This window comes from Corvus kubaryi, unplaced genomic scaffold (genome assembly GCF_017639235.1).
Source record: "Corvus kubaryi isolate FWS band 111438036 unplaced genomic scaffold, C.kubaryi_AGA036_p1.0 138, whole genome shotgun sequence".
NCBI classification, from domain to species: domain Eukaryota; kingdom Metazoa; phylum Chordata; class Aves; order Passeriformes; family Corvidae; genus Corvus; species Corvus kubaryi.
The window spans coordinates 19,453,459-19,519,360 of NW_024580672.1; the positions used below are offsets into that span (position 1 = coordinate 19,453,459).

Consider the following 65,902-nt stretch of genomic DNA (forward strand, 5'->3'; position numbering starts at 1 on the left):
GCTCTGACTCCCCACCTAGTGCTTCCCGACGTGCTGTGGTTGGAAACAGTGTCACAGGGCCGAGCTCTCCCTGGCCTGGGAACAAAGAATAAATAATTTTTGCCAACCTGTTGTTAACAACTCTTCTCTTCCTGCAGATTATTTACACTCTGTGAATTACACCTTCTGGAAACAACTCCTAGGGGTAAATCCAACTCATGAAACAGTTCTACTGTATTTTAGCAGGTGAGGAAGTGAACTGGAGTGGAAAGAAGTTAATTCAATTCCAATTCAAACTTTTTTTTTTTCATATAAACTTTAATTTTGTAAACCTACACCGCCAAGAATTAACTCTTAAATAATTCTTCCAAAGGGCACATTTGGACTTCATATTTTAAGTGTTCATGGAAAATCCGAGAAATCTGGTTTATTTCTTATAGCAATCACAGTACATAAATGTCAGTCCATTTGCTGTAGCATCCCTATGAAGGAAAGGTGCTGAAGAGGAAATTTGCCTTAGGCCTCAAATTATATCTTGCTGGAACCTGAATCACATTTTTTTGAAAGCTCCTAGAATGCGTGGGAGAGGGTAATGATCTGTACTGAGATAGCACAAATAATTTTCTTAGTCTTCACAGACTTAAATTAATTGGTCCTGAGCATGACTTTAAATACATGACATTAAAGAAGCACATGGTTCCCCCCCAGGAACGAACTACCCTACATTTTAATGTTGCATCATTATCTTGTTTTGTATTCCTGGCCACGTGATATTGACTCTGGAACAGGAGACAAGATGTTTTAATTGCACATAAATAATTATGTAAATGTAGATAGCAGTGCTTGTTAAAATTAATCATTCATTAGCACTGTGGAGAAAAAAAAAAAAGAAATGGCAATCAGATGAGATATTGCTGCTGAAAGCTGAGCTGAAATTCTGTTTCATTTCTCAATCAGCCTGCATGAAATGTGCTTGATGAGTATTGATTTACCCCACTGGATAAATCTGCCCGAGGGAGGAGACACTTCCCATGGAGGGCAAGGGACATTTGTGATAATTAAAGACTTATCAAGAGATCACAAAGAAACTTACGGAGGAGGCTAAACTGCTTTTATTCACATTTGTGAATAAAGAAAGAGTGATGCAAAAGAGGCTCATAAGTAGAGTTACTCAAGAGGGATTGAACATGAAAAACATTAAACTCCCCCCAAAACAGAGGAACCTGCTGGCTCTGCACCATTCTCCCACCAGGGATCACTGCCACAGAACGAGCAGGATCAGCTCCCAGGACTTCACACCAGGATCAGTGTTGGGAAGAAAACACCTATTCCCAGAGTCTTGCAAGATGGTGTGAAATGAGTTCCTAATCCTGACTTGGGGCTCTTTAACCAGGATGGGCTCAGCCTGGCGCTGGGCTGCCCCGTGGGTCTCACACCTTTCCTCTCCAGGGCTGCCCCCTGCCTGGGAGCTCCTGGAGAAGAACGGCAGCATTTCAGGGCAGAGGAGCTGGAGGGCACTGGGAGGATCACAGGAACATCACAAAAACAGCTGAGGGCCTTTTCTGACCTTTTGCCCTTTACTTGATTGCCTGTTTCTTTAAAGAAAGTTTACTTTTTTTTTCTTCTTTAGTTTTTTCTCCTGCTATCCCCATGAGGCATTCTTTCCTATGAGTCATCCACACCATAAAGAAATTACTGTTTGGCTCAAAGTTCTGCTCCCATGCCTGGAATCAACATTTTTTCAGTGAGAGATAGGAAATGAGCTGAATTTGTGGGTGATTCACTATTTACTATTTTGACCTGAGATGTGTTTTTACCACTAACTTTAAAAGAAAAGAAAATCATACAATAAAACACTGAATAGGCCAAAGCTACATGGGATAGAAGGCATTAACATGCTCTTTCATTGTTTCTTTACCTCATATACAGTAATAATCCCTTATATCTTTTGACACGGATTTTACATTTTACTAGGATTATTAATTTGACTCATTTTATTCCAGAATGGCATCTTAAATATTTAAAATACCCCTAAGGAGGGTATTTTCTCATACAGCTCAGAAACGTGGTATTGTTTATACATTTATATTTTTTATGTGTGTATGATACAACATAATAAAGCATTTTTTTCAAGATCTATATAGCCTGGATGCAAAAATCATGTATATAGATATAAACAGAGCAGTTCTGTGCACTAAAACCCAACCACAGACTGCCCAGAGACAGGATCTGGACCATACAACAGCTGAAGGTTTGCATTTTGTCCATTTTAATCCAGTGCTGTCAGGTGGGGTATTGAAACAAATCCTCTCTCCCTCTAGGACCATCTCTCAGTGTGTCAGACCCTTTGTGGTCCTCCACAAACAGCACTGATGTGCTCCTTGGAACATGTGAGGGTCTTGGTCTACTCACAGCAGCTCTGCTGGGCTTAGGATCCCTCCATGGATCCCAAAATCAGCTACACAAACCCCATGGATCAGCTCTTCACTTAAACGGGTGAAAATAAAGCTCTGAAAGCCTTGCTTGAACCTGCTGCAAGTCACTTTCTAAAGTTAGATTTAGACATTTAGGTCATTATAGAGCAGATGCTGCCACCAAATTTGTTTGGATGTAACCTCACTGCAGCACTTTTGCCAGTAGAAACAAATTAGAAAATGCTGGCTACCTCCTCAAATCCTTCTGATTTATTTGTTTCGAACCAAAGCAGTTGCAGAAAGTTCTTAAGTAGTGCATCTCCATCCCTGGCAGATATTTATGAACAAGGCAATGATTTCAGTTTCAACTGCAGGAACTGGAACACATCTGGGATCAAGAAATGTCTTTTATGGTGTCCATCACTTCAAGTGAAAGGGAAGGAGGAAGATGAGATGAGGAAATGAGTTTCCCAGAAAAGGCCACAACATATTTAAAAAATACATATAAATTAAATATTGTTCAGAATGTTTTCTTTTGGTTGAAATGACCATTATCTCTGTTGCTCTCCCAGGAAAGCTTCTGGAAATGAAGAGGGTTTTTCCAGTGCAGCTGGTGTTTCCTATTTCACTTATATTCTTGCAACCACAAAGTGATGAAGCTGCCCCTCCATGCAAGCACACAGGGGAAAGGAGAAGCTACCGATGACCTCTTGTCCCATAAAAGTCACCCAATAGATGCACAGTGTTGCCAAACCAAATTTTTTTCCACAAATCCATGATTTTCAGTTGGGGGGAAGAATGGGTTTGAAAGCCCCACACCCTGGAAGCGGCTCAGTCGGGGTTTATCACCCTAAAATACCTGAAATGGCACAAAGCCAGTGTTAAACAACCAGAGCCCCGAAACTTTCTACAAGCAACAACACTTGAAGCCACCCCAGCATTTCTGGAATGTGGTGAATGAGTGTGAGTGGCAGTGTGTACAACCAGCACCTAAAACAGCACCTAAAACAGAAATTCTCCAATTTCTGCTTGGCTGAGACTACTTTAAACAATTACTTAGAAGGGTTTGATGTCCAGCTGGGCTTATGCTGTGCTGCTTGTGGCCAGGGGCCTGTTGACCATCACTGGACACATCAGGGATGGTCCTTTAATGTCCAGACACGCTGAGAGTGTTCTGGGTGCTGAGATGTCCTGAGGCTTTGCTTCCACTCTTACGGTGGAGAAGAGGGGATCTCTGCTCCCCACACAAAGGGACTGTCCCCAGCTCAGTCTGCTAGAGCTGTTAGGGCTCTCACACTGATTAGAAGCAGACACATTCTTAGCCTTTTTCATGTTGGATGAGTGATTTCAGGAGGATGCAGCAGCTCTTACAAACCATGACACAACTCTAACCCACCACTGGCTGCAGCCGCTGGAGCTCTCGCAAGCCCCTGCGCAGGAAATGAGACCTCAATGGCATTTCTGTCTCATTTCTGGAGGAGCCCAGCCCCGTTCCTCTTCCTTTTCAGAACATGAACAATGTGTAGAACAGTAGATATATGTTGCTCCTGTGAGCTGGGGTTTTGTCCATTGTTAATGCAGTGAAAATACAGACTTTTCACACAGTTTTCTTTGTAAAGCCTGCAGTTGCCCACAAGCAAACGCCAAGCCAGGTCCACAAAAACAGTGAAATGACATGATTAAAACTTCCAATTCATCTTAATCCAGGGCCCTCTGGCATGAGCATTACAATAAAGCCTTAAATAAATAGTTATTAGAACCATTTCTGTCATCACATCCCTAATGCAGAGTGGAAAAGCATGCAAAAATGAGGTGCCTGCATGTTCTGTCTTCTTGTTGGCAACTGCATCTTGCAATGAGCTGTTGAAAACAGCTTTTTGAAATTGTGATACTAAATGTCACCGTCAGCTTTGTGATGGTTCTCATCTCACTCTTACCCAGTGAACATAATTTATTAATAATGTACTTTTATATGAATTCGAGGTGTGAAGATTCAGCTCATCTGAATTACCCCCTCGGGGAAGAAGGACAGAGGGAAATGAACATCAGAAGTGCCCCCCTCTTCTGCTCAGCTGCTGCCTCAACTTGGGGCTCTCTCCGAGGATTGAGAGGCAGGCAGCATCTTGTTTATTTGACATGCAACCTTAGCTAACCTGATTACAATGAGACATTGACAGCTCTGGAGCTCTGAATCAGAGGTGTCCAGAAAGCAGCCCATTAATAACTGGTGCCTGTGTGAGGAATTGATCAGCTCAAACCATCCAAGTGTCACAGGCAACCCAGCCTCTTTCCTTAATCAGCCTGGTTCATGCCCAGACAAGGTCCATCCTCTGCAGGGAGGGAAACAGGCAGGTCTCACGTAGGAAAAAAGCAAAAAATACGTGACAAATTCAGCCAAAGCACAGCTGTGATACAGAATTTCATGCTGAGGAGAGAGAACAGATTTGTTCATGTGTTTGGACATGAGACCTGGAGGGAAATTTTGCAGTACGGTTTGGAGGGGCTGGTTCACAACAAAAAGGGATCTGGGGCTTTTCCAGTGACACCCCTGCTGCTGCGGTGATTTAAAAGGTCACAGTGAAAAATCCATTTGCTGGATTCTCATCTGGCTTTCCACCATGACCCACTGGATGAGGGAGCCCACAGAACATAATTAATTTGTGCCTTGGAATCCATGTCTGCTCAGGAGATGGAATTTCAGAGCATTTCAGTGCATTTCTTACTTGTTCTCCTTAAGCTGAGATTTTCCAGCGTGGGTGCACCTTTCAGGTGTGGCACATTATTGGAGTGAGACCTGAGGTGGGATTCAATAAAAACCAGCCAAGCCAGAGGCAGGGTGCACCTCAAGCAGAGAAGGTGCTAGGAAGAATTCATGCTTATTTACCAAGGAAAAAAGCAATTCAAACAGCATGTCTTCCTCAAGATTTAAGGCAAACCTGCTGTTTAACTCCTTTAATACCAAAGGCTGCTGAATTCCCAGGCAATAGCATGGCTGGGACAAATCACCATTTCCTCTTCAGAAAATGGAAATGGTGTACAATTGTTCCTTTTTCTTTCTTTTTCTTTTTTATTTTTGGTGGGAAAAACAACTTCTGAATTCCTTCACCACTTTCTGAGGGGAGCTACAATGGAGCTCAGCCAACTGTGACCTTTCACAACGTGGGGGAGGAGGTATGATGGAGTTGCAGCTCATTTCTGATTTGCAATGAGCCCTTTGCAAAATAGCACCTGTGTTTCCAGGGCCCACAAAGGCACAGCTACTTGAAGAAGCAAATAATTAATATTTAATTTCCTCCAGAAGCTGTGGCAGTTACACTGTTCAGCCAACCCATAAATATATATCTATAAAATATATTTTTATGTCTTTTAAAATATGTATTTATTTGTGCATTTTTAATATCTGTATACTCTTTGCAATCAGAGCATTTATGTCCCTTTTAAATGCATCACCAAGAAGCAGCTTATGGAAAATGCTGATTGAAAACATGGGAAGTTGCATCAGAAATAGTTTGTTTTTTTTTTCTCCTGCCTTCTGTGGATGATGATTTGCTCCACTCTCAACTATTCGGGGAAATAGCAGGGAAAATACATTTCCTTTTCTGCTGAGTGCCAGCTAAACCCCACAGATGGCCAGCTTCAGTGTTATGGTAATCTACCACATTTTGCCATCTGAGAGTCTACATTATCTTAAATGGTGTGTTTCCTATTAATAATTACTCAACAAAAGCTTGGTTATGTATTATTTATTATTCATAGACCTTTTTTTTTTTTAAAGTCATTGTACCACCTGTGCTGAACTCTGCAAACCAACCCCGAATCAGCTTTCACAGATCTCTGCCAGAGCTGAGGGTCACCACATGAAAAATACAACCATTATAGCAAAACAATTTTTCGTTTTTCTTCCTAAAAGTTTCCTGCTTTGTTTTGTACTAGTAAGCAGCTTTTTGTTCTTGCCCGGCCTGTAACTGTGTTTATTTGTTAATGCTAGAGATAGAATGAGAAGCTGCTGCTGTAAGGGTAGAAACAATCTTAAATCATCTTCAGTCCTGGCTTGTATCTGGCACAGTCTCATTTGTCCAACAGAGGCTAAATGGGTTTGTAAATCCCACAAAAAATGTCAAAGCGAATCAACTCTGGACTTAGGAAAGAATGTTAATGATTACAGAAGGCTAAATTACATGTAAGACAGCTTTCTTTTCATTTACATCCAGTTCATTAGTGTGGGTAGTAAAATCTCAAATGTCCCTTTCAGTTTGTGAAGAAAATAAGGGTCCCATTTAACAAGGCTGGTTTACGCAATTTAATTTTATTTTCTTCCCACAAACTAGAAAAAAAAAAAGAAAAAAGAATAATGAAAAAAGAAAAAAGACAGATCTGTCAGGAGCAAGATGCCCCATCCCAAGTGCTGTGCCAGGTGCTGCTCCTCCCAGCACAACAGGAAAACACGGCTGCAGCCTCTGCCACTGCATTTATGAGCACACAAAGTTTTTTTATGTCATTTCAAGCATTCAGATTCTGGCTTGTAACAACATAGAGACCTTGGATGCCAGGCTGGAAAACCAATCAGCCACAGAAGCTGAGCATGCTCAGGTCTGAGGCTGGGCAGGGGCTGGGACAGGGGCTCTGGTGGCTCTTGGGGGGATGTGATGCAGGAAAGTATCCTGAAATCACCTTTTTCCAGCCAGTCTGTTGGTGCATTTGTCATTCCCTTTCAATCATTTCACTTTGATGGGATCAAAGACAGTGTTTGCTCAAACATTAACTTCAAACACTAACAAAGGTGTTGCTCTGTACTTGTACAAGTTCTTGTGGGTTTTTTTTTAATTCACTTGCTTAAAAATTATTTCTTCCCTTCCTCTTCTTCCTCCAGTATCTCTGGATTGAGGTGAGCAGCAGACACTTCTTAGTCTTAAGGCATCAGTAGTTTCTGTGACAGTTTGGTAACCTGGTATCTCCCTACCCTGGAAAGATTCTCACCACGAGGACGATGCAATTCTCAGTTAGGTAAGAGAAGTACCTCGTTCTGGTCTCCAGCTTCCCCAAACCCTTGCACACAGCAGAAACACTTGCTCTCAGTTTTAGAGAGTTTCTAAATGTTTTTGTTATTACTTTATGCTCCTACCATAATTTCTACACCTCGAGCTGACAGCAGTGCAAATAATTGCAGGCCCTAAAATTAAAGGTTTTAGAGAGGCAAAGACAGACAGAGTGAATAAAGTTTTAAAAACTTTCCAAGCAGTTTGTCAGATGGTTTTTTCTCTGTAGCAGGAGGCTGGCAGCAGTGACCTGTGCTGGGAAATGCTCAGTGCACCAGCCTGGCCTTGGTATTTGTAGGCTAATTTTTGTTTTGAGTATAACTCTTGACTCACGGAAAAATAATCTAAGTGTTTTGGGCTGGTCCCTGACTTGATCTTCCTTCAATTAAGGACTGTCTGTTTCAAATACGCGTGGAGAAGCTTTCATGATAATGTTTTTATCCTCCTGTGCTCTCCCTCGCCTGCTCTCTGCGAGCAGAAGTCACTGGGAGCCAGTTCCCAGCAGCTGTTTGCTCTGTGGGTGGCTGGGCTTTTCCAGGGAGCAAAATTCACCCATCAGCTTTACCAGACCCTTGCGCTGCCGTGTCCAAGCAGAAAGTGACATTTCGTGTTAAAAATTAATGCTGTGATGTGGAATTAAATCAGCCAGTTTCAACCAGAGCACCGCAACAGTTGCTTTAGGCAAATGGCAACATCCCCCTGAATTTACTGTATTTGGAGGCATAGCCACCAAACAAAATCCAACCAGCTAAATTTAGTCCAGATAGGAAATTAGCTGGAGGTTAAGTAAAGTTTTCTGCTACTTTGTTTTGTTTTTAGATTACCCAAGAGATGTTCCTTCCTGGAAAGGGAAATAGGACAGAGATACATAGCTGTTTTTCAATCCCTTCGTTTACATGGACTCATTTCAAGTAGGTTTTGTTGTGTGTTTGTGATTTAAACCTTACCAGCCCCTGTTTTCAGATGGAAGGATTTGAAGTGCCAGTGCCAGGCCTGTGTGCAGCCCAGGTCCCCTCAGTACCTCTCTCCTGGGTAGGGGGGCACCTTCTTTGCACACTCTGACCTACTCTGAATGCAGGTGGACAAGGTAGAAGCTTAGTTTTAAAAAATTCCTTTGCACCTAGTAGTTAGAATTGGTATTTGTTGCAAAATTGCATTCCAGAGGAGATGAAAAATTACAAGCTTTGCTATGTAATGTCTAAGCCAGAGGAGACAGAGCTCCTCAATCCAGCAACTCCAGCCAAAGCTCAGTGAAATCTGACCCACAGACTTTCTGGATTCGCATTTTGTCATCCACCCTAACATTTTTACTTGGACATCATTTTGCTTAGAGAGACACTTCTGAACCTAAATCCTGGAGCTAAGCAGCCACGACTGGCTGTGTGTCTGTTGCCATACATCAAACCAGAGCTATAATTCCTGATCTTTTTCCCTAAAGACACCAGTTTTCTTTGTGCACATGACATTTTCTCCTGCTTGCCGTGTTTTGCAATAATCAGGTAGAAGTATCTGTAGGAAAGCCCACAGTTACAGGTTTATTTACTGATCCGGGATATAAATCTAGTTGCCTAAGCAAACACAAACTGTTTAAACAGTTGCTGGAGCAAACATGAAGGATGAGGTACACTGGAAAGGATTCTAAAAATACTCTGAAAGTTGGGGCTTGGTGTTTTGGGTTTTTTTTTTTTTTTGCTTAACAAAGCTATACCATCACTTCTTATAACTTCTGGGAAGGTTCTGGGGGAGAAAGAGGAACCTCAGCACTTGTATAATGAGGGGCTTTTTCTGGCAAGTGGCTACCTGCGCTGCTGGGACACTAAAATTGCAGGGAGCTTGCAATTCTAAAGCCTCCTGCAGCCGAGGGGTGTCACAAAAGCCTGCATGGGAGGAAACTAGCCCTGGAGAGGAGAGCTGATCCTGTCCCACTTCGCTGGAAGTGGGATCTGTAGGGGAAAACTGGCGAGGAACTGCCTCGGTGGCACCGAGCGCTGGGGACTTCCAGAGCTGTGGCGAGCCAAGTGAAACGGCCCCGCAGAGCAATCTCCTTTTGAAGGCTGCTATTGACTCACACCAGGGTTATTCTTCCAGAGGAGGCAATGGGAATGTGCAGCTCCAGAGCAGGAAATACCACTGTCCTAGCAGTGCTGCGGGTAGGAGCACAGGGCTGAGGGTGGCATCGGGCTGGACAGGCGGCTCTTGAAGGACTCCTGCAGCTGGAGGGGCTTGAGGAAGAGTGAATTCTTTCAGTGCCTTGGCCTGTGGGGAGCTGGAGGGATGAGTTCCAGAACAGAAATAGAAATGTGGGAGGCTGTTCCTTGAATCTCAGATTGCTGCTTTTTGTAATCATAGACTCACAGAATGGTTTGGTTTGGAAGGGACCTTAATAAGATTCACCGCCTGCCATGGCCAGGGACACCTTCCACTATCCCAGGTTGCTCCAAGCCACATTCGACCTGGCCTTGGACACTGCCAGGGATCCAGGGGCAGCCACAGCTTCTCTGGGCACCCTGTGCCAGGGCCTTAGCCTCCTCACAGGGAAGAATTTCTTCCCCATATCCTATCTAACCCTGCCCTCTGGCAGTGGGAAGCCATTCCCTTTGTTCTGGCACTCCATGCCCTTGTCCCAAGTCCCTCTCCAGCTCTCTTGGAGCCCCTTTAGGCACTTGAGGCTCTAAGGTCTCCCTGGAGTTTTTTCTTCTCCAGGCTGAACAATCCCAGTTCTCCCAGCCTTTCCTCACAGCAGAGCTGCTCCATCCCTCTGATCACCTCTGTGGCCTCCTCTGGACATGTTCCAACAGGTCCATGACCTTCCTGTGGTGAGGACCCAGAGCTGGATGCAGCACTCCAGGTGGGGTATTAAATCCTTTAAAAGTGCCTTGAATTCCTGCTCTGATTAAGGCCAGAAAGGTGTGAGAAACAACCTCTGCACTGCAAAGATTTTTTTCCCTGTTGCACATATAAAATAATTTTGGTGGTACACCTTTTGGGATACAAGGCACCTGTGAGTGATGCTAAAAAGTAGATGACAGAAAGAAAGAGATTTTTAGCTTAGTGGATAGACCACTGCTGTCCTCACATGCACTTCATAAATAATTTTTTCCCTTTCTGAAGATTTCTGAGGAGTACATTATTCAAAACATCCAGCTATTCCTCCTGAGACTGTGTTCACTGACATAAAACACTCATTGAATTTAATTATTAATATTTTTTCCGGTATCTTGGAGTTTTTTCTGCTCTGTACAACATGTGCAAGTTTGCCTCTCAAAATGACAAGGAGAAAGACGGAGCTGAATGTCCCCTTGACCATGGCACCTTTCCATAGCATTTCTTGCCAACTTTCTTTAGGACTCTTCTCGTGACAGTCTGGTTCCATCACAGCATTTCCCCCCATGAATCCTGATAAGACAAGCTGAAGATGCTGCTTTTGAAAAGGACAGGAGCAAAAAAACCAAACCAACAAGAAAAGCAGAAAGTGATGACTGAAATTGAACACTGAATCAGAACTATAGAATGAATTCCTTTTGCATGTTCTGACTTAGAAAAAACATCCGTCCTACAGCTCCCAACACTCCACCTCCCTGCATCTTCCACAGTCCTCTGCACCACTGGAAAAGGCCATTACAAAATGGCACTGATTAAAATCATTTTCCTCACAGGCTGCAACCACTCTCCTTTCAGCTGAATGATGGTGGCACGAGAGGCCACAGATATTTTTCCTTGCTGGCTGTGAGATTTGATGTAGTGTTTGAACAGGTACGTAAAGTAGACAAACAGGAACAATATAGTACGAGTTTCAAGATTTATCCTGTTTCTCAGAAGGTGTTAATATGCTTCGTATGTGATGTGCAGATTTCTGGAAAATTATGAATCACGTACTTCTGTTCCTGTAAAAATGTCAGCTGTTCTCCAGGATGGCAAATCTGTAATTCCTTCCAGAGAGCAAAACAAATTAAGTAAGACTAATGAGAGTGGTAGGGAGAACATTCTGAAGAATGGGAAGTAGAGCAGATTGAATCCCACTTCACATCTGTGATGGGGAAGGGAAGAGGGGCTGGTTCCATATGGAGAACATGGTCCATGCATGGGACTGGTGCATGGCAACAAAAAGGATTTATCACACACCAGTTCATTCTGATGGTGCCTAATAGGGGATTTATTAAGTATGCAGGCTTCTTTAATACTTCTTCCTGTTGACTTTACTCTTGTTTGCATTGGATTAAGGATTGTCTAGGGCAAACCAGGTGAGACACCAAACAAATTGGCAAGGACCTTCCAGCAAACACTGTCCATCCCCTGAGTGTGAAGGTGCCAAATGCCAACAATCCCAAAGAGTGGGTGTTGTACAGACAGGAACAAACTCGTGTGTACTTGAAAATGCCTTCATGGCCTTTGCAGTGCTACAGAAACATGTTGGGTGTTAAGTTTCCTTGTGATATTTGCCCTTTATTGAGATTATCTGTGTTTTTCTTCTTTAATCACCTTTTAGGAGCCAAAACACCACAAAGGAATAATTCCCATTTATGAAGTCTTCTTTCAGGTGAAACTTCATCATGCAGCTGGAGTAAGTAGAATTCCCATAGCAAAAATGGCATTTCTGCCTGTTTGTGAAATTCCCTTCATTTAAAGCAGTAATTTGACGTTGAGAAGAAAGGCAAACAATTACAGCAATCCCTCTCTGTGGTACAAGTACATTCATGCTTTGTCTGCCTTCTGACTGCAAAGACAATATTTACATATGCACACAAATCGCATCACATATTGAACTAGTGCTAGGATTGCAAATATTAAAGCTGGACTATTTTGTTTATATTTTAAAGACCTGATGATCGGGAAATGCCGAGGCATTGATAAAATCGACGGCTGTCAGGTGATTTGCAGGGCCCATCTTCAGGAAGTTGCTTTTTGAACATCTGCAGACATGAGGCAATAAGGAAATTGATTTCATTGGCACCTTCCTAATGAAGCCCTGGATCATCTGAGAGGGTATGAAGAGGAGAGCTGTGCTGGTACCCAATGTATTTTCTTCCTGAGGAGCAGGTAAGGCTCTGGGAGTGCAAAGAGCAGCACAAAGAGTCTGTCTGCCTTCAGTAGCAAGTTGCACGGTGAGGTGCCAATGGAGAAGATTATCATAGTACACATGCTGCCATTTAATTATGCCCCTTCCTGTAAAGAGACTGGCTTTAATTAAATGGCAAAACAAAGTGAGAACTTTTCTCCAAGCCATTTTGAAGTGCTCACTTCCTCCTCTGTGTGCTGCGGTTTATTAGATTTGAATGAGTAATGGGGTGGTTTCATTTGTTTAGTAAAATTAAAGTGGTCAGTAACAATTTCCTGTCTGAGCAAACCGTGGGCTGATTAATAATATTGGGGATGGTGGTGAATAGGGGTTTTTTTGCAGCATGCAGGTTGTGCTGCCTGGCTGCTGCTGCCTGGGGGTTTCCAGAACTGCTGGTACTTCACCAGGCTCAGCGTCAGCTCTCACCAGGACAAAAGTTGTGCTTCCAGGGCTGGCCTGGCCCAGGAGCAGCTCAGAAGGTGCCCTCAGAACTGAACACCAAGGCAACATGAAGTAGATTTTGAAGGAAAATGGATCTTCCTTCTCACCCAAACACTTAATACTTTGCATTTTCAGGGCCAAGCCTGGGTGGGGTGTGAGCACTGGAACCACTGGTGAGATGTCCAACTTTGGAGTGGGCATCCCTCATTTGGGGCAGCACAGAAAGTGTTTGCCTGCTCCTCCCCAGCCTGTTTTCCACTGTTGCTGTAGAGATGGGCATCCCTACCACGGAATCCCTTTACTTTTCACAGAAACCTGTCCTTCTTTAACCTGCATCAAGCAACTTCACAGAACTCCGTGATTCTGGCTCAAAACTCCAGAGCAACCCATTCATTTGAACTAACAGCAAAAATGGGAGGGAAATCAAATGCGTTGTGCAAACCTTGACATGAGACTCAGTATTTTCACTCCTCAAAATCTGAGAGAACTTTATCTCTGTTTATACCTGAAAAAAACTCCAGGGGCTACCATCTCCCAACCTGAATTGCAATTACCAGTTGACACAAGCAATGTTTGGCCATTGGTTTTCCCATGCACATTACAGGTTTTTGCCTGCATTTTATTAGTTATCTCTTCAGAGAATCAGACACACAGATGGGTGCTGACCAGCTCACCCAAATCCAGAGTGACACAGTCCTCCTGCAGCAGGCATTTGGGAAAGGATGAACTCTACCGCAGTAATTCCTGCTATGTCTGGATGCTGATGAGGTATTTGTGGTAAGTAAATGCTTACTGCTCATAAAACAGCTTGGACACCGATATGACATATCAGAAAAAAAAAAACAGGCCTACTCCATGAATTTAAAAATGTGGCGACAGACACAGAAGCAACACACCAGGCTTGTTGCAACACCTATTGAGTCTGTGACAAAAATGCTGTCTCAAATTATTGCTGTGCAGTTGATGACAAATATAATGCCTTTGCCATCAGTAGGCAAATACAAGGGCCTGTCAGCACATAAGACTTCAAAACCCTACATCAACATCCAGCAGCTTGTTTAAAGAGCTGATTCAACAGGCTGCTGACATGGGGTTTTGCTAGATTTCTTCAGCCTTTACCCACTGATCTTCACGTCCACACATGACCATTAACTCACTTTGCACTTTCTGGAAGCTGTAGAGTGTTTCAAGGGTCACAATTAGCTGGAGAGTTCATTAGCACAGTTGCTGTAAATAAAATTTTCGTACATCAGTCCCAGTCCTTCCTGTAAGTGATGCCCGAGCGTGAACAGCCTCCACAAGAATTGTTCCAGCCAAGGTTCCATTCTGAATTATTGGAGTTCCCTTGAATTTTACTGACGTTGGTGTTGAAAGGAGAGGCTTAGCACCTCAAACAAAATGCGGGTGGCACGTGGACTCAAGTCATCTAGAAAATGCTTGTTGTTATCTCAGGATCACAACTCACTGTTGCAGGGTTTTCAGCTTAGAAAAAAAGTAAAATTACTTCTGCGAAGGGAAAAACACATGTGAAGTTGATCTATCTAAAAAAACCTTTAAAAAGAAGCATAGTTCTTTCCTTAATCACACTTCCTAACGCAGATAACACTGAGCCTTTGCACAGAAAGGAAGTCAGAGAAATGACGCCGTTCCACATGAACAAGCAGGTCGCGTGGGCGTAGCCGAAATCAGAAATTACACTAATAAATAATGTCTCTCCCCTGACAACCCAAAGTGCTCTTCAAATGTTATTTCAGTGAAACAATATGGATGGGTAAATATCTTGCAGTTTTAGGGCTCAAGGTTCAGAAAAACGTAACAATGCAATTGTGTCTCGCTGGAGGTGAGACACAAGGCCAAGGAAGAGGAGGAACGTCACGCCTGTGTTGTGACTTGTAGACCTGTGGTTTAACCACCAGACAAGAAAGGGCTCATTAAGATTAAGAGTATTAGAAAAGATTATGCTCCCCAGCAAAATACCAAGTTCCTGTGAAGACCTGTGAATCGCCTGCACAGCTTTTGCAAGAAGTTATTTAAGAGACGATGTCTGTGGTTCGTCTCTGTGCGTCTGTGTCGAGACTTTTGAATTGTTACACAGGAGTCAAACACATCTCTTTTTACCTTGTCTGCAAAGCTTAGATTTCAGGTAGAGATAAAAACTGTCTGCTCCACAGCAGGAAAACAAAGTGCTTAGAGCTACCCCTTCCTCATTTAAAAAGAAACTGTCTTTTTGCTGAAAGTTCACAGCCATGAAATTGCAGATATTTCTCCAAACCAAATGCTCAGCCAGAAGTCACCCGAGAATCTTAAATTACTAAAAATCAGATTGATTCCTCCAATATGGGTCCCGGTTCAGGTCTGGGTGTTGGTGGCGAAACATGGCTACCACCCCTTCCAAGCCATGCCATGCATGCTCTTCTTCCTTCAGTCAGTGCTGGTGTTTCCTCCCTCGACTAAGTGATTTTAGCACCTGGTGGAGGTGGTGGAGCAGAACCAGAACTGATCAGTTTAGCCCATTAATCATGTTTGTCACAGAGTGAAAATAAGCAACTGCAGCCTCTCCTCCTGTCACGCTCATTGGAAGGGTAAATTCAGTCAGCAGCTCGTTTCCATTACCCGCAGGTTCTTGCTGAAAACTGGCAATTTCCACTGTATTAAGGCATGGGCTTAGATGGCAAAACCTGGCTCTAGACTATAGGAAGAGAAAGTTTAGGGGTGTTCACCTCTCAAATTTCCTGCAGATCCACACATGTTTTCTAATTTCTCTTTGACTGAATAATATTTTCCAAGTGGGCTCTAATTTTACATAAACTATGAATGAGCTTATTCTGGATCAGTTGTGCAAATGTTTTCGTAAATCCTTCGGAGTTTACACACTGCTCTGTGCCCTTTCTGACCCTCCAGCCTATGTCCTTTCCTACTACGCCACTTCTACATTTCAAATTTCAGTGCACAACTCTTGGCAGTCTCTGGACATTGCAGGTCTGACTTCTCCAGCCACCCATGCAGCCCTAGAGGGGACAAAACATAGCCTGATTCAAAGCAAGGGATCTTGTTGAATGCCACCAGATCCACAGTTTGGGTATAAACAGTTCTTTCCAGGATGACTCTATTTCAACATTTCTGTGTTATATGAAATATTGTGCAACAAGGTGATACAGAGAGGCAGGCTCAGGCCAGAACTGATGCAGCGGTGCCATTCTATACTTGGGTTATGATTAATTCTGCCTTTCATCACATGAAACGTTGGCTATCAATCTCTTTCCCCTCTTCTTCTACTTTAATAGCAGCAGAGACACTACCTCAGATATATTATGGTGCCATAAAGGAGGCTGATTATTTATTTAGAAGAAATGAAATGTGGTTTAATGGAGCATGTGTTGGGCTCCAGGCCAGTGAATGGGTTCTGGTCTTTTGGGCTTCAGTGCAGATGCTCAGGGTTTTCAAAGGCAAATCAGTGTCAACTCATGAGCCCTTTAAAAGCTCATCTTGGCTCTTCCCCAGCTCCTCTGCTGGCTGAATTGCAGCCCTTTGCCTGACTCTCCTACCACTTGAGATCGGAGAAAAATGGGCTCCAGCTCTTGATGAGCTCCTTAGTCCTGCCGGACTCTAAACACAAGGCTCTCAAAACTCCACTTGCAGCCAGCAGAAGCCTTGCCCATGGGAGCCAGAGCTGCCTTCCAAGAAAGTGTTTCCCACACACTTGTGAGCACCCCAGAGGCACTGATGGATACGTCAGAGTAATGTTTGACCTTGCCCAAAATCTGGGCAGTGCAGCACCACCCCTGTGCTGCCCACGGTGCAGGTTCCCGGCACAGGTTTTGCTCAGCACTGGGCATCGCTCCCACTAATATGGATTGGGATGTCTTAAGGGAATTAAGTCAAAAACTTCAGTTTCCTATGTCTCTCCAAGTTCTCACTGCGCTCTCCAGCAATCCCTCCACCATGGTGATGGTGCCCTGGTCAGAGATGGAAAGGAGCATGTATCAAAATGAAACCATGCCGCTGGGGAATAAAGTCACGTAGCTATGGGAAAAACATGTGTCTGTGAAGACTTCCCTTGACTTTAGAACACGCATTCTGCTCGTTATAAACTGTCTTTTTATATAACTTGACCCAACAACATCTGCAAAATTCTTGCCTTTTTGAAACAGCTATGAATAGGTCACTGTTTGTTTCTGATTAAGCCTGATTCATTTATCATTCTGGTCAGCCTTTCATTCCTGTAAATACATTTACCCTCTAGTTTCTCAGTATTTCAAATACATGTTTCATAGTAATTCTGAGGTCAGGAGTCAGTCTGCCAAAGACCATGTGCACATTTCCACAGCATAAAGTTTATATATTTTTTGCTAAAAAAAATGGCAGTGTGCTTGCACTAAATCACAATTTTGAAAGGAAATTTATGGTAATCATTTCTGTAAAAGCTTTAGGTAATGGTTGGTTGAGTGTTTAAGTGTAAACTGTTCCTAGGGATAGTTCAATGAAAGCCCTGTTCAATTAGTTGCAAAATTATAACATTGATATACTGTAGGAAGTGTAAAACATTTAGGCATAGCCATTAGTAGATAAAATGCACAGGTAATAAGCTCCCAAGTTCACACACATCGATTTTCATGTCTTCTTACACAGAAGCCAATTTTAAAGCAGAGTTAAGGCTGAAGTACATTTCGTCAGAATACAGAGCCTGCTGGCTAAATAAAATCAAATCTGAAAGAGCCTAAGAAACCCAATGACACCCCTGCCCATATGATAAAAATCAGCGGGGGTAGGGAGGAGAGATGTGTGTCGGGACACTGGAGGAGAGGACACGTGCTCCTTGGCTGCCATTCTGCCCACTGGGAAGCTGACCCCCGGCCCTGGCTCGCCCCAGGGGACGGCCAGGAGGACGTGGGAAGGAGCTGGGAGCCCCACAGGGGGTGGGAATAAGGGCCAGACACAACTCTGTAAGCCTGATTACTTGGCTGCTCAGAGAACAGCTCTGTTTGTCACAAGATTTCCACTTGAGGCATTGACTTTCTGGTTTCTGTGTATTTCCCAAACTCATTTTGTTTCTTGCACCCAGGAGGTCAGATGCAGGTTGGCCCTGCTGTGGGATGCACACGGGGATGAGACAGGAGCTGCTCCAAGGGCTCAGGGGACTCGTTAATCCCCAGCTCCAGCACCAGCTTGTGCCCATTTCACAGGTCTCTGCTCAAGCTGCTCTAAAACCAAGTGACCACATCACTGCTCCAACCAGTGCTGGACTAATTTTGGCTTGACAATGGAGGTGAAAAATGAGTTGCCTCTTCTCTGCACAGCTGCCCTCTGATCTCAGTATGATTTCATCTGTATTTCTAGAAAACTAGACGTTTCCAGAAATATCTGACTAAGTAATCTCTTCATGGCTCTTCAGCAACCCCAGTGGCTCCTACCACTCAGCCTGTTTGTTAAAATTAGCAAAACATTGCATGAACACTAAGACAGTTCTCAGTGTGGTGTTGTGTTGAGTTCAGCTAAAGGGTGTTTTAACCAACACAAACTAAACTAACCTTCCAAGAACGGTCCGTGGGCAAGGCTGGGAAGCTGCAAGAAACATGAGGTAGCTGCTGGGAGAATGCAGACTGATGTCGGAAACATTTGTCCATCTGTAAACAAACAAACAGCCCGACACCCAAACCAGGCCAGTCTGGTGGAAAATGTCAAAGTCATGACCTTCATCAAATGAAAGAAAACAGATTGTGCAGCAGCAACACTCACCGTTTTCCGTATCTCTGGGCACGCCGTGCTGGCTTTACGGGCTTCTCCAGGGGAGATGAACTGAAGTGACCACTTTAGGTTCCAGTGAAGCTTTCTCATTTCACAATCACCATCTGAAAGGGGACAACCCAGTCTCTGTTTTTGTTTTCTTCCTGGTGATCTCCTCTGTTTTTATGTCTGCTCCATAATTTCCTTTCTGGTTTTTTTGTTTTTACTTCTCCTTTCTCCTCCTTTCCTCTCCTGTTTTACCATTTTCATTTCATTTTCTCTGTTCAACTCTCTCACTCCCTTAGAACTCCCGATCTGTACCCTTTAAAACTAAGTCCTTAATCCAGCACTGTTATTTACACATGCATTTGTTGAAGCAGCTGAGCTTAATACGCCACTTCCCATTCACTGTATCATATTCCCCAGCTACAAACAGGCCCATAGCCTACTGCAAACATAAAAAAAAATCCCCTCACATGTATTTAAAGTCTTTCAGGCTTTCACGTGGCTGAATTAACTTATTAGACATGATAACTCAACCAGATGCAATTGCCCAGCCTTACCTTTAGTTCTGCTGAGGAACAGCCCCACCAGGATAAAGCCCTCTTTATTTCAGCCAGGCATAGACTGTGAGTGTCTCATTGTTTTGGCCACAGCTTTGAATAAATAATCACCTAAGAGAGCATACTTCCAATTTTGATTTCAGATGCCTTGCTGCCTTCCAAGTGATGGTGTTCAGAGTTGAGCTGCAGGAGAGGGATATTTTCAAATTTTGCAAACAGGAATCCTTTTTGCACGTCTGACCTTGGTGTGTCTGGATGAATCTCGGTGTTTTCACAAAGCTGGTGTGTCTGTGAACAAGTGTGCTTACCCAAAACCATATTGTAGCTCTTGGAATCATATCACAGCTCCTTCACAGACTCTCACTATGGCCCCAGACCTTCCTGGATTTCAGTACTACTCAGACAGGGGGGGAGATGCTCCAGAGGGAAAGTCTCATTGTCAACAACCGAGGATGTCCAGTTCCTTTTCTCCAGCTGCCCCTGGGATAACACCCCCTCAGAGCCTTCCCTGCTGGGAATTCATCCCCAACCCTCCTGTGCTGTCCACAGGAAAAAAGCTGAATCCCGACCTCAGCAACTTCTGCTGACCCTGTTCACCTCCAGCAACGCAAACACCGAGCAAAGCGGAGGTGGAAAGCCGAGCTTTGCGTTAAGCAAGAGCATTGTGGACCCTGCAAAGGAATGTTTGTTTGCATGCTGCTCGCCCTGGCATGCCTGTGCATGTTTGTGCTGCATTCCCGAGGGAAGCTGGGTTCGGGGGAGCCGTGTGGGAAGCTGGCTGCTCCATTCCTTTCTTTGATAAAGCAGTGGTTGAGTCCACCTAGGAGAGAACTGCTTTTGCGGTCTTTGTTTTGGCAAGGCGGCTCTGCAAGAGTAAATTGAGTTGCCTGCTTTGTAATCTGGGATGATTTTCAAATCTCCTTCTGCTTTTTGAAGTTAGTTGGAGTAATTAAAGTTGCGGAGAGGTGATAAGTAGCAAAAGGCAAATTTCGGGCTACAGGCAGTCTGCATGTGCCTGGGATCTGCGTGGTGAATAAAACGAAGCTAAAGGAGGACAAGCTACTGGGGTTATAACAGCTAAGGAGAGGCAAACACAGACTATTCCTTTGTAGGGAAAACAAAGAGGTGCAATTCTGCCTCTTTGGACTTGAACTCATGCAGGTAAGGTGGAGCAGGGGGACAGAAGCTCTGGTGCCCTGCTGCACCTGTAGGGATGGTGTAGGAGCTTTATGAACGGAGTGCTCATCGCCCCAGCCTGAAGCCAGCCTGGCCAGAGACACCCCAATACGGACACCCCTGTACAGACAGCTCACCCAGAGAGCACCTCCAGGGCAGAGGGAGCTCAGCAGATGATGCAGCTGCACTTACCCTCAAGTTCAGACCTTGTCATGAAGACAAAAGCCTTGGGGGAATTAAGAGGATTTTTTTTTTGTTTTGTTTGCTTAGCTTGTGGGAGTTTAATGTTTAATCATTGCAGAGGAGTGAGTGAGTTACTCATATAATTGTTAGCCATGATTTCTGCCTTTTTTTCCTTTTGTCCTTTGTTCTTCCTTATCGCAGCTCTCGCATTTTTGTGGACTAAATTGGCTTCCTATCATGGCCCACTGGTCCTTGATTTCTCAGCAAACTGCAATTTTATAGCCTTCACAAGAGGCTCTTCATTTAAACAACTCAAATTAAGGGCACAGGAGTCAGGAACTGCTTGGATGGCTCCATAACCCACCAGGAGGAGGATACTTCCCCAGCAGACAGGCACCAGTCCAGAGGGGTTCCCCTCGCTGTGGGTACCACTCCTCCTGCAGATCAGGGAGCCCTCTCCACAACCTGCTCCCAGCCTTCACCCAGGAGAAGCAACGCTGAAATTCCAGAAAATATGGTTCTTGATTTCTCAAAGGAAAGAGGAGCAAAAGGAAAAAATAATAGTTTAACTCGAAACAAGGGAACAGTTTGCTGTTAAGATTTTGGGACAGTTTTTTATCCAAAAACTGTATCTTAAAAATAATTTAAAAATTATCCCTACAGCTGTAAAACAATGTAGGGACCCAGAGATAAACTTGCAACTAAATGAGGGAACCCTGCAGGGCTCTTCCCTAAAGGGCAGGTTTGTGCCCAGCACAGCTCAGGGTTCTCCCCCCAGCACAGGTTCTCCTCTGCTCTCTCCCAGCCACAAAAAACCAGCTGCTCTGTTTTGTCCTTGGTTTGGCGACCCTTTTTTCCTTCAGAAATGTCATATCTGGCTGTGGTTTGCCACTGTCAACCGCCCTGATAGGCTTTTAATGGAGAGAGACAAATTTATTTGATGATTTTGATTACTCTTGCTGATTAATAATTAATTCAAAACAGGACCATGAGATACTTCTATTGAGTTCTTATTGGTTTTAACAAAACTGAAGGATGCTTTTAACAAAACTGTAACTCAATTAATCTCTGTGAAAAGGAAGGATGCCTCTTAATTGCCATCGGATATTTATTTCATTTTTTTAAACATTGAATCAGCTCTATTTCTCTCCTTTCTAAACCCTTGTGTTAGTGGTTCACAAGACATTATTTAATATCTTCAGAGGTATTTTCCTAGAAGGGAAGTCACTCCCAGTCAGGCACATGCCCCATTCCACTACAACTGCTTGTAAATATTTCTAAGGTGTGATGAACCTGCCAAATGATCCAAAGGATAAGTCAGTTCTGGGGTTTTCTTCCCAAGACAAAGCAGGATTGACAGAAGCAGTCATCTTTTCATCATTAATATCAGAATTGCACTAAAAAAAAAAAATGATGCATTTCATAGCTTAGCTATCTACAGAATAAAAATAAAAAAAATCCTGAAATTCCACAGAACAGTGCAGTGCACCTTCTAGAAATGTTGTCATTCCAGATACCAGGAGAAACAAAAATCCAATCCCCTTACCATGGAAAATGGGTGTCTACCTTTGAAATATCAAGCCACCAGGCTAACTTAGAGAAATGTTATGGCTGGATGAGCAGCAGCTGGATGGCAAAGGTAGCATTTGGCATGAGAACAGCTGTCAACAGCTGTCAACATCTGTCCCCCCCAGGATGACAGATGGCAGGGAGCAGCCGCCAGCGCTGTCACTGGTGGAGCAGAGGTGCAGCTGACCTGGCAATGCTGCTGTTTACACAACCCCTCGGAGCTACTGCCACAACCTGTGGAGCTGGTTTTAGCAGGAGTGGAAAATCTGTGGAGAGCAAGGAAATGCTGAGAAGCCAGACAAGCTGGAGCAATATCTGGAGCGGTGCTGGGCGCGTTGTCAGTGAAATAATTTTCAGCAGCAGTTCAATTTCATCCATGTTCAGCCCTGAGTGTACAGGTTGATGGCAACAGAGCTTGGAAAAAGGGCTCCAGAGGAAACTTCTTGTCTCCTAAATCATCCTTGGGGACCAAGAAGGAGAGGCCAGGATTGCCTTCATGCCCTGTGGCAGGCACTGGCTGCGCTCCAGGCACAGGGGCTGCTATCTCCATGTAAAATCCTGTTCCCCACCTCAGCAGGGTCAGAGCTGGTTCTGGCTCCAGGTCTCTCCCCATCAGTGATAAATCCAGGGTTGATTTCAGATAGGAACTGTTGGCAGCAGGGGATTTTATGGGTCATGTCATAACTGCATCCATTACCATAAGAATATACTAAGAGAACTTTATTCCTACACTGACTTAAAAAAATATAAATACCAGAGATATTGTAATAAAGACACTAGTTTTTAAATTGGAAAGACCCAATTTGGGTAGCTTTTGATGGCAAAATATTCACAATTGATTTTTAAGCAGTAGCCCATTGTGTAATGTGCACCATGTGCAAAGGCTGTGGCTTCCTACACTAAAAGTCAGAGCAGTTGGAGTTACAAAAACTGAAATTTGGTCGAGTGTGGGATCAAATTTTGAGCCTCTTTAATTCCAGCAACCAGTTTTAATCTTTCCTCCAAGGTAAATAAAAGGGAACATTACTGAAGGCAGTAGAGTTTGGGGGATGGCAAAAAGGAGGTAAATAAAGCAAATCATTCTGGGAGTTCCTGGGAGCTCTTCAGAAGTGATGAGGTAAGAAAAATGGGGATTGTCCAAAAAGGATGACAGGCATTTCACCCAAGAAACGGGAATTATTAGGGCTGAAGGGAGCTCAGTTTTTCTGCTCAGAAACCAACGTAAGACATTACAAAATAATTTCTCTGAAGGAGATGTAGAACAGCACTCAAGGAACAACCTGGGAAGGGGACACCAACAGGCTAAAATGCCATTTGGGAATGTCTCCAGAGCCTCATCATTTCACACACTTTCTAAATCTAAGCATTCAAAGATTTTTGCATTCCTTCTAGATACTCTGAAATGGTAACAAAATTTATATTTTCCTTTTTAAATGTAGGCACAGAGTTGGGTTTTGGGGGTTTTTTTGGCTATCTACTTCAAGTTATGTCATGTAATATGGTGGATTTTATAGGGATATCCTTATCTTTTAATAAATCTTTATTAATTGCTTATTTTATTTTATGAGCTTAAAAGTTACAATGTTAGCTGTTAGCCAGGGCCTTCATACACTCCAACTGTTGAACATTTTTTTAATGGCTGTGTGGGTGACAGAATCACATGGCAGTGAAGGAGCCAAGGTGTTTTCTCTGGAGCTCGTGCCAGTTTTGGGCTTTAACGCTGCCTGTGTGCCAGCTCAGAGTTCCAGGTAATACCTGAACTGTCACAACACCTGCCAGGGCAAGAGTGGGCTGGGAAAAATGTTAACCCCATCTGAAATTATCAACTGAGGTTTTGCTGGTGCTGTCCTGTGTGTCACAGGGCTGGGACAGTTTTTACCTTGCACTGGGAGCCCCTGTAGTTCCTCCTTGGATGTAAAACACCACATTTTGGGCACTGCTGCTTGGATCTCCACCTGCAGAGCTGTTCTGCCCGTGAAAAAAAGTTGATCTAGGGCACCTAGATGTGTGGGCATCCCCGTGGGGCACATCCATAGATGGGTACCAGTGAGAGGGGTTGAGGGCTGGTGGCACCAGCAGTGGGACTCTCACCACCGGGGACACTGCTTTGACCAGGTGGAGAAAGCAGAGTGCCATCACCAAGGGATTCCCCAGCTTGGCAAATATCAGCCACAGCTAAGTCAGAAGGGTGTGCCAAGGGCAGGACATTGCCATGTACTTCGGGGTCTCACTATAACTGAATTAAAGCTTTTTCACTTTCACCCTCTCGTGGTTTAACCCCAGCCAAGCCCCACACGGCTCACTCCCCACCACAGAGACAGGGGAGAGAATCCAAAGGGTAAAAGCAAGTCTGTTGAATTCATTTGGTCCATGACTTCAGGCTCCATCTGTTCTGGTGGTCACTCAGGACAGGAGAGGTGGTGTCTGGAGGGAGTTCCTGTGCCCCAAAGCCAGCTCGGGTCAGGTCACTGCTGCACTGCCACTGCTTCTTTTAAGGCTTCTCCTCCATTGGTTCAGGTCGTTCCTGCTGTAGTAATTCCTGTGAAATACAGCTCAAATCATGGCTTATAACAATTTAAAAGGCACATCCAGTACAATCTCCAGCCCTGGTCCTTTGAGGACTGGGACTTACAGCAAAGTATGATGTTATAGCTCCCAGTAAAGAGCACAAATGAGAGCAGCTTCAACCCCCAGCTTTACTCTGCACTGTACTAGCTAATATAAATGTAAATTATCTCTGTAACATAGCGCATAGTGAAATACTAAACAAATAAAACACACAAAATAGTGAGCCTCTGCCTCCTATCCTGCCCAATGACAGCAGCAAGGCACTGTCCTGACCTGACTGCAGCAGCCGTGTGAGCTGAAAGCCCCCCGGGCGGTTTGCATATATTTCAGTGCAGAATACGCCCTTTCCTGAAGAAGATTAAGCTCTCATCTTTTAAGCTTTGAAATGAAATGAAAGTATTTCAATTTTTTTATTGCAGGGACGCTGTATTTTGAAGACAACTCACTTTTTTTTTTTTTTTTTTTAATGTGGAATGGTTTTAGGTTAAAATAGACAAAAGGGAATAAGAGGGCTTTTTTGGTTTTTGCTAATAAATTTTATATCTAGAAAGATGGAAGCAGAATAAAAACGCACTGTTTGGTAGAAAATGAGGAATCACCATATGTATTTTAGTATAATGCTATGCACATAGGAATGAGGAAAACAACTTCAACATAGGAATATTAAACTCCTAACGAACTCAAAGTGTTTAAATATGGCTTTCAGGGAAACAGAGTACTTAAAAGGCTGGGAAATTACTTCATCACTGTATATCAGTACTTATCCACAGCAGCTACATCAGGGTGCTTTTCTACTTCAATATCAAATTAATAACAAGATCCAATGACTGGCAGCTCAAGCTGAATGAATTCAACCTCCATGTGAGATTAAATTCCCAAGCTCTGTCAACATCATTTCATCAGAAGAGATGAAGTTTTAGCTTTAAAATGCATATTACAAATATGCTTTAGAGCAGCTTTTGAATTAAACCGTCTGCTCGTCCGTGCCGGGGTTTTAATGCTCCCGCTCCTCTCCTTGCCGTGGGAGGCACAGAGAGGTTTCATCTGTGCTGCCCTCGAGGTGCCCATCACATGCAGAGTTCTGCTGTAAGGCACTGACTGGAAGGAAGCCTTCTGCAGTGCTTTAGCTGATTACCTGCAGGGATGGAGAGGATGTTTGTCCTTCGCTACCCGTTAGGCTTGCTCAGGAATCAGTGTCATCCTCTCGAGCTTCAGCAACTGGCCATAAACTAGGGTCTGCTCCAGAGGGGGACAGGACAACCTCATTTCTCAGAGTCTGTTGTGCTCACATGTTTCAGTCACAGAACTGGCAGCCCTGAAGTAGCAAGGGTTGTTCTTCCCCAGGTCACACTGGTGGGAGCCTTGGAGAAATTTTGGTCTCTCTCTCTCTGTTATGGCAAATAATTTAATTAGGTAATAAATACTACCTAATTAGCCCCATGCCACTGCAGTGAACTCATACATTCATCCTCTGGGATGAAGTTTAATGACTGAAAAGCTTTCCTTGGTTGCTAACACTGAAGGTGTCAGCAGAGTAATGGCCTTGCCTGGTCACAGCCTCTGAGAAAAGTAGTCCCATTGAGGTCAGCAACACCCCTCTTAAAATAGTGCACAGGAGGCATACTGCATGTGGATGGAATTTGCAATATTGAACCCATAAAAACAGAATATAGTGACAGCATTTTGCTCTGCACTCAGTAATTCACTGGTCAGGCTTTTTTCCTGTTTTCCACGGCAACATAACTGTTGGTTTTAACAAAACCGTTTTGTCCAAGGCCGAATTAATTTCTTTAGAGCAATGAACTGAGGTTTTGTTCATAGCTCTTTATTTCTGCATACCTATAAAGTTGTTGAACTTCCTCAGCTGGGTAAAAGTATCCATCATGAAAATACCATTAGAAAAGCAATATTTTGGAATTTTTGGATATTTCTGCTTCTTTGCCAAGACATGAAATCTGTGTATTTATATATACAAGGTATGTATGTGATTTGCATGTTTATATTTATATTTGTGTGTTGACATTTATATGGATAGATACATGCTACTCCTCTGGTACTACTGTTCCACTGGGAGCTTCCATACCTGTGAAATAAACACTTGTTTCTAAGGGTGCATATTGCTGCAGGTCACTCACCAAATGCTATTTATTATAAACTGTATTCTGAGCAACTGCAATCCCAGTAGGAACTGATGTCCAAACCCTCCTACCTGTCTCAGTGATGAGAGTCACAAGCAGGTTCTGAGTAAAAGGTTGGCACAGCAGGGGCCTGCCAACATTTTCTGCCAGACATGAAGACTCTTGTGGGGATACCTGCCAGTATTTGAAAACTATGAATAGAGACAACTGGAGAGGAAATAAGTGCCTGTCTCATAATTCTGCTGGAATATACTGGGCCCTGAACCAATTTCTACACTGAAGTCAGTGGCATTGCATGGAGAAGAAGCCAGTGCAGAATTTATACTTGAATATTTTTAGACATGGCAGGGTAGGTAAAATAGAGATTGTGTCCTTTGTAATCTCTGCATGCCTACTTTGTGCTGCAGAATAGGAAGGTCCCTGGGTGACCCAGTCACTTCACACCCAAAGTTTACCTGTTTGTCATCACAATCACCTTCAGCTGTTGCATTTGCACGTTCCACGGAGAGGAATACTGAAAATACTGAGTTGTTTTGAAGTCAGGGAGCTCAGCTGAGCTTTAAGCAGCCTCTGTAGCACTGCAGTTTATAAAAGCAGAACTAGGAGCAGCATTGTACTGAGAGCACCTCTTATTCAAGAGATAACTTAGAATGATTATTATTAGAGATAACTGTGTTTATGTCTTGGACATCAAAGATTCACAGCTCCTCATTTTTTGGTTCTCCACATGCGAATTTCATGAAAATACTTTTGTGAACAGCACAAAGGACAGAATATGTCTATAGTAAAGTGTTTGTGTCTCAGCTTAAGTAAAGACAGCTCCTTATATACCTGACTGTCTCCTCACTAAATTGGGAGAATTAGGCTACCCTAAAAGAAAAGTTGCAGTTGTGTTTCATGATAGAAACTACGGTAAACTACAGTAGGAGGTTTGTTACCCAATTCCAATGAAATATACTCCTTCTTATAAATGTAATAATCTTTTTATCCTTTCCTGAGTCTTACTGTCAGAATATATGGTTATTCAAACCTTGTGTGGGAGGCTGGAGAAAATATTTGCAAGTTAAGGCACATCAGACTGTAGACTGCTGTAGATTCCATGTGTTGTGGAATGGCTTTTGCTTCTATGGCTTTTTGAGTGCAAAAAGGGTGTATAATTTTGTAAAAGGCTCTTCCATGTGCAGTGTGATGGCAGGACACATCCTGCAGTCATTTAATAGCTGCCACAGCCCCGATAGTTCTGTCAGGATGAGAAATGCCAGCTCCGGACTTCAGTGGGGGAGAGCCATGGTGCTGCCCACTGTAAATTGTCTTGCATTAACTCCAGTAAAACACTGTTAAGTGAAAAACGACAACAAGAAAATGTATGAATAATTGTGAATGAAGTCCAAACTGAAAAGCCTCTGCAGCTGCAGAGTGTGTGACCTCTCCGGGGTTTGATAGGGAAGAGTTGCCATGGGAATGGTGCGGCATTGTTTGCGGCTGACTTCAGCTTTTATTGTTGTGCTCTGATTACAGCTTTTGTTTCACTGTGAAGTATGGTTGTTACATGCCAGCTCGAAACAAAGATGCATTTACAGGCAGCGGCGGAGTTCAAATGGTTTCTATAATTAGAGATATCACTGCTTTAAGCAAGGAAAAAAATTCCTGTGTTACTATTTCAGAAAACACGAAGTTTTTCAGTATAAATTTAATGTCTGCTTAGGAGAGAAGTAGCTTCCCAGTAAAACTGGTTAAACATCACTATGGGGAATTGTCATTTGCCACTAGGACCGACAGCAAAAGGCTGCATCTGAGCCTCCAGGTGAAGACAGTTCAGCTGCAGGGTACAGAGAATTCGAGTTTTTTGCCACATTAGTAAAGTGTACACAGACATGTATCAACATCGTGATTTACTACATCCTTAAAGCTTGTTAGCTCCAAGATGTCCTTGAGTAAGGGAAGCCAACTGTGCTATGTGTTCTAAGGGCACTGCTGACTCTTATTTGATTTGCCATCAGCCAGGACCCCCCAGTCCCTTTCCAGAGCGTTGCTCTCCAGTGTCATTCCCCAGTCTGTCTGTACATCCAGGGTCGATCTATCCCAGGTGCAGAATCTGGCACTCAGCCTGTTAAACATCACATGGTTGGTGAATGCCAGTTCATAGAAGCATAGATCACAAAACAGTTTGGTTGGAAGGGACCTTAAAGCCCATCCAGTGCCACCCCCTGCCATGGGCAGGGACACCTTCCACTGTCCCAGGCTGCTCCAAGCCCCTTCCAGCCTGGCCTTGGACACTGCCAGGGATCCAGGGGCAGCCACAGCTTCTCTGGGCACCCTGTGCCAGGGCCTCCCCACCCTCGCAGGGAAGAATTTCTTCACAACGTGCAACATTTCCTTCCCTGCTCGGGCCTCCCCATTAAAGACAAGATTAAAATCCCAGTAATTGGACTACAATTCCCATCATGCCCCGCGCCGCCGGCCCGTGCCCCTCCCCTCCCGCGCCGCACTACATGTCCCAGCAGGCCGCGGGGCGGTGCGGGCGGTGGCGCGGCGGCGCACGCGCAGTGTGGGTGCCCGGCGGTGCGGACGGAGGCGGCGGGACGAGCCCGTTCCCGGTGCGGAGCGCGGAGCGGGGCCGGGAGCGCGCCCGGGCAGCGCCCGGCTCTCCTCAGGGGGCTCCCGCACTGTCAGGACTCCAGTAAGTGCCTCGGCCCGGGGCGGGGCTCGGCCTGCCCTGGGTGATGCCCTTCCTTCCGCGCCTGCCCGGTGTGTGACCGCGCAGGGCACTGTCCTGCTGCCCCTGCGCCTCTCCCTCCTCTTTTCCTTTCCGTTTTCCCTGGAAGGCGCTCGGCGGCGCGGGGGCTCTGCCCGTGCGTCCCCCGGGGGCAGCGCGGTGTCGGGTGCCCCGGTGGCGCAGGCAGGGCGCTGTCACAGCCCCAGAGGTAGGAGAAGAGGTGATCTCATTGCTCGTCATGGTCTGTTCTCCCTGCGCTCGCCTTCGCCGCTCCGGTGTTGGAGCACGCCGGGAAGGAGCGATGTTATCTGGGCAGAGCCTGCAGGGATGGTGCCTGCGAGGGTGTGGGCTCCCCGAGCACCCTCCCTCGGTTCGGCTCGCCTTTGGGATCCCTCTCCCAGCTGCAGCTCCAAGGAGAGCTCAGTGGGGCTGGGACAGCCAGTGTGTAGTGCCGCGTTTGTTTTTAGCTTTGGAAGGCATAAGTTTTGGAGAGGGCTGGGTGGGGAGGCTGTTGGCACGCTCTGAGCTGTGTTCTGGGTTAGCTGTAACCGGGGCTGGTTATTTACTGAACCAAAGTGTCTTTAAATGGATAACTTGACTATAAATGAATGTTAAACTGTAACCACTGTTGTTATATGCGCGGTTTTTATCACCTGTAAAATTCCAGATAGGCGTTTGACATGCTGCTAAACTTAACACAGACTTAAATTCTGTATGTGTTGTGCAGCTCTCTTGGGAGGAACTAATGCATGACCTTCATAAAAGGCATTATGTTATTGCATCAAATGTTTGCAAAGTAACATCAAGAGGACAGCAATTTTCTCTTTGGCAGGCTGCTGCTTTGAGGCCTTCTGTAAAAAAAAAAAAAAAAGTCTGATTTTCACTAAGCAGTCTGTTGTGTTTATAATCAAGCAGAATGAACAGTCTTCAAGTGGGGAAACAGTTATTACTTAGTTAGGCTGAGCACCTGAATTAGGCATCAGCAAAGTGGTGTTACTTACCTGAGTAAAGCTCAGAGGTAGAATCTTTTTTTAATTTTTTTTTTTTTATTTAGATTCTTAAGAGCTACATATCTCCATGCTTCACCTTCTTTTCAAAGCAGAGTACTTTTAAATAGACTGCTAGGCTTAGAGCAAGCTGAACAGCATAAACTTCTTTGTTGCCTTCCGACGAATTCCTTGCTTTCCTGACAGAGGCTGTAACGTCTGTAAAGATAAATTTTCTCTTCTCCTTACCTGCTCCCATACGTGACCCTGCAGGGCAGAGCCATATTTGATCGTACGGTTTTGGGGCCTGTGACATGTGAGGAGCGGCTTCTTGCTGTTGAAACCAATCCAACAGGGTTTGCTGGGTTTTGTGGTTTTGTTTTTTTTTTTTGTTTTTTTTTTTTTTTTTTTTTTTTTTTTTGTTTTTGTTTTTGGTTTTTTTTTTTTTTTTTTTTTAATTTGGGCTGCATTTATTTTGAGGCAGCACAAACACAATCCTAACCGAGGTGGAAATGTGCATGGTAACTTTGGTTGCTCTCTCATGAGTTACTCTGTCTTATGGAACAGTGAACTTGCATTTTAGGTCCATTCAGTCTTGTTCCCTCCTACTTGTTATTTTTAGTTGAAAGAATCACACCAGTAACAATACATAAAACTGTCAGGTTTGTGAAGCACAGAAGTGTAAAAGTGCTGTTTTCCCTTTTGTCACATGAGGAAGTGTTAAAAGTGGGCTGAAATCTCTTTGTGGCAGAGAGAGATGCTGGGCCTGGTTGATATTTGGAGGAGAGCCTTTTAATTCGGGGATAGATAAGCACTGATGCAGAAAGTGATAATTCAAGAAATAATACATGGGGGTTTTATGTGTCCTGAATATCAGTGAGTGCTACACCACTGGAGTCAGCTTTGCATAAAATAAAAACCTTTGTGCGACTCACTGAGTTCTATTTGCAGTTATCAAACATTGTGGTTTGATTTTGTGAGTGTAGAAAATTTAATTCCAAGTTCATAATTTCTGAAGACATCTATTTTCTTGAGCTATTTCTCTGCTGTAAAACTACATTTGGCCTCATGTTCCATTGTGTAGCTCTGCATTTTAAGGGTGAAATTAAAGAAAAAGATGCACAGTGGGTCAGTGGCAGGTGTAGTGCAGTGTTGAAACGTTTCAGAGGAGTGGATGCTTTCATACAGATTAGAGAACAGGCAAAGAAGAATCATTGTATGAAGAAAGCAGGCAGCATTTTAATGCTTTCCCTCCTCCTTCTCTCCTCCTGTATTTATTTTTCCTCAGGAGTAGTAGCTGAGTGACAGAAGACAGACACACACACATGAGGAATACAGAAGGCATGTGCATGAGGAAGAGACCTGAATGCAGGAAAAGGCCTTGTTTTTTCCAGGTAGCTGGGGCTTGTTCCAGAAGGCAGCAGAGCTATCTCAGCTCAAATAAAGGCTGACTGCATGTCAGAGAGTTGGTGTAGAAGAGAGGAAGTGCAGAAGTCAGTTTTTATTGACTGTAACAGATTAGAAAGAACTTGAGGACATTACTGAAATGAGAACAGATCTCGGCTTGTAACACAGTCTCCAGTGTAGTGTTGGATGTAGCCCAAACTGCCAGGCCTGCAAAATTCTTAATCTGTTTTAGTAGATTTAGAATTCCATCGATGTCTTTATTACTGACTGTTCCTGGTTATTTAAGCTGACAGTTATCATAGTAAATGCAGTTCCTCCAAAGTGCAGCAAACCAGCAGTGTTAGGAAGTGAGTACATGTTCTAATGAGCAGAGTCCTTGCATGCTCTGCTGTGCTTTTGGAGGTATCCAGCTCTACATCAGTGTTTAGACAAACAATAGTTTGTGATATGAGAGCATGTATCTGTCTTACAAGATGGCTTTTGGCAGGTTTTTTTTTCTCTGACAATTACGAACAATAGAAACAGTCTTAGAAACCAGTTACTGGGGTTTGGAGCCAAGTGAACCTTTGTGCAGTTGTATAATTGCATGAAAATACAGGATAGTAACTTATTTCAGTGCCAAAATGGGAATTTAGGTAACTGGCTTTAGCATAAAACATTTTTACAGCGTGGAACAAGTGCTTAAGAAGTCACCAGGAAATTATATAAGAAACACAACAGTCAGTAGTACATGTATTGAAGTATTGCTGTCAGTGATTTATAAAATTATATAAGAAACCTAAATACCATAATCCTAGTGTGCTTCTTTGACATATAAAAATAATGTAACTGCTTTTAAAAAGTCGCCTGCTGAAGAGGTCTGAGTGACGAGAATGGTTCAGGTTTTGAAGTTATACTTCAATGCAGAGAGTGACTGAAATGAATTGGAATGGGAGATATGGCTGAGCTGCTTCAAGTTTTTTTCTGCTCTTACGCTGATCTTTCAAATTAGGACTTTGAAAATACGTAGGGCTAAGGTCATCTTGATACATGCTGTACCCTAACTGTGAGAAATATTTAGGTATGTGTTGGTATAGGGCTCAATTCTATAAATAACACTTTCCTCTCAGTGCTAGGTAAAGCAGCAGGGTTTTGTTGCTGTTGAGGAAGGAAGCTGGTTGATTGTCTCAGCACTAAGCAGCGTTTTCTCCCTCCAGGGACTTGCAGAAACATCTAGAATGTGTAGGTGTTTCTTTAATCTTGAAGAAGGAACTTATTAAGCTTTCTGGTGCAGAACTGTATGAGCCACTTATTCTTAACAGATGTTATCTGCACGAGTAGGGAGTTGCAGGTCTGGTAGACATTTGTGGCATTCAACAGTTTAAACAGTTTTCAGGTTTGAACATATGCCTTTGCCTTAAAATCTGAATAGTTTCAGGTATTTTATGTAGAAGAAAGGTGGTTCAATAGTGAGGTTGCTGCTCTGGGACTTGGGAAACAGGTTCAGCTTACTGTGTTGCCAAAAAGCTTCCTGTGTGGCCTGGGACAAGCTGCTTCTCTGTCCCTCCGTTCTCTTACTGAGAGTGCAGAGCAGCAGCAGCAGCTCTGCATCACAGGAGTGTTTAGGGTATGTCAGGTTGGACGTGGCCAGGGGTGGTGTTGATGTGGGGCACAGAGCTCCCTTGGGCTGGGAGGGAGAGGTTGAAGACATTGGCCAACTTAAAAACTAGGGTAAGCTCCAGGCAGGAGGAGGAAAACCAGAAAAAGACGGTGGAAAAAAAGGTTTTGACTGGAAATCTCTGGTGTCACTTAGAGAAAGCAAGTCCTTAAAACTTTAAGGAGCACTGTATGGCCTCGTTTGTTTAACAGAATTTTAAAACAATGCTTAAAATACCCACACAAACATGTAAATCTTTTATGTTATGGTTCTGCCACACCGGGGACAGTAGTAAAGCTCTCTCTGTTCCTTTGTTGGCTGTTCTGGTCTTTGGAAGATGCTTTTAAATCTAGCTAACCATTGCATCCACATGTTTTGGATATCAATTGAGCTCATTTGTTCTGCTGGCATGGTAAGCAGAATCTCTTAAATTGGGCCTGATTTACTGACTTCTCATGTGAAAGAGGTTGAGCTTCTCTACCTCTCAACTCCCCCAAAGGGAAAAAGAATTTGCAGCCACCTCTAATGAGCAGTGTCTTTAGTAATGTTATAGAGTTAAAATTATTTTGGATTTTAAATCCTTCTGGTGGAAATAGGGCACTGTCATTGCTATAAATTTAAGATGTAGACTAGACAGCAATTATCAAGCTTTGCAAACATGTTTTCATTGTTGAGAGTCAACACTCCCAGAAACAGTCTCTGTATACTGACAGAGAGGTGATAAATTAATTCATTTAATATGTAATTGTTTTGATGTGTATACTCTCCCTGGGTGCTTTGGTACCCACCACATTTACATCCCATGTCCAAGAAAATGTGTTGGAACTTGTTCAGACTAGTGACTTAATTAAATGTTCTTCTGTTAAGCACTAGAACAGTTACATGCCAGGTTTGTTGTAAGAGTGAGCAGTCCTCTTAAAACTGCACTTCAAAAGATGTTGTTAAATATGCTGGTTAACTCTTTAGGGAGGTTTAGAATGACAAATGGGAACTTAGGCTGTGCTAATAATTCAACTGGCAAGTTATTTCTCTATCTGGTAGACTCCATGCCTGTGTGTGCACCACTGCTGGAAGGTTGGGTAACTTAAAGGATGTTCTTGCTTCAAAAGTGTGTCTGCTGATTCAGGACTTCAGGATTTGGTTATCTTGATTTTTTTATCATTAACCTTTTTCTTTTGTTTCTTCCTTAAATCAAGTTCACTGCAGGTGCTGTAATTTATCTATAATATCTTCCTACTTTGTGCTGGTGTCCTGACTTTTGGGTGGAGGAGCATGACTCCTTCAGGAGGTCCATTTGCTGCCTTTTTGTGGGAGGCAGCAGTACAGTGTTGAAACCCAGCCTGTTGCATGCTCATGGTACATCCAGGATTTCCAGGCTTGTCAGATGTATGCAGGATTTGGGATTCTTCTGGAGTGTTTCTCCCTCGCCGTGTATAGGTCAGACAGCAATCCCACAAAATGCCAGGAGCCTGCCTGGTACTTTTGGGACTATTCTGTGGGTGGAGGGGTGTTACTCTCCCTACACACTGTAACTGAGGTTTTGAGAAACACCTTTGTCAGTGCAGAGCAACAGCTGGGCAGTAACTGTTACTTGTGTCACCCTACAAATAAGGAGGAAGGTGAGGAAGAAGGCCAGCAGCCAGGCATGGGCTGTACCTGACATGAGGACAATTCCCTGGGCTTATGGCTTGGTTCCAAGTAGGAAGGCTGCTGGAAATGAATTCTGTGAGAAGTTACAGTGTGTGATGTGCTTCGAGTGAAGTGTTAGTGTGCTGGCACTGTGCTACAAAACCTGTCACTGCAGAGCAGCTTTCACTTTATGGGGTTTATCTCTGTGTTGGGTGAGACTTTCATTAAATATGGCAGACTGGGATTTGATTTTTCTTAATTTAAGATGTATAAAAAAAAGGAGGGGGAGGGTAATGTCCCAAAAACTTTGCCATTTGATGGGAGCTTAATTTTCTCCTCCCACCTTGGTAAACAGGAGCTGTTGGGTTCTATAAATGCACATTGGTTCTCTTACATCAGGCAGACAAAGCCCTGTTCTTCCTGAAGAGCTTTCACTACGCTTGCACTTACTGAAGAGCTCTGAGATTAGTCCTAATCTCTGGGAATCCTTGTGTAGGACTGATATAATTGATAAGTGAGCTGGATTCTGGAGGAAATATCAAGTCTTTGCAGTAGAGGGAATTTTGGCTGACATAGTGGATTATACAAACACAGTCTGTACTGTAAATATTAAATGAGGTAAAAATTGAACAGCAATGATTTTTTCCTTTCCAGAGTGTTAACGTAGGTGAAGCATTGCACTTTTCTTTATTCTGCATCAAAATTGCTAAATTAGATCTATAAAATCAAAATTGATCATCAGCTTTGTGTGCTTTGTTTTCATTAAATCTTTTTATATCTGTAAAAGGGATCAAACCAAATATTCACCTGATAATGTTCTTTTCATTATTTGATATTTGAAATGAACTGAAAATTTTAGTTATTTACAGTGCTTTCTTTAACAGCATAAGAGTGTTCTGTGAAAACTGGAGATATAGCTAATTTCCTAAGCAGCTGGCCTTTCCATTTCTTGCATACTTCCCAGGAAGGTCTGTGTTCATTTATACTGCTGAGTTTATGCCCGGGATTCAGAGTGAAAATCAGCAAGACTGGCTCAAAAATGGCAAACTTCATTATTCAACCAGCCTCACCTTCTTTTTGTGTTGGACTTCCTCAAGTCAAATAAGCTTCACCAGGATTTGTAGTTTGATTCAGATGAGAATTTGAAAAAAGCTGGGAGTGTGTGGAATTCAAGTGCTTGGAGTGGTTGGCCCGGATGAAACAGTGACTATTATTGAAATTAAACAGGGTTTTTTCTAATGACTTACTGGTAATAATAAGTAATCCTAATAAGTAATGTGGTGATTTCCTGCTTGATTTTTAATTTGTTTTGGTTGTCATGAATGGACACTTTCTATAGAATAGACATGTAAGCATATTCAAGAACAAGGACCTAATTTGTCATATTTGGAGTTTTGCAGATGGCACTTATTCAAAATTTTGAAAAGGCTTATTAAAAAATTGTAAATATGAATCAACTTTGAACTTGCATTTTGAAGGATTTTAACTAGTATGTAACTGAAATTAATAAGCATTAAAAAACTTGTTTTGAGTCATGTATGAGATACAAGTCAAAGTGAATTAGAGTAACTATATTTTTTTTCCTTTATTGTATTTATCTCTGGTTATATCTCATTTTGAGTATATTATCTAGGCTTAATATAAAGTGATGAAAATTACATCTGACTGTTGTAAAGACTTGGTGTTATTGAACATGTTCTATGACTGTTTCTCAGCTTTGTTATTTTACTTTATTGCCTTGTAAGCTGGTCATCATTCATAAGTTATTAATGGATAAATTTCAAGCGTGTATTTTTATAATGGCCTTGTTGCACAGGATGCTTCCTTTTGTTTGTGTTAGCTCAGTGCATTTAGAGGGACAATTAAAATAATTGTTTTAGCTGGGCAAAAACCATTAGTAGGTGAGGTTGGGTTTTTTTGTTTTGTTTTGACTTAAAAGGTCAGTGATAGAGAGGAGTTTTGCATCCTGTGCCGTGCATTTCCTCATTCCATCATATCCCAGAGCCTTTGGCTGCTGTTGCAAATACCTTAAAATGGAGGAAAATAGTTTAGTTAAGAACAGGAAACATCACTCAGAGAAATTTCTGCAGAAGGTTTTGAGGAAGTACCAGTCTGTCCCATCATGGAACTTGTAGATCAGTGCTTGAGAAAGGCCAGGGGATGATGGATTTGGGTAACTTGAAAGCGTTTTCCTTGGAGCTTCAATCTTCCCCTAGAACATACAGAAATTTTTCCGAGGTGAAAGCAACATTGCAGGATAGTATTGAATGAAATCAATCATTTGACTTGCTGAGGTACACTGGAAAAGATGGGAGTGGTTAGCTTACCCTGATTTAACAAGTGTTCCTGGAAAACAGCAGATCAGCATTTTGAACACAGAATCATGACTGGCTAAGACTTAAGTTCAAGATAAGGCTGCTGGTTTTGTTAGATGAATCATCGCTGCAATGATGATTTTTCTATATTGTGGCCTGCTTGGAAGTTGGATTAGGTACTGGGGGAGGGATGTATCTTTTGGCATTCCTCATAGTTTGGTCAGGGATAGGAGAGGTCAGTGCTACTTGTATTTCAGGTTTTTTTATTTGGGAGACTGACTTCTGCTTAGGAATTCTCTTACAGGTGAATACTGGCCTTTTGCAGCTGGTTTTTCCTTCTTTTTGACTACTTTAGAGAGGGAATCTGAATTTAGGAGGCAGTGTATCCTGGAGACTTGCAGTTTTCATTTTCAGATGTAGTTAAAAAGTTGATCAGAGTGTCATAGGCTGCTAGCAAATCAGAGGCATGTCTTTTCTGTTAACAGAAGTATCCAGTGTCTGCTGTGCCCTCCAGGACAAAAATGAATCAGTGGAGGACCTTTGGGAAATTGAAAAGCTGGACTTGTAATTTTAAATCCATCAATTCTGAATTATCTTTTGTTGTCAAAAGAATTGCAGCCAAGTCAGCTCTCCAGTTCCTGGATTAGTTCTTTGTGGGGTTTTTTTTGTCATGTTTTTTGTACTTTGGAAGTTGAATGAAAGGTGAGCAGGGACATTGTCTCATAGTATAAGTTATCTCTTTAGTGGGCTGCCTGTGCTGGAAGGTTTTCAAGGAAGTAAAAAGAAGTTGAACTACTGTCCCTTGAAGATTTATGTGGCTTGTTTTCAGAGGGTGTTCTGAGCTGGTTGTCTTAGGGTTGGAATTTCCCTGTCCCTGCTCCCTTTCCTTGTTCTGGAAGTGCACAAGAAGGAAAGCTTTCATTGCTGTGTTCTTCAGGGGATAAGCAGAACAGTCTGAGCTCATCCCTTCCCCTCGGGAGTCAGTAAATGGTCAGTAAAAGAGATGACCAGCTGGAGAGCAGCTGATTTACAGCAGGAAGCTGAGAGTAATTGCCTAGGCAAAAGCCAGGAGCCCTCACTAATTAAGCTGTCCCTGGAACTGCAGGAAAGACTGGAGATCGCTGGGGATGCTGCTTTACCTTCCCTTTGTGGTGCTGGAGCTGCTGTAAACAGCAGAGCTTAAAAAGGGAGGTGGGGAGGAGGGATGGGCATGACTCATGGCATCATTTTATATTTATCAAGTGGAGGTGTATGAATGTTGTTCTTCATTTCATAGGGATGAGTAAGTAGGTAATGTATGTTTCTTAATCTTCCTAGCTGATAGAAGAAAACCCCAAAGTCATCTCCTGGGGTAAGTTAAATCTGAAGTTCCAAATGTCCACACGTTAAAGAGCAGGAAGCAGAACTGTTCGTCTAAACAAAAGAAATAAAAGTAATAAAATATACCCAAACCTTGGGGAAAAGACATGTAAAATAAAGAGATATTAAGTGCTCATGTTGTATTTATTAATCAAGCTCTCCTGTGGTAGTGCAAAGCCTATTGCACGGTCTTTTTGTAAGCACAAAATTCTGCTTGCTTTAGTCAGCCAGTGGTCCTTGGTTTGTACCTACCTGTGGAAATGAAGTCAAGGGAGAGATTGGGCCATAGAAATATTATCTGGCACCTCACTTCAGTCTTGTCTAGACTTGTACTTGAAGGTACGAAGGCTGCAGCCAATCTGTAATGGAGGTGAACTCAAGAACAGGTGCTGGTGGGAAACTAAAAATAGGAATTAATGTAGGAGAGTTTAAGCCGTGTGTTATAAATGGTGAAAAGGAGATGCTCGTGTGCCTCTGCAGGTCCTACTTGTGCAGTCATGCATTTACAGTGAGACTGGGGAAGGTGATCTGGGATTTTTATTTATAGTGGTGCCCAGGAGGCCAGGCAGCCCTCAGTGTGTGATATAAATGTTGGGGAATGTCGGTGTGTGCTGTACCTCAGAGGAAGAGAGTGGGGAGAGGGGAAATCTGAGAGAAGCTGGGCTGATGAGGTATGGACCTACTTAAATTAGTACCCTGCTGCTGGAAGGGGGGATGTAAGGCTTCAAAAATAAGTGACACCTCCTGTCTGGATTATAACACAGCCCTCCAGGAAAAGAATTTTAAGGAGCTGAGAGTTTTCTGAATTCTTACAGAGTGTTACTATATGCCACAAAATAGGTTTTCAAAAATCTCTTAGTTTCTGGTGGATTATGGCAAGAACCAGGAGGAAATGGGCCACAGGGATGTTTTTCCTGAAGCAGCACTGTATCATTGACCCACATCTCCCCTGCCCTACCCTTCCACTCCAGGGAGGGAAGGCAAAATGAAATGAAGTTGTATGTGATCTGTAACAGGTTTGATGCCTTCAGCCTTTCTAAGAACTCATCATCTTTTTATAATACTTGATTCTAGAAGAGTTAATGCACTGTTCTGTACTGCAGGTTCTGCTGCAGAAAATAACTAAGGGTGCGTGTAATAATGCTGTAAAGTGTACAGACTTGGAGATTTTTGTTTCATAATTGCTTCAAATAATTTAATGAAAAATCTCATCTGTGTAAGACATGATCTGTATTCTGAAGACACTTTTAAGATGAAGTTCTGATGAATTCTTAGGCTGGTGGTCTTCCAGCCAGATTTCCTACACTGAGGAATTAGAGTTCTGCAGTTCCTTATATGAATCATGGCAATTCCATCAGTGCTTTTTTCGTCTGTCTAGAGTTGTAGGAAGGGTATCGTGGTGGTGGTTTTGTCATGTGTTCAGTCCCTTTAGTAACTGGAAGAAAGGCACAAATTGATTTTTTTTTTTTTTTGATGTGCATTGCAAATTGTGGTTCATTAATGAAGGCTGAATAGAATTGCTATTAATTTACAGGGGAATCTTGCCAAGGTGCAATATGGTGTAATAAGCAGGCTTTTAAAACTGGAAAATGGTTGGATGATACTGTGTTAGAATTCAATTTGTTATAAAGTTAAAGGGCTTTTTTTTTTGTCTCTTATTATTTAAGACTATCAGTCTAATAGAAGTCTGTAATCCCATGAGGAATTTTAAACTAATTTGAAGAAAACAGCAGTTACACAATTTAAGTTTTAGATTAGTATTAATTTATGCTATATTTTCATAGAGCACAGAGTAGGTGCAAATAGAATCATTTTGTAGGCTAGAAATTAGCTAGTAGTAATTTGAAATATAAAATATTTATTAATTTAGGTTTGGGGGGGTTTTTTTTTGTCTGTGAGGGTTGGTTTATTGACAAATAAGAAAAAGCTTCTGAGTCTTGTCTTTTGCCCTGGAAAAAAAACCTTCAAGTATTGCAGTAGCCCAGCTTTAGCTAATTGTGTGTTCATAATGGAGCATTATGAGCATCCTCCTTTCATTTTCCTTAAAAGGATTTCTGAAACATAGATTCTCTTATAGGGGAAAAGTGCTTTGAAAATTCAGTTGGTTTTATTCAAGGATTCTTAATCAATCTGTATCTTGTTTCAAAAACAAGTTTTCCTTGTTTCGTTTTCTTCACATCTGCAGAGAACACAGCTTTAAGTCTGCTCAGACAGGAAACCAGCCACCAATATTTGCTTTTTTTAGGCACAGGGCTTTTCTGGGCTTCATAAACTGTTGTTATGAAGCCTGAAGGGTGTCCTGGAAGTGCTGGATGATTTTGTTGAGGGACCACCTGCCACAACTTAGGGCAATACTGGTAAATTGCAATTTTTATATTCATTTAAATGAAAACAAGATGTGATGCCAAGTTCTGACAGATTAGAGGTGTCATTTAGAGAACAGCTACCCTTGGGCTTTCCCTCAGATGTGTTTGTAGGGAGATGTTGCTTCAGTGTGAAGTGATCCCAAGAGCCTCAATTGAATTACTGATGATTGTTTGTTGAAGTAGTGATATTGTCCTGAGTGCTCAAGTGTTTATTTTTGTATTCCTTATAGTTATAACTTGATTACAGGACTGGACTTAGATCTGTGATATTTAGATTGTGAGGAACACAGCAAGAAAATTTAGATTACCTTAGTAAATTTTCTTACTTGATTGAAGAACAAACCTGTGCATATTTAAAGCATTGTTGCTGGTAACACACGTTTTAAAACATATTTCTCAAAGTGGTTGAACCAAAATTTTGCTTGTATTGTAATTAGGCATATAAAATGACAGCTGTAAATACAAGTATATCTCTACATGTTTGTATATTGATAAAAATCAATCAATCAATTCCCCCCAAAAATGTGGATATCTGAGTCCTTAAAATAAACACTGATTCTCTCCCCGAAACAACACTTGAAAAACTGTCTCATGTTTTGCTGTGGTATATCAATAGCTTGCTACAGATAATTATCAGGTGTCTCATTGTGTATGTAAATGTATTTAAATCAAGCAACCTTAAAAAAGTATTAAAGAATTCAAAGAAATGCTAAAATGAAACTTCCACATTACATGGTTAAAGCTGGAAAAGTTGGAAAATGATGAAAAGTGTGAAGTGCTTCAACCTTCTGTGTCTTACGTTAGTATTTTTGGATCTGTACTATTTCTGAATTTTGTAACAAAATGTAAAGACTGAATCATTTCTTTCGTGCCCTGGGAAAGATTGGCATCAACCTGATTTTTATCATTTTTAGATGAATATGCAGATTTATCTTTGGTCTTACAAGGCTGGCTCTTAAAGTAAAATGACTGTCCCATAAAATAAAAGGAAGCAAAACCTGTGATGCAATAGGCTGCAGTAAGGCAGAGCCACAAAAGGTGAAGCAGGCAAAATGGCAATAGGTGGGCACAATGCAGCTTTTAATTTAATTTTTTAAAGCTAAACAAACAAACAAAAAGCCCCTCCAAAACCCCCCCCAGCAAAAAAAGCGCCTGACATCCTCAGACCTCAGTACCATGAGCAAAGGGTGTTTGCCTGTCTCTTGGTGCACATACAACTTCATTTTGGCTATTTAGTGTATAAGAATGAAAAGATGTCTGTTCTTAGACATGGTTAGACATGAAGTGCTTTTTGTAGGAGAAAACTGTGAACAGTGTTTCTAAAAGCTTTGTTATTGCATTTGCCTAAGCAAGATATGAAAAATTGCATTGGGCAGTCGAGCCACTGCCAAAGATTCTTTCTTGGCCATGAGAGGCAATGTCAAAGGAGGAAGTGTAACCCCACTGCTGTCTCAATTTTGTGCACGTTGTGAAGGAGAGCTTTTATTTTTCAGTGATCTTGTCAAAATTAGTCTTGATGCTCATCTGTTGCTTACCACTTGTAACTTTACACTTAGGCTATTAGATCTGCTAAATACATGCTTCAAAGAAGTATGAAAGTTTTATGTAAAAGTTCAGTGGTGCTGGTGTGGGGAGCAGCTACGCTTCACTTACCCTTCCATAGAAACTTCTTTAAGCTACTGGTTGAAACTGCTCAAAATGTCATGGGTAGGCACAGAGCAGTCTTAAAATTAGCACCAAGGAACTTTGCTTACCTCCTGTGCTTTTTGTTGTGCAGTGTGATGTCCAGGGTCAGAAATGCCTTATGTGGATCGCCAGAATCGCATCTGTGGTTTCCTAGACATTGAGGAAAATGAGAATAGTGGGAAATTCCTGCGGCGGTACTTCATTCTGGACACACGAGAAGACAGCCTGGTATGGTACATGGATAACCCACAGGTGAGGTGTTCCTGGCAGCAATTTCCTGGTTTATGTCAAGTTTGGGTTTTCTAACAAATTCGCAAAAGAGAGGTGGGGTTTGGTATTATGGACCTGGAAGCTGGGGAAAAAAAATCATTGACATAAGTGAAATAATTGTAAATCAGTTTAGTATAACCAGATGAGCCAAATCACACACCCAGGTGTTCAGTATCCAGGTGTTTCATTCACCTTTAACCTTACGTGGTAGTGTGTGGTTTTCCTTGCATTACATATTCCTTTCCCTCAACAGAATCAGTCATTGAAAAGCAATTTTTAATGAAACCTGCAGTTGCAATCCAGCATGGATGGTGTATGAATGAGGACAGCTTGTATCCATTGTGATGGAGAGCAGCCATTAGATAAAAGCTACTTTTACAATTTACCTGCATCCCTGTGTTTTCTAGCAGAGGGAAGAACAGATAATTGCTCAAGGTTTGGGCACAGAGACAGTGAGAGCGTAGGATCCAGGTCAGCTGACAAGTGCCTGCTAGAAGAATATCCATGTACGCTTCTGCCAGGAACAGGAGAGTTAAAAAGCAGGAGTCTGCTGTTCAAAGGAACCAGCAAAAACAAAATGTAAATGAAGTGCAGCTCGATGGATGTGACTTGTGACTGAAGCATTTAGCAGTTCTCACTGAGGAGAAAAAGAATTTCTGGAAGTAAGACAGACTTCAAACGTTTGATCTTGATGAGTGAAACGAAGCAATTCAGGGCATGTGGACAAAATCTTGAAGTGCTGTAGAAATTGCAATTCCTCAGAAGCTTTAAGGCTTAAATGATATTTGCAGTGCACACCCAGGCCTAGGTTAGGCCTTTTATTTTACATGTACAAATGAAAGGGTTTCTTGCAAGAGGCAAGTTGAAACTTCTTGATTTTCTTCCACTGCTTTAGTTTTGAAGAACTGTAGGGTTCTTATAACTATGTGAAGGCCATTCTAAATCCCTGAAGTGATTGGAAAATATGTGAGATGGCCTTTGAAGTATCTGACATAATAGATGAATGTCACTTCTTGTCCCTTCCGCCTGCCCTGGTCAAAGTACATGAGACTCCAACATCTGTTAAGGAAAAAGTATTCTTTCCGGATTTCCTGGATGCAGACCCACAAGAATCCTTTTTCCTCTAGTAAAATACATAAACCTCTGAAACAATTACTATTTGTATTGTTTCTAGCAGTCTTTCTGTTTTTAGTTGATTAACAGATGTGTGTATAATAAACAAGTAGTTTAGATCCTGTTTCAAGCATACATTGTGCATTGTCTATAAAAATATGTAGGATTTTCTTTTTGTTTGTGGAATTACTTGCTTTTTATGCATAAAAACTGACTGTGGTATGAGAATAAACTAGTTTCACTTTGTAACACGTGATTTGTTTCAGAATCTTCCCTCTGGATCTCCACCTGTTGGGGTCATTAAACTTACCTATATTTCAAAGGTAAGATAATTAACATGTGAGATACTGGTTAAATTCTTGATGGTAACTACCAAGGGCCTCAACTTCAGACAAATTTAAATGCCACTTACTCCTCTTGCTTCTGTGATACTCCTGAATTAGAGAGGTGTTACAAACACTTCAATAGGTTCAGGTTAAAAGAAGAACAGATTAATTACTGTGTTGCCTAGGTTTATTTAGTAATTTCAAACCTCAGCTCTTTGTGCTCACAGAATTGATATTTCAGTTCTTTATGAATATTTGAGTTCCCATTAGTCTTGGAGAAAATACAGGCCTTTTATGAAGGGGAAGGTAAGTCCTTGGGTGTGAGAGCTTGCAAGCAATAATGACCTTTAGTAGACAGGACACAGACCGTGTACAGTTAGTTCTAAATATGTCTGAAAGGGAACTGTGAACTAAGAAAGTTTCCATGGTTAAATTTGTAGCAGATACTGCATTAACAAATAAATGGAGAAAAATACTTGACCTTTTCTTGGTTTTCTGCTCATTTCTCATTCTTCCTTTGCATTTTTTGTTGTCAATACTGCATCTTCCCACCTTCCTTGTTTGTCTTTCATTTTGATTTTTAATTCTTGTTTATCATTGTGCCCGACCAGCTTGCTGTGCTGCTAATCTTTGAATTTACCCACTTGAAAGGGAATAAAACTTGTGATATCTGATGTGTGTTTTGTGACATTTATAATCTTTATTTCCCTTCTAGGTTAGCGATGCAACTAAGCTGAGGCCAAAGGCAGAGTTCTGCTTTGGTAAGTTCTGGCATGTGCTTTGTGCATCAAGTGCCTTCTTCAGAAATTTGGAACAAAGATAATGTTCTGCAGTTCTGGTACCAGCTACAGCTGGTAGTGTTTAAAAAATAGCTTGTATTCACTTTCTTCTTTAGTATGATGGAAATGTTGGCTTCCTCATAAGGTGTTCTTGTGTTTTTTCATATTGCAGCCTAATGAGGAGTAGGTGAGAGCTGTTTTTCAGATGTCTGAAATTTTTGAGGCATTAATAAGCACTAAAACTTGTTTTCAGAGATGTGGCATGCCTGTCAGCTGTGAAGACAAGAAATGTAACTATTAAAATCTGTTTTACTGATAAAAGAGTTGATTTAATTGATCCTGAAATACTGTCAGACAATGCTCTTAGGTCAAATTTCAGCTTCTGTTGCTGCACAGAAAAAAAAAAAGAAATTTTTGGGGTGCCTTCTGGATTTAAACTTGTTTAAAATTTACTGAAGCTTTAGATAATCATAGAGCTCCTTCTGGTTTTAGGCAAGTTCGTGGTGTGTCAGTTCAGTGCCATCTACAGATTCCTCTGCACATGTGTGGAGGGCTTTGTTTTCAGCACTTGTAAAGTTTCTCCTGTCAGTGGGCCAGCTCTAAAACACCTTAATGATCCAAGATGCTGGCTCAAATGTCTCTAACCTGTTAAAGTGGTTCTCATACTTTCTACAGGAAAAATACAAATTTATTGTCTTTTTATTCAGATGGTTTTAATTTTAAATTTAATTTTATTGAGATGGTTTTAATCACTGTACACCATACAACCTATTTCAAGAATTACCCATAATTTTTTTTTGCTGTTGCACTGAAATTTGTTTGTCCTTTTTAGATAAAAGATGCCAGGTGTTGTGAGGTAGAGATATAAACTGACTAAAGTATGTTTCTCTGCCAAATCATTAAGTACAATAAAATTTGTGTTATAGCTGTCTTAAAAGTTATTTGGTCCTGTGCATCACGTACTTAGTAATTAATACTGATTTTTCCAGCAATAAAAAGATTTTTTTAAAAAGTAACCATAGTCATGTTTATAATGTTGTTACAAAGGATAAGAGATTCTGGGCAGAGGATTAAAAGGAGAAATTGTAGAAGTCCCCAGGTATAAAACTTGTTGCTTGGGGAAATTGAGAAAGAGGAAATAGAACTGCAGAATAGTTTGATAAAATTCAAGACTTCATAAAAATCATTTTTCAAAGTCTGTATGATGCCATTTAAGTGGAGAGCTTAAATTACTATTTTTTTAGAATAAAGCAATCAAGTGGATCTGTGTGTCTTAAGGTGACTTTCTAAAAAGAAATGCAGCAGAGCACTTATCTACTTTAGATGGAATTTTCATCTGAAATAAAATCTTTTCATGAGGATGTTACGTTTGCTCTTAAACTTCAATGTTCTTAACTTTTCATAATGGTTTTTAACAGTTATGAATGCAGGGATGAGAAAATACTTTCTACAAGCCAATGATCAGCAGGACCTAGTTGAATGGGTAAATGTTCTGAACAAAGCTACCAAAATCACAGTAAGTGGTCGAGTTGATATTCAGCAATGCTTTCCAATGGTGACTGTCTCAAGGTGCTTAAATGTAACCTTTGCCTCCAGTTTTTATCACTGCAAACAAGTCTTGGCTTGGCTTTTCAGTACTTGGAGAAACAGTACAGAACTCCCCCTAAACTTGAGTTTAATTTACTTTTTGGAAATTGGACAAAAATGGGATTATCTTTTTAATTACAGCATGGGATGTTTTCTAATAATTTAAAATTAACTGTGCACATGTAGTATTATTTGAAATATCCAGAAGACACTTGAAAGCAATGACAAGATACATATACTTTTCCCTGCTGTCTAAAGTTGGTATTTCTTAAAGTATCACTAAAATACTGATCAAGCACATCATGCCAGGCTCCAAAGGCTCTCTCCTGATTTCCATGCAAAGAAACATTAATGGTTCTTCTGGTAAATGTTAAAGTTCTGGTTTGTACCAGGACAAATTGTTATCTCATGATAGAAACCTCCACGTGTTATCTCAGTCTTTTCAGGAGGTGGAAGTTACGGTTTTGTTTTCTCCAGTTTTGGGGAAGTGATGACAATGAACATTTCTGAGAGCACACCCTGACAAAGAAGGGGTTGTGAGCATGGGTGCACACATTTGTGCTTGTTGTCAGTGACTTTCTCATTTTTAAGTTGTCTAAGGCTGTTTACATAGTTCTTTGCATTGTTTTAATGCAGCCCATTCTTTAGGGTTCCAAAAAACACTACTACTAAAGTGTAATGAATTTTAAAAACCCCAGAAACACAAAACCTTCTCACTTGGGTTTTTCATGAGGAGGATGCACCACAACCAGGCCTGAGCTGTTTCCAGTTGAAGAAATAAAGTGAATAAATAAATAATTAATTGCATCAATTTAGAGTGAATGCTATTTATCATCTGTTTAACTTGCATTTTAAATGGCTGACGAAATCATTAGTATTTTGTCTTTGAAGGAATGAGCCTTTGAACCATTCATCTGTTCACAGCTCGAGTGCAGTATTAAGTACAGCCAATTATTTAATCAAATAATTAAGATCACTCAATTATTAATTACAATATGAGCATTACTTGCTACAGACTGCAATCCTCCAAGATTCATTGCATGTTTTAGTCCTCTTGAGTGCTGATAATTTCAGGATGACTGTGAACCTCTGCAGATTAGCACACTCTGTACCCATTTTTGAGTGCTGTTTGAAAATGCCTCTGTGTGAGGAGGTGGTTGTGGGCTTGGTCTGCAGCATTTTCAGTAGGAGTTTGTGACAGCTGAAGCCCTTGCCCACAAAGCTGTAGCTACAAGCCCTTGCTCTTGAAAGGCTGAGGCTTATGAGTGTCTTATCCTTCAGTGCTGGACTTGGCTGGGGATGGAGTCACTGGCAAAGGGGTGGCCAGCAGGACACTGTCCTAGGCTGACATCTGCTCTCAGCACTGTCTGTACTTCTCTGCAGGCTGTATTTTGTAAAATAAGCAGTCCTGGACACAGGAACTTGAATCACAAACTACAAAGTAGCTTTGTTTTCTTGTCTAGATCAGTTCAGTTCCAAGTTTTGAATGTGTCACAGTCTTGGATGGACAATTTGTATGTCCTCCTTTCTGAAGGAGTTTGTATGTCGTCTGTAAATACCCAGTAGGTTTCTGGGTGGGGTATTTGGGTGTGACACTTGATCTCTTCTTGTTGATCTAATTCTTATATTAGAGGTGAAAGGAGATTAGAAGTGCAAATGTCTTAGGTAGTCAGTGCATTTCTTAGGTTAAAGAAGTTTTCTCAGAAACCTGAGTAAACATTTTAGGGCAAAACACAAGGAAAGGAAATTCCTGTGGAGTTTTGATGGCTTTAGTTCCACATTTGAGAGAATTATCTAATAGTTATTGATAGTTAGAAGTAGGTAGGTGGGGTCCTTTTGGACAGAATTTAGCAATGTATGTGTGATTAATGGGGGCAGTAACACACAGTCTTCATGCCCAGTACATGGGAGGACAGATGTCACACTGGTCAGACACCCTGTGTGACCAAAGCCCCAGTGTTTATGGCCTTGCTGTGCTGGCTCTGCAGGCACTGGGCCATCTCCACTTCTTACTAAAACTGAAAGCAGCTGAAAAATAAAGAACCAGTTCTATAAATTGGCAGTGCTTCTTGAAGATTAAGTCAAGCACTTTATGGCAAAGCTTGCAACTGGTTTCATCCAGTGAAATGTCTTTATTGGCACCAGTTTTCTCTTGAGCACTAAAGCATAGTACTTACAACAGATTTTTGGGGAAGCAATTTCTAGCCTTTCACAATTAGTGAACATTTGTTAAATCCTGCTGAAAACGCCTCAGAATTCTTGTGTAATGTTTAGGGCTTTTTTCATGAAAGTGGTGTCAATTCTCAATTCCAATTGCAGGTACCAAAGCAGTCTGATCCTCTCTGTCAAATGGATAATGCCAATCGGCAAGCTGAAAGCCCAGCTGGAAAGAAGCAAGTCTCTTACAGGACAGAAATTGTTGGTGGTGTTCCCATCATTACTCCCACCCAGGTAAAACCCTCCAAACAAGTGGGTTATTATTTGATGCAGGGAGCTGTATTCTATATGCACCTTTTATTCCTACTGAGTGGGGGGTTCTAAGGATTTTATTCCTTTTATACATCAATTTTAAAGAATTGCTTGAATACTGATTTTTTTTTTTTTTTTTTTTTTTTGCTCACACGTCTGTTGTTATTATAATAATAATCTTATGTCTGTGTGAAATTAATTGTTGGTGTTAACAGTGATGAAGTTCTGCCCCTTTAACAGAAAAAAGTTGCAAGGAAAACTGGGCAAAAAAGTTTGAGAGGTGGGACAAGCTTATGGAAGTAGAATCTATGCAGTGCTAAAGATAGAACTGAACCTGTTGCTGAAAGTTTCCTGAGCTGAAAATAGTTGCAGATTAGGTGAATATCATGTAAATGACAGTATACTCCCAAACTGCATTAAAAAAGTTGGTGAATTCTGATGTCTTGTAATCCTAGAAATAGCTTTTTGTTTGCTGTAGCTGCCTCTAGTGTTTTGCCCATGTTACAAGTTTGCACTAAATACATGCATGAGTTTAAATCTGTACCATATTTTTTACTGAGTGTTTGTCAATATTATTTGAAAGTACTTAGCACTTTCTTAGCTTCTAAGAGGAGCTTACAAGGACTTAGCCCTTGGAGAGTCTCAGTTGTCTCTGGAAATCAGTTAAAATACTTTGTTCTTTCAAATTGAAAACGGGATTTGTGAGCATGGGATGATACAGTTATTTCCTATTATAACTAGTATAGTTATTCCTTGACCTTTAAAAAAAACAAAAAAACCCTGAGAGTGTTCTGAACTTTCCTGCTTTTGTTTCTAGAAAGAAGAAGTCAGTGAGGGCAGTGAAGGGGCTGACAGGAATTATTTGAAGCGGTCACAAAGTCACCTTCCTTATTTTGCTGCTAAGCATCCCCCAGATAATGCCATTATCAAAGCTGGTTACTGTGTGAAACAAGGAGCAGTGGTAAGTGTTATTAAAAACAAAAGACAATCACCAGGAATTTTATTACTATTGACAATAATAAGGATAACTAAAGATAAAATTTATCCTCCAGTAGCATTTAATTTATAGCTGCATTACTTCCCTTCAGTGTGATGTTGTTGAAGATATTTTAGCGGGGTAAAGTGTGTGCACAGACCTCCATGTTATGGTTAGTGCATGCAGCTGGGAATTTTCCTGCTCTACATTCTGTAGAGATCCTTTTTTTGCTTATTAAAAACATCTAAATTGGGACAGAAGTTCAGTGCCTGCTTTTTGAACCAGTGAAATGTTTAGAAAAAGCTGATTTTTCGGTTCAGAGGAAGAATTGTGCAGTTTATCAGACTGATTAACACAAGTGGAGCTATTTGTGTGATGCTTTGCTAGAAGAAGGAACAGATAGCTCAGATTAAGCAAGATACACATCTTTGAGTTCTCAGACTCTTTGTATCTTGGATTATGAAGCTTCTTTTTGTGACATCCTTTTTTTAGTTAAAAATAAACTAGAAACCTGTGATGTATTCTCTTTCAATTTTTCCTAATTCTGCTGTTGAGTTTCTACAGTTTGAATAAATCTTATAATAGAAAACAGTAGCTTAAAGAATTTTTAATTTTCGCAGTTTTCATAAAAATTTATTAATTGGGTAGAGTTGTGCATAATTATCTTGGGGCAGTAAAGATACAAAATTTGTAATTATAATAAACTGCAATGAAGACATAACTCAAAATTAACAGTTATGACTAAATAGGAATTATACAGCATCATATACTATAAATAAAAACTAAAATTATAAATATTCAATATATGCATAACACATGACATGTAAGTATTTTTTTATAAATAAAATATAGAAATATTTATTTCTTTTCCCTTAACAGATGAAGAACTGGAAGAGGAGGTACTTTCAGCTAGATGAAAACACAATAGGATATTTCAAGTCTGAACTGGTAAGTTTACAATTCTGTGTTATTTTCCAGTAACAGTTGCAAGAAGATCTGGAGGAATATGCTTGTGTTTGAAAAATGTGCTGTGCTGCTCCTGCAGCTCGTGAGTCTGTGCTGTAATTACTTTTCATGATTGGGAAGAACAAAAAAATTCATAGGGCAGCCATTAATTTATACTTCAATCAGTTTGGGAAGCTGCCTGTAGGGCACTGAAAAACAGTAATAAAATACACTCTACAGTCACCCTGATTTTTGTGTTAGTACCTTGTGTCATTTTGCACTCTCATATAATTGATTGTGTTGTTGCGATAGCTGATCACTGTGGGAGAGACAAAACTGTAATCTTGCAATTCTTCATTGAAAGTTAGAATTACGTTTTCTCATACAGATGATGGGATCTTCTCCCACACACTTGTTTCACCAGGGCAGCCAAGATGAACAAAAAACTCCTAATTTTCTGTTCAGAAGCAACACTTGCAGAGTTTCTTTTAGTTTTGTGATCTTTCTTCTTCCCTTGTCACTGTAAGTTTTTGGCTGATTTTGACCAGATGTTATGTGCCTTCAGGCTTCATTTTAAAAATAAATGTCTGGTTCTGAAGACAGTTAAGTGTGGGATTCCTTTTTCTGGGAAAATAGACTAAGTGTAAGAAAATCTGTACCTTAGGAATGAAGCCTGTTTTGTAGAGTATTATAAATTCAAAGGAGTGTTTGCAGGCCAAACACACGATGTAAAATGTCAAGAACCCAAATTTCAGGCCGTTTCTAAAGTGAGCTTTGATTTCGTTTCTAATGAGGGCATCTCTGACAGTAGCAGGAGTTTGATCTTGCATCATTATCTTTGTTAAGCTGTCAGCATAACAGTTCTGACTCATTGCCTATAAGAAACCCTCTATTTTTATTTAAAAAACAAATCTGAGCTCAGCTTGCTCACAAACAAGTTCTAACCCAGTGAAGAACTGTACTGTGGGAGACAACAATAGAAGGATGGTAGAAATACCTGCACTTCTAGTGTTCCACCATGCTCCTTGAGCATGTGTCAGTCCCCAGGAGCACAGTGGAATACAGGCAATATGGGACTCAGAAAATCGTAATTTCTGAGCTGAGGTTTTCCCTCCAAGAGGTGTCTGGACTCCAGAGATGATCTTGCAGTTCACAGTTGATGTGTTACTTTGAAAATGCATTGCAATTGATGATTGAATCTGAGAACAACAGAGAGGGGATAAGAGCACAATAACTGAAAACACTGGGATTTAAACTCTACATGGATCTGCTATAGAGCAAAATGATCTAATGAAAACTGCTCTTTGAGGCTGGTTACATTTGGGTGACATTTGCTGTTTGCTCAGCGTAAATCTCCTAAGTTATCTGTTACAGAAATAGTAGGGGAAGTCATTCCAGAGCTGAAAGTTTTTGTTTTATCTGGAAGTTGTAACCAGCTGAAGCAATCCATTGTAACTTGGCTTAAAGAAAACACAGTAGGAGGTAAAATAAGTTGTTTGTTTGTGGTTTACTGCAACAACTACCGGAAAATAATAGTATGTGTGACATTATGTTGTCATGGGAAACATGAAAGTGTTTCTGTTTCAATGTTCTCACTTTTTTCCTGTTGTGTGAAACTTTAACACTTATTTTTGTTATGGTAACAGAATTTCCAAATGCTTTGAGAGTACTTGCTCTTTCACTGGTGTTACAGGACTGGTTTCTTTGTATTACTTTTAATTGTATTAAGTACAGGATACAGTTAATCTTACTTAAAGCCATATCATGAAGTCCAATTAACAAAGCATCTTTTATGGTAGCATTTCATAGCAAATTAATGTAATCACAGTTTTACTGAAATGAGCTGCTCGAGGCCAGAGTCAGTTGTCTGATCTGGTTAGAGGAAGAGGACAGGGTGGTTGTCTTCATTATGGTATGGAATTAATGTTTGGGGGGGGGGAGGGCAGGGTTTACTTCTTGATTTGTCCTCCTCGTTGCAAGTGTCATGGCTGGTTTAATACTTAAAAAAGCAAATGAAATTTGGTTGACATCACTTTTATCATAAGTGACTGCCTTGAAAGGCTCATTTATGTGAGTCGGCTGTCCTGGCCTCTGGCTTTCAGTTCTAGTTGTTAGATACACTGTACTAAAATATGCAAATATGTTTGGTTTTTTTCAGGAAAAGGAACCTCTCAGGGTTATACCGCTAAAGGAGGTCCATAAAGTTCAGGAGTGCAAACAGAGGTGAGGAGGGAAGCACTGATGCCATTACATGGGATGGAATTCCCTGCTTGGTCATGGCCAGGCTGCTCCTTGGAGTTCAATAACTTCACTTGATGTGTGCATGTGGGGTGTTCTCTCTTTATGGGACAGCACATAGTTTTGTGCATTAAATGGGTTTTGAAGGTTCTGTATTAATGTGTTTCAAACTTGTAAGTTTGGACAAGGGTGGAACAAGGGAATATCATGGAACCAAGAGTTAGAGATCTGTGGGTGCTGTCTCATCTGAGGCAGCAATTTCAGGAGTCTCTATTCTCTTATATTATCTCTACACCTTTAGAGGACATTAACTCATGTTAGATGGGTGAATCTGGCTGATAACACTCTTCATCCTGCTATTTCCCTCCTACCAAATGGCAATTATACCAAGGAATAATTGATTTTGTAGCACTTGAGAGATAGTGATTTTTTCTATTTTTTCTTTAGCAAGCTACTTACAGAAATTTGACTAGAATGGTAAATATTTTTAAACTTAGCATATGATTTAGAATGTTCCATTTAAAAATGTATGATAAGTATTTTTAGGCTTAACTTTCTATGATTTAGAATGTTCCTATTAAAAATACATGTAGTAGCACGTGCGCCACTGGTAAACTAAAGAATCTTAGGGCTAAAATTAGTAAAAAAACCAATAGTAAGTGATAAAGAAATGCAAAAGTCAGACAGCAAATGCTCTGATTCTCTGCCAGCCCTACAGTCTTGTTAAAATACAGTGGGGAAAGTTGTACTTGCTTTTGAAGTATTTTTGTATTTCATTTGCAGTGATATAATGATGAGAGACAATCTCTTTGAAATTGTAACAACTTCTCGAACCTTTTATGTGCAGGTAATTTCTTTATTTAAACTTCGGGCAAACCCAAGGGACTGCCAGAGTTAAATACAACTTTAAAAGTGAAACAGCAGCACTTCTTCACTTTGATTAAGCCATGATTTTCAGGGGGAATGTAATCTTCAGGATCTTTTCTTTACTGCTTTATATAGCTGTATACATTTAATAGTAAATTCAGAGTAAGACCTTAAGAAATGTCTGGGTTAAGAAATAAAGTCCCTGTGGCTTTCAGTAGGAGGCTGAACAGCAGGGTTAGGCTGTTGTGCTCACACAGGTGGTGGGACAGTGGGCAGGCTGAGTTGATGTTGACCATGGTGGTGGTGTTGCTGCAGGCGGACAGCCCTGAGGACATGCACAGCTGGATCAAGGCGATTTCTGGGGCCATCGTGGCACAGCGGGGACCTGGGAGATCAGCAGCTTCCGTACGTCATCCTGCCCCTCACAGCAGATGCCATAGCTCGTGTTCACTTGCGCCACTCCGTTCTGGTTTTTTTCCTTTTGCCTCTCCTTTCTCCTGTCCTGTAGTGACGTGTCCTCTCTGCATGAACTTTCAACCAGACTGGCATCAAATACTTGGTGTTTTTAATTGAGTACTTTAGTTGTATCTGTGACTTTCTGTGCATTGTTTGTCTTGAACACGTAGATAATGCAGTGCTAACCTGGAGAAGTCCAGTATGATCTCTGTCACTACTACTAGTTTGGGAGTTAAATTAAAACTTTCTAATTCCTGCGAGGTGTTTCTGCTAATTGCTGCGTTTTGCTATCAAATGACAGTATCCTAATTTGTTTGTAACAACTCTCACTGCTAAATTGTCATTCTCTGTTGCTGATAGTTCACTGTATATGCAGATACAGATGAAAATTTGAAGTAACAGATCTGTGCTCACATGGATTAGTTCTTGCTGTTGGAAATGCAGTGAGAACAGCATCTTGCAGTACTGAACTGGGGCACTGTGACAAGTGTTAGTATTTCTGAAGCCACGTGGATGCCAGCATTTCATACCTACTTGCATTTAAACCATATTAGATGTTTAGTACGAAGGTCATGATCTTGTGGAAAGTAGTGGGAGTTACTCTGGTGTCACAGTGTCTCCAAGTATGTCCAGATGTAGCAATAGGAATACTTCACAGTTCAGATGTTGCATGCTGTGTTTTTCATTTTCTGACTCTGGGATGTTTTGTAATAAACTGAATATATCATTACCCCCATTATCTGAAATCTAATAATGTAAACCTTTTTGACTACAACTTTTGACTACAAATTTGCATTGATACCATGTTTCTGGTAACCCAGCCTAAGCTCTAAGCCAATTTTTGGTAGCTGCTTCATGCCTTTAATTAAAACTTCCTGTTACAAATTTTCTCTTTTTGGGGGCAATGAAAATATGCAGGTAACTTTTCTTTCTGTATGCTTTTTTTCCTTTGTTTTTTTTTGTGTGTGGGGCTAACTGAGCAATGTAGCTATGACTGTCTGCATCACTTCTTGTTCCCTCTGTTGTCCTTTCTCCCAAGTCCAGGTGACTCTAATCTTAGCTTTGCACTGTGTTCCAGATGCGGCAGGCCAGAAGGCTGTCGAATCCTTGTATACAGAGGTATACATCAAGAACTGGTGAATGCAGCACGTATGTGGGCTCTCATGGAAACTTGCCTTCTTAACAGAGGGCTAGGACTAGACACTAATTTGCACTATAAAACAAACTAAAAAATAATGCTACCTGTTGTCATTACCATTACTGACAGCTAACTCATCAATAATACCGTTCACTTACAGGTTTGCACTGTTTTTTCTTGCTTTTAAAATGATTGGAAATGAAAAACGCCAAAACCACTGCTTATACTTCAAAGCACAGTAAATATTTAAGCATAAGTGATGTGATGTCACTTTACTAGGAAAGTACTAAAGCTAATTTGCATGAGAGTTCATATTTCCATTTTACTTTACATTTGTTTTGAAACTGCGCAGAAGCAAGATTAAATTGAAGCTACCCACAAACTGATGCAGATGAGTGCACACAGAACATGCACGTTGTAACTCCAGGATTTGGAAGGGTCTATAGTAGCCTGATTTGCATGGCTTATAAGGTCTCTGCATGAAATGATTAGTTCAAACAAAGAAGTATTATAATGTATACTCGATGCATTTTCAATGCAGTGCACCTTAGGCGTAGTGCAGCAGCACAGCCTCTTAACTGTGAAATTGCAGCTACTGTGGGTAGTAAAATCTGAGTATCCTTCAGGGCAGCTTAGCAAAAACTCATAGAGATCTTGTCCTAATATCCCTTTCATCCTGTTTGGTGAAGTAAAATTATTAATAAGAAGAATAGTAGGTAAATCACTGAATCGTATGTTCTCCTGAAGCAAACATTTTTCTTAAAGTGGAGTATCAAGTCAGGTATGAAATAGGGCAATGTAAATGATGTGAAATACTTCAGTGAAATTGAACACCAAACTCAAGTCCAAAAAAAAGTTGCACAGCTTCATCCAATAACATTAAACTGATTTATAAAAAGAAATATGGTAGTACTTGGCAGAATCCATTTTGATTAAATTTATTAATTTATATGTCATGAGACTGTCATAACATTCTAAAAGAAATATGAAAAACTACTGTGGAAAAAGTAGGGAATTTATGATGTATATTTGCATCTCGGACACACATCTGTGATGGTTTTTTGGTTTTTGGGTTGTTTTTTTTTTTTGCTAACAAATGTGCTTGAGAAATGCCTTGATTTGTGTGTGCACATGGGTTGGCAGATTCCTCTAGTTCCTGGACTAACACTGGTGATGGCAGAACTGGCAGCAGCTGCAGCTCCGAATGCACACACAGCATTTGGATCAGAGCATTTCAAAGCCAGCACTGCTCAGGGATTGAGACATCCTGACAGAACTGATAGATGCAGTGCAGAACTCAGGGAACTTCTTGTTCCTGTGCTGGGGTTCAGGCTATCCTAGGACGTGCAAATGGCATTCCATGCCTGTGCTTCAGACAGCTAAATCATTCCTAGGTAGTCTGGGAATTTGTTTCTGTCAGTAAATAAATGGTGGAAGATTATTTTCAGAGTTATGTAAAGGTCAGCAGAGTAATGATAATAAACATAAAATAATAACTCAACAATTAGAAGGAGCAGCTTAAGTATCAGTTCCTTTTCTAGGTTGTTAACTTCAGAAATTTCTATATAGTCTTGATAACATGAAATTTTTGTTTGGTCCCTGGGAGAAACTGGGGAGATTCAGTATCCCAAGAAGAGGGAACAGTAAAATGTGCATTACTTCAGGATTCAGGATACGAGTGCTTGATTCATACGAATAGGTCTGAATACATTTTTCTTTTGGAAAGATGTGACTTTCAGTGGCCTTTAACCTGTGTATCTTCAGAAGGTTATTTAACATCTTAGTAGAATGAGGAGCCTCAATTTGCTGGACTATATTATGAAGTCTAAAGAGCTGCTGTGCTTGATTGAAGAATTTAATTTCATTAAATGCAGCAGCTGATGTTGCTGTCACATGCTGCTGTGAGCTCACACTCTGTAAAGCAGTGCCTGAGAAAGCACCTGCCTCCTACTGCCGTGGCTGATGCTTCGCTTTGTGTATTTTCTGTCTCGATTATTTATTTTTTTTTTTTTTTTTTGTGAGTGTGAAATCTGAAACTGCATCTTTCCAACGTGACATCAGTCACTTCATCTGACACGGTCCCTTCTTTTTCCAGGAGCATCCCGAGTCTTCTTCCGAACCCGGCCATGCTGTCCGTCCTGCCGGCCCAGCCACAGCCAGCTCACATTCCACAGCCCCTCACGGCAGCCCTCTGGTCCCAACCCCTCACCCCAAACCCCCTGCCTTGGAGAAGCGAGGATTTCACGAGTCTTTTACCAAGGCCAAGCCAGGGAGCTACAAGATCCAGGCTGTCGCTCCAAGAGAATCAACTTCCAAAGTGACTGAACGGGGCCCCTGGGAACCCCGGAGCAAAAATGGCACTCAGGAACAGGATCCTGGCCTTGTGGATCTGGATGATGCAAGCCTTCCAGTTAGTGATGTGTAGGGATGGAAGTGTTTGGAGAATGATCCATTTGTTCGGTCCTTTAATTTCCTTGCTCGGACTTTGAACCAAAGAAAATTCCAGGAAATGAGAACAAAAAATAAAAAAACCGGAGCACTGCTGTTATATATATGTGTGTGTGTGTTCTGTGCACACATGGGTATATATAATGTGTTTGTGTGTTGCCTTGCAGCTGAGGGTCAGAAATGGACCTTAGGCGTTTTCTCAAAGCCTGATAGTAAATTGCTTACTAGGGAGGGGCCAAACTGCACAATTTAGGAAATAAAACCAACCCAAAACACATAGAAAAAAAAGAAAAAAGTACTTCTGCAAGTAAGCAAGGTACCAGCAACTTCTAATTCCTAACCTGGCAGATTTACTAAATTTGCAACTAATGCTCTATTTTGGAGAACTTGTTGCCAACAAATGTGATTATTTAATTTCATCTTAAACTACAGTAAGATTTTAGGCATATATGAGAATTTTTTCTCTCCGTGACTTTCAGATACCAGGAAATGCAAAAATGTTTCTTCTGTTCTTTAGGATCAACAGTGTCAACTGATTTGTTATCAGAACAAGAATTCTGAACTCCCTTGGAATTCTAGTTATGGTGCTGTAAAATTTCCACTAAAATAATATTTTGAATAGTCAGCCTATTTTTGATGCACTCCTAAAGGTGGGTTATAACTTTTTGCACATTTGGATTTCCATGGACTGCACGTAGTGGTGTTTTGGAGGGGGGAGAAGAGAATTTGGACTTTGGAATTTGGACACTTTAGATCTTTTGAACTAAGTAGGGTTTATGTTGTGTTACATTAGGCTTTGCAGCAATTATGTTTTCTTAAATGTTTAAATGTTTTGTTTGGTTACTGTTTTGAGAATGGTTTCCTTCCCAGTGCTTTGTGAACAGTTCTTGTTTCTGTATTGATCAGTGGAAGAGCTCGTTGTTTAGTTTTGTTGTTATTGGTACTGAACTGTTCCTAGTCCTGCAATCGTGGCCTATAACTTTTGGTGCACTAAGAATCTGAAGTGCCTGTGTTTTCTCTCACGTTTTTGAAACACTTTTGGGTTAGTGATGTACACAAACCATTCTTACTGGGTTTGAGTGTTGGCTTGGAGTTGCTCTGGATAGCATAGTTCGAAACAGCTCTTTAAAAGAAGATTTATGCCAGGGGTACCAGTGTTCTGGTGTTGCACCCACTGCTGTGCAATATGTTCTTAAAAAGTGAGTATTTGTTGTTTGTGTACATTGTGTTATGGGGCATCAGCGATGCCAATGAGGAGAACCTTTACATTTCAAGTATTCGATTAGATGGTGTGTACTTTTCATCATTTTTGGAAAAAAAATGTTTGCTTTAATCCCAACCCCACAAATATCTCATGCTGCTGCTTACTGTGATCCCGATTGTCCAGCTTTGTGAGACTTTCTTTGTCTACTGGAACCTAAGATACATATCAGGCAAGTCCATCTTCTCTCCAACTTCCAAACTGACTTCCTGCTTGAGAGATATGGATGGCTTTCCCACAGCAATTTTTTGATCCCAGGATAGAATAATTGGTGTCATATAAGAATGGAATAGAATTAATTTCAAAACCTTAAATTATATCAGCACCTTCTTTTGGTTTTGGTCTATTTTTTTTTTTATCCATAAGCTAATTAACCACTGTCTGAAGGCAGTGGTGTCTGTAAATTACTGGTTTTGTTTGACTCTTTAGCTATATGTGAAAACTAGCACAGAATTGGAAGTTACTGTAAATGTCTGTACTAGTATTGTAGGTTTTAATTTCTATAAAAATAAACCAATAGCTCTTTCAAAGCTTATTTTTTCACATTATGTGTGGAAGACACTTTGTGTTGTAATATTTTTACTGTAGTCTAACATCTGAAATCACTTGCTCTGGTACAGCTTTCACACTGCATGGTCATTTTATTATATTTTGGTATTGGCAATTTTTACACATTGGGTGGAGGTAAAGCAGCTCCATTATGGGACTTACAAAAAGAGGGAAAAAGAGAAAAACGAAAAAAGAAAAGAACTACTGTTGTAGTTCGGTAGCATAGGGAAATATTTGTGGTTGGTCACTGTCAGGGTCTCCTATTTATCAGTACTTTTATAAATCTATGAAAATTGTTAAATTATTTTAGAAACAGTGCTGTAAATATGTCACATTTAAATTGTCAATAAATCAGTTTGGGTAACTTAAAATATCATCTGGTTGAGTTTCTTTGCACCATGGTAAATATTAGAGCAGTATATTCCTTTTCAGCATGTAAGAGAACAGATTCTCCTTTATCCAGCCATAACATCTCTTTAATTCTTCAAATCTGATCGGGTTGTGTAGCCTAAGAATGGAATTGAACAGACTGAGCTGATTTTCTTGTGCTGTTCTCAGTTTCTTCTGTGGAAGTTCTACATGTTTTACATGCAGGGGATACTTACCAGGTTCCTTTCCCACTAAAGGAAGGGGTGATGCAGAGTAATACCAAGTTATTATTTGGAAACGTTCAGGCACCATCTGAAAGGGGAAAAAAGAACAAACTATATCATGCATTTTTCTGTATTTATGGTGATGCATAAGAGAGGTTCTCTCTCAGAAATGCTTTCCTGAAATGCAGACTGTACACAATTACCCAGATCCCACTGCCACCACGTGGCTGTGCACTCTGCCTCTGCACTGAAGAGGAAATCAAATTATTCTGTGTGGCTACAGATTTAAACCCACTGTGTTAAAATAAAATATTTATGGAAAATGGAGCTGCTGACTCTGCACTGCACCTTCCTGGAGGCGGCTGCTGAGGGGTGATGCTCCAGGATACAGTTTAAGAAAGTGGAATATTCCTTAAGCCTCGTGGAATAACAGGATGTCAGCACCACCTAGGGGTCACACTCCGGCTTTAAAAATCAGTCAAGTCTAGTATTTGCTTTTGTAGTGTATTTCATACATAAAAAGTGATCTGGAGATTCCAGTTGTTAAGTCATTGGGCTGCTCCAGTTGGTTGGGTTGTTGTTGTGGGTTTTTTTGTAGGTGTTTTTTTTTGATTTTTGCTCTTTTTTAGGCTAATCTTCTAAAGTTTTATAGTAAGTGTTATAATGGATGGAGAAATTACAGAGTGCGCCTAATATGTGCACTCTGAAGGTTCGGAACAGAAATATTGCTGTCGTTTTATCAATTCCATATTAGATAGAGGTGAGAGAGAGGGAAGAAATGAAAGAAGGGGAAATCTGGATAGGGAATTTTAGTCTAAAAGTTGAAATTAAGAAAGTGAAGCCCTCTGTGCTATGTGTAGTTTTACCTTTTAATAGTTTCATTTAATGTCTTAATACTCATCTGTACTTTGTGGAACAGCTTATAAAGTATTCGATGCTCCAAGCCAGTGAGCTGCTAAAGCCCTTCTGAGATCTTCCAGTGAAATACTGAAGGCAGCTCTCAGGAAGAGTTAAACCTGAATCCTGCCTTGTGAGTTGTCTGCCTGGATTTTTCCCTTCAGCTTTTCTGCGCAGCCTCTCAGGAAAAGAAACTGGTACTCATTTGTGAAGGCACTACTAATGGTGTAGTAGTTGTTGAACACTGCTCTTCAGAGTGTCACTTTTGACACTGTAATTAGGGATTTGCATTTCAAACGAGTGGCATTTTGCATATCACTGTGCGCAGTGAACGCATCTTGCAAGAATTTAAGCCGCTCTGTCGCACTGCATTCTCCTGATGGTAACCGGGCACGTCGGGACACCTGAGTCAGTCTGCTCTCAACAGATGGGTGTCAGCTGCGAGTTCGCAGCGCAGTGGGTTTGTTCTCTATCAATTACGAAGTTTCAGCGCTTGTTTTACAGTGTGCAGTGTGATACGTGCACTCCTGCTTGTAGGTTTGCCCTCTTGACAGGAAGGAAATGCCACCTGACCACAGAGACATACTTGGTGCAGATTAGCAATTGTTTCTTGGGGCAGGTCGCTTGGGTTCATGTCAGGCTTTACAAAAGGCACCCTGGTGGTTCATTTAGTTTGTAAATTATGCCAACAGTTAATGCTTGTCAAGCACCAGGGCTAGATTATATCAGGAAAAAAACCATGGAGCTTTAAATTCCCTGGTTTGCAGCCATTCTCTTTCAAGGCAATGGCATTTTTTTCCTGTACGTAGCAATGAATCCAGCACATGTTTTCTAAAAAAGGGTTTGGTTTTTTCTTTAAGTTTTTGTTAAGACTTCTCTTGTTATGTTAAAGTAGAGAAGTCCTGGGTTTTTGGGAGGTGGGAGTAGGGATGTTCCATTTTTTTTCCCTGAGAAATCTGAGAGGAAGCCATTAAGGAATGAAGCAAAATGATAATGATAATAATTAATGAAGCAACCAGAATAAAGCTCGAGAAGCTTTCTGCAAAGTCCAAAACGTTGGACTTTGCTCAGACTATCAGCATTCCAACCTTTCCGAACCTCCTTCATCCTCTTTTTTGGCCGGGACCCTTCTAGATTCAGACTTTACCCTTTTTTCTGTGGCCAAGTGAGCTCTGTTTTCATCCTTTACTCGCTTCCCACCCTTTCCGTGTGTGCCCAGGTACTCCGAGGGTCACATCGCAGGGCAGGGCGGGCTGGCACAGCATCCCTGCATCCCTGACAGCAGTATCCAAACTTCGTACCTCTAGGAGAATTTCCAGCGTGTGATCTCTAGGTGGAGCCTCCTATCACCCAGTTCCTTTCGAAAAGTAGGAGATGAGATATTTTACCACTGAGTCTCTGGAGTGTGTTTTTCAGACCACGTTTTCAGCCTTTCTGATGGTTAATGTCTGCTGGCCTGGGGAGCTGTTCTGTATCAGGTGGAGGAGAAATAATAATCGCTGGGTGTGCAGTGCCTCTCAGGTCTATGGCACTTCTGCAGAGATCATGTAGGCAATTAGCAAATCTATTTTTTGGTAAGCTGATTTATTAACCTCCCCAAAGACTAAGCTCAGTTATTCTGGGAAGAGAGATGTTAATTGCCAGCATTTTGTGCACCTAGATGAAAATGATAAAATTAATACTATAAAATATTATATTTTTGATACTCAATAGAAGATTTACATTCTTACCAAAAGAGCTTGAAGCTCATAGTGCTGGCTGACTTGTTAAAAATACAGTTGTACACCTTTGCTCTCTAGAAGGACCGCTGTCAAAGAATACCAAGATAAAAAGAGACTCAACCATCCACAGAGAGGGAGGATGACAGAACCTGGAGCTTTCCCACTGCCTGTAATCTTTCCCTGGCTGCAGAGATAAGGCTTGGAGCAGCAGTAAGTTATCTGACCACAGCAATGTGAGAGGAAAGCAGTGAGCCTTTCTGGGCTGGGGAGGATGGAACCCCACAATAACTCAATGATCTTTCAATATTTTGTTCCTGCTTCCAAATAGGAGCTTATAAGATCTTTTCTGAACCTGTTATATTTTTTGGGGTTTTTTGTTTTGTTTTGCTTTTTTAATGGGGTTTGGTGTTTTGTTTTTGTTCTGGTTTTTTGTTTGGTGGGGGCTGTTTGTTTGTTTGTTTTTCACTAAAAGCGGTTCATCTTTCCTTAAAGACTTGTCTTTATTTAAAAAGGGGCAAAACCCAAACCAAACAAATAAACCCCAAGCTTATAAAACCCCAAAGCTTAGTAAAAGTAGCCAATAAGCAATTGATAACTAATAACTTGGAAAAATTTTGCCATGATATCTATCCATATATATATATAGGGGGTATATATATGTATGTGTGTATACATACATTAAAAAGATTTAAACTTGTAAACATTTTCAAACTTTTTCTCAGACGTGATAGCACTACTGATTTTAATATTAAGGTAGTTTTCTGTGAATTGTTCCATTTTACTACTTGGGTCACTTCTGAAATCAGGTAATTCTCCTGAAATCTCCTTTCTTGCAGAGCGTAGAAGTTACTTGAAAACAACAGATGAAAAGAGTTCACACTGGAACTTTACCTGGGAACACTGGAATATACATGGTTCCCCACCTTCAGGTGCTAACCAAGCAGTTTAGTAAGTTTTGACACAGTTTGATAAGTTTTTATGATGTTCCCTGGAACAATTTGAATTCTGGTGCTTGGGATGCTGCTGCTACCTGCTGAAGTGGCTCGTTGTTAAACTTTTCCTAGGAGAAAAGACTTCAAATTATTTTGTATTAATGTAGCTGCTGCCAAGTTCATCTCCTTGGTTGCAGCTCATCTAACAGTTAACAGCATTTCCTCTTGCCTAATGGGTTGTAAAGTTCATTAGCTGCTTGGTTATCGGTGCCTGATAAAGGTACACTTAAATAATTATAGATGGGGAGTCAGTTCAAAAGTTTAATCGGCTTGTAATTAAAAAAAAAAAAAAAATTGGCTTTGCTCAGTTTCCAGCTCTTTTAAACCGTTCCCTCCCTCCCATCTTTGGCAGGGATGCCCTGTCCCTCGGAGGGCGCTTGGTAGTAATTAAACCTCCTTTCAGAGCACCTTGTGTGTGCCCAAAGAGCAGATGGCAGAGAGGCCGCTGTCCATAGGTTCTGGCCGTTGCCCAGCTGCCGGATAAATGGGATCAGCCTGCTTGTGGGATGATGGAAAACGACTTTTGATTTTTTTTTTTTTCCCGATTATTATTTCGGTAGATTAAACTTCTGCTGATTGCCGGTATCCGCCTCGCCCTGCGGCTCTGAGCATCCCGGGTGAAGCGGGGCCGAGCAGAAGGGTCGGGAGCATCCTTCCTCCCATCCCTCCGAGCCGGGAATGTCACGGCTCGCCGTGTGCGGGAATACCGGGCATTCCCGGTGGGGATGCCTGATGTTTGCATACATTTACATATAATGGGCGTATCGCTTCATTCCTTCTACCGTGGGACCGGCTGGCTCCATCCGTCCCCTTATCAGCTGGAAACGTTATCGGCGCTCACTCTGGGTTGCTTTCCCGTAATTCCTGAGGTGGGGAAGCGTTCCCCCCCCTCCCTTGTTTGCAGGAGCGCGTTATCAGCCTTTCCCCCGATTATAATCGCCTGTCGCGATTTCGGCGCTTTCACCGCCAAGTTTCCCCGCAGCGCCGGACCAAGGCCGTGTAACCACACGAGCCAAAGCGGCGGGGAGATGCTGTCGCTATCCCGGGGGGGGTGTCCCGGTCCCGGGGGGCGGTGGGGGGGTGCCCCCGCCGGGGGGCGGGGGGGCCGTGCCCGCGGTCCCGCCCCGCCCCGCCGCGTCTCGGCTTAAAGCGGCCGCCCGGCCCCCGGCTCGCTCACCGCGCTCACCGCCCCGGAGCCGCCGCCGCGATGCCGCTGCGGGGCTGGACGCTGCTGCTGGCGGCCCTGCTGCCCTCCGTGCTGCCGCCGCTGCTGGCCGCGCCGCCGCCCGCCTGCCCCGAGCGCTGCGATCGGTCGCGCTGCCCGGCGCTG

The 65,902-nt window shown here is 41.6% G+C and overlaps 1 protein-coding gene across 11 annotated transcripts; it reads left to right on the forward strand.

The window, feature by feature from the left end:
* Positions 1–29,389: 29,389 nt before the first annotated feature.
* On the forward strand, positions 29,390–60,740 carry PLEKHA1 (pleckstrin homology domain containing A1). Of its 11 annotated transcripts, none has more exons than XM_042019517.1 (13): positions 29,390–29,527; positions 43,039–43,199; positions 44,597–44,653; positions 45,372–45,417; positions 46,854–46,951; positions 49,342–49,473; positions 50,309–50,452; positions 51,347–51,415; positions 53,571–53,635; positions 54,434–54,497; positions 54,833–54,922; positions 56,018–56,092; positions 58,207–60,740. In XM_042019517.1, exons 2-13 carry the CDS (start codon positions 43,059–43,061, stop codon positions 58,534–58,536), a joined length of 1,311 nt encoding a protein of 436 aa, XP_041875451.1. In that variant the 5' UTR covers positions 29,390–29,527; positions 43,039–43,058; the 3' UTR covers positions 58,537–60,740. The 11 variants fall into 11 exon arrangements, with proteins under 11 accessions (XP_041875451.1, XP_041875443.1, XP_041875446.1 ...); XM_042019509.1 differs by having other exon boundaries at positions 56,052–56,122; positions 58,207–58,598; XM_042019510.1 differs by having other exon boundaries at positions 29,391–29,527; positions 56,052–56,092.
* The last annotated feature ends 5,162 nt before the right edge of the window (positions 60,741–65,902 follow it).

Excerpts from the sequence above, each read along its gene's own strand:
- PLEKHA1 (XM_042019517.1), top strand. The coding sequence starts at position 43,059 with ATGCCTTATGTGGATCGCCAGAATCGCATCTGTGGTTTCCTAGACATT. Across the intron at positions 43,200-44,596 it reads GGTACATGGATAACCCACAG|AATCTTCCCTCTGGATCTCC; the intron begins GTGAGGTGTTCC and ends GATTTGTTTCAG. Across the intron at positions 54,498-54,832 it reads CTCGAACCTTTTATGTGCAG|GCGGACAGCCCTGAGGACAT; the intron begins GTAATTTCTTTA and ends GTGTTGCTGCAG.